The 71086-nt window shown below is 48.6% G+C and overlaps 1 protein-coding gene across 1 annotated transcript; it reads right to left on the reverse strand.

The window, feature by feature from the left end:
- Window positions 1–377: 377 nt before the first annotated feature.
- Window positions 378–29356, reverse strand: CBX7 (chromobox 7). Its single transcript, XM_036762131.1, has 6 exons — window positions 29044–29356; window positions 26503–26546; window positions 17327–17392; window positions 9811–9877; window positions 3689–4088; window positions 378–1807 (listed from the first exon to the last, which is right to left on the reverse strand). The coding sequence occupies exons 1-6, from the start codon at window positions 29110–29112 to the stop codon at window positions 1653–1655; spliced, it is 801 nt and encodes a 266-aa protein (XP_036618026.1). The 5' UTR covers window positions 29113–29356; the 3' UTR covers window positions 378–1652.
- Window positions 29357–71086: the final 41730 nt, after the last annotated feature.

The following is a 71086-nucleotide window of genomic DNA, read 5'->3' on the forward strand; positions in this document are numbered from 1 at the left end:
AGAAACTTGGGACTGTGGGTGCTCCCATCGACCTGGCTTTTCCTCCAGCCCCCTTCACCTGCCCCCAGTCCCCCTTCACCTTCCCCCCACCTTTGTGGTGACTCTTCCCTGCCCTCCCTGCCAACCCTCAGAAAGGAGGCAATGTTAGTGCCCACTTCCTTGTGCTCCCCAATGACTCTGACATGGAAAATTCGAAACAACTCGGAAGCAGGGCTTGAGGGCCCCCCCCAGAGGGACCCACTGAGGCCCCAGCAAGCCCTCGAGTCACAGAGGAGGAAACAAGGCCCCAAGAAAACTCCGTGTTGTGTCCAAGGCCACACAGGGAGCGAGCATCAGAAGGGAGGTCCTCTGACTCTGAGGCCAGACCCCCACGCAAAGTCCTGGCTCTGACACTTCTAGTACTTTATTTCCTTTTATTTCCTCTGTCCCCATCTGTGAAATGGGGAGAAATATAATATACTCCCTACCTACCATGAGGAAAAGTGCTTTGGAAACCTTCAGGTGCTTGAAGAATGATAGAGGCTGTGATGGTGAAGAATCAGGGTGTGTATGTGTGTGTGTGTGTGTGTGTCTGGGTGTCTATGTGTCTGTATGTGTGTGTGTGTCTGTGTTGTGTGTGTGTGTGTGTCTGGGTGTCTATGTGTCTGTATGTGTGTGTGTGTCTGTGTTGTGTGTGTGTGTCTGTGTTGTGTGTGTATGTGTGTCTATCTGGGTATGTCTGTGTGTGTCTGTGTTGGGAGGGGAGAGAATGTAACCACAAAAGGCAGGATGGCTGGAGATCTGGCCTTGGAGAAAGGAAGACATAGGTGCAGGTCCGGCCTTGGACACACGCTAGTGGGGCAGGACAGCCCACCAGTCAGCGCCTCTGGCGGCTTTCCAATACTACATGTTTCTCAGTTTCAGAGGAGGTGCCAATCGGATCCAGAGGAGGGAGTTTCCATACTAGGGGCTCCCCCCATGGATGTGGATCACAGAACTGGATGTTTTTACCCAAAAGCCCCTTCCTTACAACATAGACACTGTAAGAATCGCCACCTTCCAGAGTGGATGTAGATAAATGCCCCATTCACACTGAGCTGTGTGCACCTGGGCAGGGAAGGAGGAAGGTTTCTGTTTTGGGGGAGAGTCTCATCTGCGCTGATGAATGGGAAGCTCCCACTTCTTCCCCCCAGGCAGCTGATCCCCTTACTGCCCACCCCTGCACAGGCCCTAGAAATTGGTCCAAGGGCCTCTGGGATAAGCACGGATAAGCTGCAGTCAACTCTGGCCAACCCGTCAGTCCTGGAGCCCCAGGATGGGGAAGGCGCTTTGATATCACCTGGTCCTCTGCCTTCTCCCTCCTCCCTCCTCCTTGCCTGGGCCATTCAGCTCAGGCAAAGTCAACGCCAGTGACCATCTGAGATCACCCTGTTCCTCCCCACCCCCACCCCAGCAGACTTCTGTAAACGTCATCGTCCCAGGATTGAGTGGGAAGTGGAGGGCAGAGAGGGAGGGTGTCTCTGCTCAGCTCTCTCTTTTTCTCTCGGATTTTTTAGGAGTTTGTCTTTTAAAATAAAATAACTGCTTTGCCCTCCTCCCACACCTCTTCTGGCCCGAGCCCCGAGCCCCGAGCCCCCAGACAACCATTTAAAGAGGGGTCAGAGTGCAGAGGTTCAGAACTGCCCGCTCCGGTTCCGGAAGAAGCCTTCGGCGGCCTGTGCTTCCCTAAACGTGACGGTGATGGAGTTGGCTGTGATATCGGTCACCGTCACTTCGGAAGGGGGGTGCGTGGGGATCCAGGGAGGGCCCCCTGCAGTCAGGTCACCACCTACCACCGCCATGGAGGAGAGACAGAGACAGATGGGGGAGAGCTTCATTGGACGGATGGCATGGCAGGGAAGGGAAGGCGGCAGGTGTAGAGCCCCAGCACCCCCTCCTCGCCTTACAAACAAGGAAGCTGAGACCCATAGAGGCTAGGGAACTTGACCGAGGCCATAAAGCTTAGCAAGGAGCAGCAATCCGGGGTTCATGCCCCAAGACCCCAACTCAATTGTCAGATGCAGAGAGGTTTGGTTTGGCAGCTGGTCTGGGAGAAGGGTGGAGATGGCACCTCCCGCCTGCCTGGCTCAAGTGTCTGATGGACCATCCTGGAGGGTAAGATGCCCCGTGGGGGTATCCCATTTGCTTGTTGGGGCAACAGATGCAGCTTGGGGGTGAGGACTTATTTATGGAGCTATATTACAAACCATCCCCACATTGATCTGGGCGGGAGGGAGGGGGGGCGGGGGTTGATCCCATATTGATCCCACAAGGATGACAAGGGATGGAGAGCCTGAGGCTGGAGCTGGGGGGCAGCTGGAGCCAATCTGCTGGCTGTAAGACTGGGGGCAATTTCCTTCCACCCTCTGGGCCTCAGTTTCCTCCTCTGAAAAGGGAAGTATTAAACCCTGCTGCCCCAGAGCGTCTGGGGAAAGGGACAAAAGGACCAAACAGACATGGAAGGGTCAGCGACAATGATAGGACTAGAAATGATGGAGGCTGACCAGGACATCGATAGGGAGGGAGAGCTGACCTCAGGGCCAACCAAGAGGCAAGCCCACTGTCCTAGCTACACATCTGAAAAACTCTGAACCCTGATTGTTATTAATAACAATTTGGGGGACCTAGGATTTCATCAAGAACTTGGTGTGGAAATTCCCTTCACCAACACGGATCTGCACCTGCTCTCCCACCATAATTTTAGAGTGCTGCCTGGGATCACCGAGGAGTTGTGACTTGCCCAGGGTCACACAGTCAAAAAGGGTCAGAGGTGGGGCCTGAAGCCAGGTCTTCTGACTCTGAAGCTGGTTCTCTATCCACTGCCCCATGGGCCTCTTGCTGCTAATGACTCTAACGAACGGGGACATCAAGGGAAGTCAGTGTTGGAAGTGCCCTGAGAGGCCCTCTCGTCCAACCCATACCTGAACAAGATTCCTTCTAAAACGTAAGGGACAAGGAGCTATCTGGCCTCTGCTGGAAGACCTCCTGTGATGGAGAACTCACTACTTCCCAAGGTGGCCCTCTGTTCCACTTCTGGATATCTCTGATCAATAGAAAGCTTTTCCTCAAATATTCCCTCAGTCTGCCTCTTGGTGATGTTCTCCTGCGTCTACTAGGCTAAGCGCTCTTCCAAAGGACAGCCCTTGACATCCTCGGCCCCCAAGGCCTCTCTTCTGCAGGCTAGCCACCCCTTGCTCCTCCAACCTATCCATGAACGCATGGAGACTGGCTGCCCTCCTCTGGGCACTGCCCAGCCAAGGGTGGGCACTTCAAGGCCTGCGTGCTCCTCTGAGCCACAGATGGAGGACTAAGAGGAAGGCTGCTGTTTTCTCTGGTCTCTTTCCCATTAGACCCACTGTGCATGACTGGGCAGGGAGGTGCAGGGGGCAGAGACAGCTGGACCCAAGGCTGAATCCAGGCTCTGCCAGCCACTTTCTGTCTCTATGGTCCTCGCCTTCTCTCTGGGCCTGTTTCCTCACCTGTAAAATGAGGGAGTTGGGCTGGAGGACCCCTAATATCTCTTCTGGCTCTAGAGCAGTGAACAGAGCCCAGAAAAACCTGGGTTCAAATCGTAACTCAGACACTTGGTAGTCGCTATGTAACCTTAGGAAGGTCACTTCCCTGCCCTGGGCCTCAGTTTCCCCAGGGGGACTGCAGGGGCAGGGCTTACCCTCTTTGCCAGGGTGCTGCTCAGCAGGGGTGGTGGTGGCCGTGGCCTCATCCCAGTCACCGGTGTCCTGCGTGGCCTCTTGGGCAGCGGGCTGGTCCAGGAAGGCCTCTCTAAGCTGGCCACGGCCCTCCAGGCGGGGTGGGAACTTCTTTCGGGACAGCCGCAGGTACTTCTGGGACTTGTTCTGCTTCCTGAGCGGGAAGGGCAGGGTGGGTACGCCGCTGCTGCTGCTCCTCTCCTCCAGCTGTGCTGGGCCCGCCCTACCCACCCTGTTGGGGGCGCCGCTGCCGCCACCACCGCCGCCGGCCCCACTGCCGCCAAACTGGCGGGCCAGGGAGAAGCAGAGTTTCTCCTTCCCCTTCACCTGGTGGGCGCTGCGCAAATCCATGCTGTACAGCCTCTGCAGGTCAGGGGTGGGGGACCGGCATGGGGAGCAGGGGAGAAGAGGGAAGGGGGTCAAGGAGCTGGTAAGCACTGCCCCAATTGGGGGCGGCTGCTCTTCCTCCAAACTTTCTCCTGCCTCCTTACCTGGGCAAGCTTACAACCTAGGACCCCCTGACTCCCCGATGCTCCCTATGCTCCATGACTACCTTCCCCCTCCCCACCAGGCTGGCCTCTCATGCTGGGGTTCTACATCGCCCTAAAGCCCAGACTGACAGAGAGGGGGCAGAGTGGAAAGGGCATTTTATGCCCTTGCCAAGGGCAGGGACTACCTGGTTTTCTGTCCTTGTATTCTGGTGCCTGGCACACAGTAGGCATTTAATTAATGCATGGGTCAATTTGGAGTTGGAGGATTTGGGTTCAAATCTCAGCTCTGCCACTACCTGTGTGACTGGCCAAGTCCCTTCACTGTTCAGGGTCCTAATCTCCTCATTGGTGAGTGAGTATTCAGGAAAAGGAGCTGCAGGATTCCTTCCAGCTCCAAATTGAGGGTCCATGACCCGGGTCTGAATCCTGGCTCCGCCACTTCCCAAGTGTGTGACCTCAAGTCAGGGGCTTAATCTCTCTGGGCCTCTGTTTCCTCATCTATAAAATGGAGGGATTGTGGACGTTCTTCCCACTCCAGATCCTAAGACACTTCCCACCAGACTGTCAGTCTCATGCAGACGGAGCCTGGATCTTATCTAAATTTTCTGTATCCTACAACATCTGGAGAAAGCTTCTGCAAACACTAAATACGCAATTTTTGTCCGTCGAATGAACAAAGCCTTCCCAGCACCCAGCAACACTCAGCTTCTCATAGAAGACACTGAGACCAGAAGCCCCTAGAGGACAGGGACCATAAATGCCCATTCCTGTTTCCTCTCTCAGATAAGGCACAGTACTGGGCCCTACTGTGTGCTCCCCAAACTAGCTGGTATTCATTTATCTTGTATCTGCATCCATCTTGTCTCCCTTCCTTGAAGTCAGGAACTACTTCATGTCTTGGCTCTGTGTTCCGAGCACTTCACACAGAGCCTGGTACATGGGAGGGGTCTGTTTGTTTATGGGCAGCTTGACTGCAAAGAATTGGAATTCTGGGATCTCTCAGTGGTCACAGAGGTTCTAAGTGAAGCCTCCTAGGGAGGGAGAGATTCGTTAGCTGCAGCAAGGCTTCCTATCTCGCTTGTGCGGTGTGGTTACTGTTGGGAAGTCTTTCTGGTATTCGCCTGAAGCTGCTTCCTTTGACCACTCCCATCACATCCACCTGCTGGGCCCAGTTCTTTCCACAGGGGCCAAGCAGAAGAAGCCGAACCATAGACTTAGGAGCTTGACCTCACAGGCCTTCTTCCTTCTTTCCGTTGCTACCCCTCCTTCCTTTATCCTGCTTTCCTCACTCTCCCCTTTCTTCCTTCCTTCTTCTTTCCTCCATTCTTACTTTTCTCTTTTCCTTTTTTCCTTTCTCCTTCCTTTCCTCCCTCCTTCCCTTCCTCCTCCTTTCCTCTTTTCCTTCCTTCCTTCTTTCTTCCTCCCTCCTTCCATCTTTTCTCCCTCCCTCTCCTTTCTTCCTCTTTCTTTTCTCTCTCATTCTTTCTTTCTCTTTTCTCCCTCCCTCTTTTCCTTCCTTTTTTCCCTTCCTTTGTGCTTTGGATTATACCTAAAACTTGAAAATGTTTGTCCTGTGTTTTTTATTCTCTTTCTTGAACAACCTGAGTAATTTATACATGCTGCTTTTAGGTAGGATCATAGATTTGGAGGTGGAAAGGATCTCAGAGGTCATCAAGGCACCTCTCTCTTTCCATTTTACAGCTGAGGGAACTGAGTCTCAGAGAAGTAAAGTGATTTGCTGAAGGTCATGCAGGTGGTGAGGAGTAGAGCTTGGATTCGAACCCAGGTCCTTAGACTCTAAGTCTCTTCCCAGTATGCCATATTGCCACTCTATAAGAAACCCCTTCAGATACTTGGAGACAGTCATCATGGCCTCCCCCCCCCCCAAGGTCTTGTCTTCCTCAGCCTAAACTTCTCAAAGTTCTCTAACAAATAACTGGAAATGCATATGCCAAATGACTTGGAGAGACATCTCGGCCCCCATATGAGATTCCTTTGAAAAGACAACAAAACAAAAGACCAACTCTACGGTGAAAAATCATCTTGGTTTCCTGCTGCCTGACTTGGATTTTATACGAGTCAGATACTGGGGAATGCCTCAAGCATCGATGTTTTCAGGTTGAACTTTAAGTCAGGAGAGACCAGGATTCGAATCCCACACATGACAATTTCTAGCTGTATGACCCTGGGCAAGTCACTTAATCTTATTGAACCTCGGTTTCCTCAACTGTAAAATGCAGATAACCACACCTGGAAAGGACACTCTCTTCCCCTGAGTTGATACAGGGTTCCAATAAGTTCACATGCAATGTCCATATCGATTATTAACAGATTATTTTCACTTGCTATAGAACTGAGTTAGTCCTCTGCTAAAAATAAAATCTTCCATGGCTCCGTATTGCCTACAGGATAAAATTTAAGCTTCTAATTCTGGCATTCAAGGCTCTTTTGGGTCCTCCATCTCTAGCCTTATCTTCTTCTGATTCCTTCCCAGTGACATTTGGTGAGCCTGTGTGCTCATGCTCGTGCTTGCTCTCTCCCTCTCTCTCTCTCTCTCCCCCTCCTCTCTATTTCTCTCTCTCTTCCCCTCTCTTCTCTCTCCTCTCTCTCCCTCTTCTCCCCACCCTCCCCCTGCCCCCTTCTCTCTGTTTTTAGTTGTAAATAAAATGATTACATCATGAATGACTTGCTGTGACCATCCAAGACCTCCTGCTAAATCTCTCCCCAAGCCAGCTGCCCCCTGCCTTGATTTCCTCCTCGAACGGAGGTCCTGTCTGTCCCTTAGGGCTCAGCTCCTCCCCGAGGCCATCCCAACCATGCCTCATGACCATGCCCCATTTGGGAAGGGATCTCTCCTTCCTCAGAATCGCAGATCTAGGGCTTGACGGACCTTACAGGCCCGTCAGGGGTGGGGGGGGGAAGGGACTTGTCTAAGGTTCCCCCAGCAGCGAGCATCAGATGCAGGAGATGAGCCAGGTCTTCTGACTCCAAAGCCCGAGTTCTTTTCCCTATACCACAGTGCCTCCTACTAGACTTCAAGACAGGAGATCAGGGTTCAAATCCTACCTCTGTTATTTACTACCTACGTGACTTTGGGGCTGCTTGTGACCTCAGTTTCCCTCTCTGTAAAAATGGAGTGTTAGGTTAGATGGGCTCTAAGGGTCCTTCCACCTCTAAACTTGGCAGCCCTTCTCCTATGTATTTGTCCTGTTTGATTTTGTCACAGATGTAGCCCTCGTGTCTATGGCTTATCTGCTGTATTAGACTATAAGCTTCCTCAGGGAAGGGACTGGCCGTCAATCTCCCCAGGCACCAGCAGAGGGCCGAGCTCAAGGGAGCTCCAGGACCACAGATTTAGGGATCTTTTTGTCCAACCGCTCCTAATCAACAAGTCTTTCTTGAGGGCCTACTATGTGCCAGACACTCCCCAAATCCAACAGTCCCTGCCAGCAGGGACCTTTCACTCTAGTGCTAAGAGAAGAGAAAACCGAGGTACCTCTCTGGCCAACTGACCAACCAGCAGCTATGCGAGCGGGGGACAGTCAAACCAGGTTTGAAAACTTGAGCAGAAAAATGGAGATAATAACTTTGCACTCAGCAGGCTAGGCCAATCACAAAAAGGCTCTAGACAGGCCACGGGGATGCAGAGAAAGGGACCAGGCTGGAGAGTGGATGGAAGAGCAGGCCACAGAAGGATTGGGTGAAGGGTACTTTGGCTGGAGAAGGGAAGGTGCAGGGGGTACATGATTGCTGTCTTCAGGTAGCATGAGGGAGGGATTAGCCTCGTTCAGCTTGGCCCTAGAGGGCACAACCAGAACCCACCGGTGGAAGTCATGAGGAAGGAAATACTTCCTAACCAGAGTGTCCCAAAGTGGAATGGACCTCTGGAGGGGTGGTGTCTCCCTCACTGGAGATCTCCAAGCAGTGAGCTGGATAGCCGCTGGTCAGGAGCTGTCGAAGGGAATTCTGTTTGGGCAGGGCTTAGAACCGGCGCCTTCCAGCTGTGGGCCCCACGGCGATGGCTGGCCTTGGCCCATCAGAAGCCGAGGGGAGGTAGGGAGAAGGACTAGCAGGTGTGAGGGGAGGCCCAGGTGAGGGGATCTTTGCTGGATTTCCAAAGAAGCTGCTGTCCCTGTTCCCCTTCCTCCAGCCTCCTGTCTTTAGTCAGGGAGGTGAGAAGAGTGTCTGGTCTACAACACAAATGGAGATTCTGTGAATCTAAGATTCTCATGCCCCTTCACAGATTACAGAACCACAGATGGAGAGCTGGAAGGGACCTGGACATCTGGCAGACGAGGAGACTAAGGCTCAGTAAAGCACAGATTCAAACTCCAGGTCCTCTGGCCTAGCGCTCAAAGCACTGAACCACACTGCCTCTGAAGACCAACTCCACCAAGCTTCTAGAAGGCCCTACCATGCGCGCCTCAGGGCAAACAGAGACGGACAAAGGACGGGAGGGAAGACGTTTCTGTCTTCAAGGAGCTTCAAGGCAGGAAGGGGTGGGGCCAAGTCACACACATAAACACATAAACTCAAGGCCCAGAGCGTGAAGGATCTGAGTCTAAGGTTCTCCAACCTTCCCGTGATCCTGAACTGTAGAGTGTGGTCTCCTTGACCAGGAAATCTGGGGTCCTCGGCAATCACTCTGGCTAGACCAATAGCTCCCATTTCTAATCTGTCCTCTTCCTGACAAAGACCGCTGAGAACACCGAGGCTAGTGGGCGAGGCAGGATTTGAACCCGGGTCTCCCGGCCTCGTTCATTGCTTCATACTTGTCTCTTAGGTTGCCCAGAATGCCATGGACATAGAGCTGTAAGTGACCTTGGAGGTCCTCTGACCCCCTTCATTTTACAGACGAGGAAACTGAGTCCTAGAGAGAGGAGTAACCTGTCCACTCTATTTTTTTTGGAGGGGGAGGCGGGGCAGTTGGGGTCAGGTGACTTGCTGCTAGTAAGTATGTCAAGCATCTGGGATCAGATTTGAACTCAGGTCCTCCTGACTCCAGGGCCAGTGTTCTACTCACTGCGCCACCTAGCTGCCCCCGACCTGTCCACTCCTGAACTATGACACAACACCCCGTCAGAATTGGCTTTTTTCAAATATTGACCCATTCTTTGGCCACTAAATCTACATCCCTGAGTCCTGTTCTGTTAGAAAATAGGGCATCTTCTGCCAAATTAATCTCTACAAATGCCTGTTTCTCTGCTCGGAAACTCCCAATGTTTCCTGTTGCCAACAGGATAAGCCTGGAGCTCCTGACCCTGGCATTCGATGCCCATGCCAATCTTCATTCCCATCACGTCCCCTTCACTTCCTTCCTTCTATCCACTGATTGCATGCCATGTTTCCTCCCCACTGGGCCTCTGCTCATGCCTTCTCTCACATGTGAAATGACATCCCATATTCTCCTTGGTTGCTTTTTGGTGCTGCTGGTGGTGATAAGCACCTTACCCGGCTGGGGGAGACCTTTGGGGCTCCCCACCCCTCCCACAGTGACCTGGGCTAGTCTGCGGGGGGGACCACGGGGAGCCCCATCCATCCAACCAGTGCCCAAGGCCAGAGTCGGGGGAGAGAGGGCAGGGGCCCGAGGTTACCTGCAGCAGCAGCCGTTTGGCCTTCGGGCCTCTTTTCCTACACCCGGATGCTCGATCTTTCTCCTCCCTGGGGGGCATGAGGCGGATGGAGGGAGAAAAGGAAAAACCAGTGATGGATACAGCAAGGAGCACATTAGCGTGTCACCTGAGCCCTTGGGCTGACTCTTGGGGCAGAAGGAATGCTGACCCCAAAGGCTCATCCCATCCAATGGCCTGCATTTTACAGAAGGGGAAACTGAGGCGGGAGGGCAGTACCACGCCCAATAACTGATGGCAGAAGTGGGACTAAAACCCAGGTCCTCAGGCCCCAACCCAAGGACTTCCCTGTCTGGGGACATCTCACTGTCACAGGCACCCTCCTGGATGGGACCCAGCACCAGGGCTCCCTGGGCCACTGGGGATTAGGGAAAGCCCAATTAAATTCTTCTTTAAAAGCCCCAAGGGAAGGACTTAACTTGGTCCAGTTACACCATTCTAGGGTGGAGGGACATGCAGGGGATGGAACAAGGAATGGGTGGCTTTGGGAGGTGGTGAGCTTCCCATCACTGGAGGTCTCCAAACAAAAGCCTAGATGACCACTTTGGGAGCGTGTTGTTGGGGAGTGCTTGTTCATTCAACAGACGTTTAGTAAGCACCTACTATGCACCTGGTGCTGGGGCACAAAGGCAAACATCAGATCCTTTCTACCCTCGAGGAGCTTACGATCTATTGGGTTGGGCTAGGAAGACTCTGGAGCCCTTTCCACCACAGAGGCTCTGAGTATCTTGTGGTGAATCTATTATGTAAGTTTTCTTTTTCCCTCTTCTCTCTCTGCCCTCCTCTCTCCTCTTTTTCCCTCTCTCCTTCTCTTTTTCTCTCCCTTCTTCTTCCTCCTTTTCTCTTCCTTTTTCTTTTTCCTTCCCTCCTTTCTCTTTTCTCTCCTTCTCTTTTTCCTTCCCTCTTTTTTCCTTCCTACCTCTCTTTCTTTTCCCCTTCCTCCTTCTCTCTCCCTCTCCATCCCTCCTTCTCTTTTTCCCTCCCTCCTTCTTTCTTTCTCTCCTTCTCTCTCTCCCTCCCTTCCTTCTCTTTCTCCCTCCCTCCTTTTTCCTCTCTTCCTCCCCTTCCCTTTCTCTCTCTTCTTTCTCTTTCCCCCTTCTCTCTCTCCATCCCTCCTTCTCTCTTTTCCCTCCCTCCTTCCCTCTCTTTCTCTCCCTCTTTCCCTTTTTCCTTTTCTTTCCCTCTTTTTTTTCTCTCCCTCCCTCCTCTTTCATTCCCTCTCTCCCACCCCCTCTCCTTCCTTTTCTCTCTCTTCTTTCTCTTTCCCCCTTCTTCTCTTCTCTCCATCCCTCCTTCTGTTTTTCCCTCCCTCCTTCCTTCTCTTTCTCTCTTTTCTTCCTTCTCTTTCCCTCTCTCCTTCTCTTTTTCTCTCCCTCCCCTCTCTTTCCTTGCCTCTCTCTCCCTCCCCCTCTGCTTCCCTTTCTCTTCCTCCTCCCTCTCTCTCTCTCTCCCCCCCTGTGTCTCTCTCTCTCTGTGTCTCTCTCTCTCTGTCTCTCTCTGTCTCTCTCTGTCTCTCTCTCTCTCTCCCCCTCCCCTCCCTATCTCCCATTCTTTCTCTTCTGCCCTCCCCCAATTTATCAATTTTAAGAAACCTTGATTCTGCCTGAAGCCTCAGGAGGACACGCCCTGCCGCTGCCCTCGGAGAGCTTGTGATCATGAGCAGCCGGTGTAGCCAGAGTCTCCAGACTCGGCTAATGGAGAACAGACACAGCCCTCTCGCAGGCCAGGGACGAACAAGGAGCCGGCAGAGCCCCGGGGGCTGGGAAGGGGCGAGCCCACAACCTCACAACAGCCGCCTGGCAGCTGTTGGGGTAGACAGAATGAAACTTGGAGGGGCCGGGATGGGGGCATTGAAGGGGAGTGGAGGAAAGAGGCCCATCAGGGGGCTTGGAACACTCTGTCCTGCCGTCAGGCGCAGGCCGGCCCTACCAAGACCCCTGGGTTCTAGTGTGGGATCTGTGAGGACTGCCAAGGTGACCCTGAGAAAGTAAATCCACCTTCTGGGTCTAAAACAGTCAGTATGTACAAAGATGTCTTAGCTAGAAAACGCCTTTGAGCTGGCCTGTCAGTCTCCTAAGTACCTGTACAGGGTCCGGAGTCGGAGGGGACCGGATGACCCGAGGTCCCTTCCAGCTCCAGACACAGGATCCTTTCACCGGGAAGGTAGGGGACTATGGGTGCCAAATGTTGCGTACACCACCGGATGCCACCACTGTCTGTTGTTAAGGGTGAGACAGTTGTTGGGGGTCTGAGAAATGCTCTGAACAGAAGAAACTCCAAACTTTGGAGTCTGAGGACCTGGGTTCAAGTCTTGCCTCTGCTACACACCACTTGCAACACCTCGGGAAAGCCAGAGACTTTTGGGGCTTCAGTTTCCTTCTCTGTAAAATGGACTGGCCCAAATGTTCCCTAATGCTAGGATCTACTGCATCGGATCCTTAGTACAGCAGAATAAATCCCAGACTTGGAGTCAGAAGACTCAGGTTCAAATCCTGCCTCAGAGACTTACTAGCTGTGTGACCTTTGCCGAGTCATATGACCTCTCTAGGCATCAGGTTCCTCTAGACCAGGTGGCCTCTGGGGGCCTTCCACCTCCAGATCTATGCTCCATGGCCTTGGACACACCACTTAGCCATTCTGAACCTCAGTATCTCTCACCTATAAAGTGGGGACAAGAATCCCCGACCCTCCCAACCTCTCAGGAATCCGAAGACAGGAGCACACTCTGAAAAGTGCAAAGCACTCTGGGAGCGGCCCTGGGGCTGGGAGGGGAGCCCCAGGTCCATGGAGGGGGGTGAGGGCAGCCCAAGGTCAAGATCAAGGTCTCAATGATCCAGCTGGGCTGGGGCAGCCCTCATGAAGGGGGTGGCTCCAGGCCACAGAAGAAGGGATCTGAGCTGCTGTTTGTCAGCCTCCATCTGGGGCCCAGCTTGGAAAAAGCCCCCGACGCCAGGAGCTTGGGCCTCCAAAGGCTCAGCACATTCCCAGACAGACATGCCCCAGCTGCAAGCCTGCCCAACGTCTGCTCCCAGCTCAGCCCACCGGGCCGGAGAGTCTCCCAAGGGACCGCAGGGCACGGCTGCAGTGGTGGAAGCGGCTGAGGAGGTGGAGGCCGGGAGAGAGCAGCCTCCCCAGCAGCCGCCCTCAGCCCTGGCCCCTCTCTGCGGCCCCTTAGGTAAACAAGCCTTGTATGCCCCGAGCTGGGCTGCCCCACCCCCACCCCGTCAGCACCACGATGTCCCCTTCCCCGCACGAACTCCGTGTTCCAGCTGATGCAAGCAAGCTGTGCTGCCTTGTTCTCAGCCTGCCTTCTTGTGTGAGTGTGAGTGCAAAAGGGTGTGTCTGTGTACGTGTGAGTACACCATGGGAATGTCTTAGGTGTGAACGTGTGCACTGCGTGTGTAAGCATGAGTACGTCACGTGTGAATGAAAGCATCTGTGCATGTGTATTTGTGTATGTATTGTGTGTGCCAATGAAAGCATCTGTGTGAGTATGTGCATGTCAGTGTGAGTGTGTGAGTGTGTGGAAGGGTGTATGTGTTGTGAGTGTGAGTGCATATGTATGAGTGTGTATGTGTTTGAGTGCATTGTGTGTAAGGGTGTGCATATGAGTGTAAGAGTGTGTCTGAGTGTGTGTGTGGGTGACGATGTTTGAGTACGTGTATTATGTTGGTGTGTCAGTGTGTATTAGTGTGTGAATGTGTATTATGTGTGAGTATGAGGTATTGTGTGAGTCAATATTGTGTGTGTTGTATGTGATTGTGTATGTGAGTGCATATGAGTGTATATGTGTGTGTGTCCGTCCAAGTGTGAGTGCAAGAGTATGAATGTGTATACGTGTGTTGTGTGAGTGTATATTTTGTACATGAGTGTAAGAGTTATGTGTGTGTGAATGTGTGTGAGTGTGAGAGTGTGTGTATGTGTATCGCGGCTTGGAATCCAGGGCTGAGCCCAGATCTGTGTCCCCAGCACTGCCCCCACTCCCATCAGCCAGAAGCCCTCATTTCCTTTGAGGCTTAGCTCAGTGAAGGCCAGGCAGCAGCAGAAAGAATTCTGGGTTTGGCGTCAGAGGGCCTGGGTTCAAATCTCGACTCTTGAACTGTCTGGGCCAGTTTCCTCCTCTGTACAGGGAGGGGCCTCTTAGGGCCCTTCCAGATTCAGTCCTAGCCTCCTGCCTGTGTGGCCCTGGGTCTCAGTTTCCTCATCTGTAAAATCGCCTCTCAGGTCTCCCCCAGCTCTGATCCTTCGCTCCTATTGTAAAAAGGGACATCACGGCAAATCTATGAGTCAGGTTCAAAACCTGGGCCTGCCAGTTCCTCCCTGTGTGACTTCAGGCGAATCACTCGCGCCTTCAGGGAAGCCCGTTTCCTCCCCTATAAGATGAAGGAGTCGTTTGAGGGCCCTCTCAGACCTCTGATCCCAACATGCTGCTTCCTCCAGGGAGTCTTCCCTTCTTTGCAGGTTTCTCTTGGGCCTTGCTTTCCACCTGGGAAGAATATACTGCCTGATCACCTGGATGGGGGCCTCAGGAGAGCCTTCATCTAGGTTTTAAATGAGCCAAATCAAGGAGGTCTAAACTCAGACATAAAAAGAACATTTCCCCAAAAGGGGCAGCCCCCTCACCTCCAGGATGCCCTAGGTTTCTTTGTTCATGTTATTTTTAATGGGACATCGATAGCTTGGCAGAGAGGCTGGGGGTGGGGTGGAGGGGATCCAGAAACAGACTCTCTGCTGAAAACTGGCCCAACATGCTGTGTGCTTACAATGGCCAGGCTTGGCCCCAAAGAGCGAAAGAGAAAATGGCCTCCCTTCCCTTCTTTGCAGAGGTGGGGGTCTATGGATGCAGAACATGGCATACGCCACTCAAGCAATGCTTCAGCGAGTTTCCCTGAGCTATTTTCCCTTCCTCATTGTCTTTTGTATCCCCTGTCACTGGGGATGGTTTTCTATGGGAGAAGAATTGAGAAATAAAGGTGACATGAAACCAAAAGATACCAATTAAAATAATATAAAGTAATGTGAAAATGAGTTAGAAATGGAAATAAAAGACTCTGTTAAACTACAAGGCAATGGAACATCAGATTTGATTTATACCACATTTTCTGGACCATCTGCTGCAGATGAGGCCCCCTTGTGAACATCTGGGGACCGTCTGTCTGCCCTCCTGGCCTCTGAGTATGTGTGTGTGTGTGTGTGTGTGTGTGTGTGTGTGTGTGTGAGAACGTGTGTATGTGTGAATGAATGAATACATGTGTGTGTGTATGAGTGAATGAGTATATGTGTGTGTATGAGAACGTGTGTATGTATAAGTGAATGAGGGTATATATACGTGTATGTGAGCATGTGTAAGCGTATAAGTACGTCAGTATATGTGTGCACAAGTGCACACGCATATGTGTGTGTGTGTGTGTGTGTGTGTGTGTGTGTGTGTGTGGCCAGTCTCCATCCCGTTCCATCCTCCTTTCCTGGTCTCCGTACGGTGCCTATCCTAGCACGGTGCTGGGCAAATGTTTGTGAACGGAAGAGAATGATACTTTGTTCTCTTCAAGTGAAAGGCCAAGGTGAACATAGCTTAAAAAAAAAAAGGTCAATTGACAGGTTTGCCGGGAAGCCAAGGCACAGGGACAGGGGGTGTCTAGACCAAGGCAATCTAAGAGGTGGGAAAGTTCACCCTCAGTGGCATGACTGGAAGCTCCTGAGGGCAGACTGTCTCCTTGGGTCTCTGTAGCCCCAGGGACGGCAAAAGCTTCCCAATGCTTGTCCATAACCTTATTCAGGCTGGAGTCCTTCTACAAAGGGGGAGACGAGGGGGTACAAGCTTGGCCAAGGTCAGGGCCCTAACCAGGACTACAGATATAGACTCTTTCCCCTTTGCTCCTGTGTGTCCTGGCTACTTAGCCACAAGCAGGGTGAGGCCAAGGCCAAGGTCATAAAAGCGTCAGGGAAGCTGACTTCAGTAACATAGAACACCCTAATGTTCTGAGTTCCCCCATCAGAGATGGGCCACTGAGCCAGCTGGAGGGAATCCTCCCTTGCTGGAGGTCAGAGAGGGATTCCTACCCCTGAGATGGCCCCTGCCTACCTTGGCGTTATAGGCCTGGGACTTCAGCTCCCTGGGCTTCCTCAGTTTCCCCTTCTGGATGACAGAGTAGGACCAAGCCATAGGACTCTAGCTTTTGAACTGAGACCTTAGGGATGATCTATCTACCTCCCTCCTTTTGCAGAGAGGGAAACTGAGACCCAGAGAAGTCATGGGACTTGACCAGGTGGGAGTAAGAGAGTTTTCAGACTTGAACTGAGGTTCTATGACTCCAAATTCCACACAACAGCTTCTGCTCTGTGACTTCTCCCTGCTCGGACCTCAGCTCTAAGTCCTCTCCAGCTCTGACAACTTATACATCTGTGAGCTAGGAGGGACCTTAGAGGTCAAGTAGTCCAATCTCCCCATTTTACACACAAAAAGACCCAGGCCCAGGGAAGAAGCAGCCAGCCCAAGTCATGCATCCAGACTGAACTGGAGCCTGAGTTTCATTACTCTCAGACTGGTGCTTCTTGCCTTTAAAGATCACAATATTCTAGGAACTATTTACCACAACCATGACTTAAAAAAAAAAAACAACCAAAAACTTATTGTGTTTATATCACTTTCCTCTGCAGGAAAATTCAGGCACAGGGACCCTAGGGGTCTGGACCAATGCAGAATAATGGGTCAGGGATCTGGGAAACAGCACCCATAGGGATCATCTCTAGGTAGATGACTCTAAGCTGCTTGAGGGCAGGGATGTCCTCAGGTTCTGTCAGAACCTGAACTCGAGTCTCCTGACTCCCAAGCAAGTGCTCATTCCCCTACAGGGGGTTGGGAGTGGTAGTGGAATGATCTCTCACTGATATAAGAATATTCCTGCCTTAGTCTATACAGGTAAACTGAGGCAAATTTACAGGAAATAGGAAGGCAGAGTGCTCCCCAGGATAGGCACAAGTTGCTTGGGTCACTGGTTGGCCCTCAATCGGATACCCCTTGTTCTGCTGCTCATATTTTCATAGGCATGAGCTGTATGCCCAACAAGACTGAAGCACTCTCTTCTTTCCAAATCTGCTGAAATCATGACCTTTCTTTACAGTCCCACTTGGATGCCAACTCCTCCATGAAGCCTGCCTGGATTCCACCCTAACCCTCAGTTGTCCCTGACCTTTTCTGTCCCTCCGTTGCCCACGCCTGGGCCCATGTTGCATGGACTCCCCACAAAGGGCAGATCCCCTGCCATTTTTCACCTCAGTATCCCCAGGGCTTGGCACATAGTAGGTGCTTCATAAATGCTGGCAGAAATGATTCCTCTGTGGGCTTGATGAGAGCAGGAACCTTGCCTGGGGCCCCTCTGTACTCTCAGGCTGAGCATAAGGACAGAGGCTCAGGAAATGCTCGGGAACAGTGGCATGGGCCCCCTCCCCTACCAGCAGGGAAAACAAAGGGCCCACTTACTTCTCCTCATACGCCATGACAAGGCGGGGGTCCAGGATGTGCTCCTCTGGCTCCCACGTGCTGTACCTGGGGAAAGATATGAAAGGTGACCCTGGTCAGTGGCATCAAGAGGAGGCCACTCTGGGGAAGGGAACACCCTGGCCACGGTGGGCATGGCTCTGCTCTCCTGCCTTCCCTGCCCAGAGACACCTTCTTACCCCCCTGGGGCACCCCCTCCCTGCTCTTTCCTTCTCTCCTGCCTGAGCATGAGGTTTGACAATGGTTCATGCAGCAGCCTTCAAGGCTCCCTGGAAATCTGACTCCTCCGTGAAGCCTCCAGGCTGGGAGAGATCTCATAACACTCACAGCCCGCCTGTGCTACTTAGCATGGCCTATGTTTGTATCAAGATTGCTCATGGAGTGTGTCAAAGCCTTATGCTAGACTGGAAGGTTCCTGAGGGTTAATACTGGGTAGAGAATCCTGGGCAAGTCAGTTTGGTCCCTTTGGGTTTTAATGTCTTCACCCTTAAAAAAGAAGGGGTTAGTGTAAGTGATAATTAAGGTCCCTCCCAGCCCTTCCATCCCCTATTCTCAGGCCCCTCCCAGCCCTGCCATCCCCTGTTCTCAGGCCCCTCCCAGCCCTGCCATCCCCTGTTCTCAGGCCCCTCCCAGCCCTGCCATCCCCTGTTCTCAGGCCCCTCCCAGCCCTGCCATCCCCTGTTCTCAGGCCCCTCCCAGCCCTGCCATCCCCTGTTCTCAGGCCCCTCCTACCCCTGCCATCCCCTGTTCTCAGGCCCCTCCTACCCCTGCCATCCCCTGTTCTCAGGCCCCTCCCACCCCTGCCATCCCCTGTTCTCAGGCCCCTCCTACTTGGTCCCTCTCACACCTTTTCCACATTCTTTCCTGAATCACAGTTACAAGCCCACCCCCACCAGCAGGCTCCCTATCGGCCAAAAATAGCATTTCTCCCACTATTTCCTACCACAGGGAGCCTGGGGCCTCTCCCAGGTAAGTCATTCAACACCTGCTGGTTGAATGAACCTTCCTCTTGCATGAGGAAGTGGAGAAAGCTTTGGGTCTGGACTGGGAAGGACCCGGTTTGAAATGCAGTTGTGACAATTCCTAGCTTTGTGACTCGAGTTTCCTCTTCTGTAAGAGAGCTCATGATACATACACTCTGTGCCTCGGTGGGTGCTTTGTGACAGCCTATAACTTGCTGGACAGTGACAGCCCTGATCCTGAGGACAAATGAGGACCCCTTCTGGCCATCCCTGATCCAGGGATGGGCCTTGGGGCACAAGGAGACGCGGTCTTGGAGATGGACGATATGGGAATTGGTTTTGTTCGGCTGCACGTTTGTTTTCAGGAATTTTTGTAAAATTTCAAAAGTCAGAATTTTGATGTTAGTTTTGGGGGGGGTTGGTTTGTGTTTTTTAACCTTTAATCTTCTTTCTTATCTGGGCTGCCTCTCTAGGAGGGGCTGCGAAATGGAACTGATGAAAAACACGCAGTCAATAAGATTTTTTAAAGAGCTTTATAAACCTTCCTGAACTTTAGAAACACGAGCACCTGAGCACCTGTTCTTGTGGCTGTGATTCCAAGTCTGCAATGCACTCGACAAACGTTATCTGCAAGTCACTACAACCCTCAGAGGTAGGTACTCTAGGTATGTGCCCACTGTACAGATGCGCAAACTGAGGCTCAGAGAGTTAAGGTGATTTGTTCATGTTCCCACAGAAGGGAAGGGTCTGAGGCAGGATTTGAAGTCAGGTCGTCCTGGGTCCAGGTACATTATGCCCTGCCCCATACCACATTGCTCCTCAGAATCAAGCCAGGACAGAGGTAAAAAGGACCCCAGAGGCCATCTAGCCCAATTCTCTCAGTTCATAGATATGGAGATGCATGCCTAGGGAGGGAGGTGACTTCCTCAGCCTCTTTCCTCTTTTGTACAAGGCAATCTTAAAACATATTGGGGGCTGGGAAGATGCTATCTGGGAGAAGATGGGGGGGGGGGACACCTAGGATCCTGATCTGGACTGGCTTCCTGCAGAATGTCGGGCCAGGAAAGGCCTCAAAACAGGGGATGTCAGAGCGGGAAGGGAGCTTAGAATAGGGAGTGTCAGGATTGGGAGGAAGCTTTAGAACAGGACATGTCAGAGCTGGGAGGGGCCTTAGAACAGGGAATGTCAGAGCTGAGAGGGAGCTTAGAACAGGACATGTCAGAGCTGGGAGGGGCCTTAGAACAGGGAATGTCAGAGCTGAGAGGGAGCTTAGAACAGGGGATGTCAGAGCTGGGAGGGGCCTTAGAATAGGAGATGTCAAAGCTGGGGAGGGGGCGAAGTCCTCAGGGATTATCTAGTCATCCAGCCCTTTTGCAGAGGAGGAACATAGGCCCAGAGGGCCCATGAGTTGCCCAAAGGTTAACTCCGGCAGAAAATATTAACTTTTTCCAAGTTCTGCAGAGGAGGGGACGGGCTGAAACAAGCAGGATGAGTCAGCTGTGGAGGCCTGGATTCTCTCACCTCCCCCCCAGCCTTTCATCCATGCCCTTGGCCTCCCCCCCCCCGGGGGGGGTCTTTTCTTTGGTGGGGGTGAGGATCAAACGGGATCATATTTGTAAAGCACTTAGCACGGTGCCAGGCACATCCTATGTGCTTCATAACTTTGTGCTCCCTTTGGGGGATGTGGGGAATGGGCCAGGAAGGGGAGGAATTGGTGAGACTGGCCAGCAACTCAGCAAAACATTGACTGAGCTCTCTATGAGGAGGTGGTGGTGGTGGTGGGGCTGGTTATCCAGTGACTTGCAGGAGGGGGATGGGGAGGCCACTGGGAGTAGAGAAAAGACCACTGAGCACCCGACTGCAAGTGTGGACTCTGCCAGGGACTTCCTGGGTGACTGTGGGTGAGTTACTTTTTCTCCCTGGGCCTCAGTTCCTCCAGCTATAAAATAAGGAAGCTGGACGAGATAATCTCTAAGGCCTCTCAGCTTAGACATACCCTGTTCTAAGGCCCCCCCCCCCAACTTTAATATCTCATGTTCCAAAGCCTCTCCCAGGTCTGACATCCCATGTTCCAAAACTTCTCCCAGGTCTTCCATCCCATGTCCTAAAGCTTCTCCCAGGTCTGACATTCCATGTTCCAAAGCTTCTCCCAGGTCTGACATCCCAAGTCCAAAAGCTTCTCCCAGGTCTGACATCCCATGTCCAAAAGCTTCTCCCAGATCTGATATCCCATGTTCCAAAGCTTCTCCCAGGTCTTCCATCCCATATTCTAATGGCTCTCCCAGATCTGACATTACATGTTCCAAAGCTTCTCCCAGATCTGACATCCCCTGTTCCAAAGCTTCTCCCAGGTCTGACATCCCAAGTCCAAAAGCTTCTCCCAGATCTGATATCCCCTGTTCCAAAGCTTCTCCCAGGTCTTTCATCCCATATTCTAATGGCTCTCCCAGATCTGACATTACATGTTCCAAAGCTTCTCCCAGATCTGACATCCCCTGTTCCAAAGCTTCTCACAGGTCTGACATCCCATATCCAAAAGCTTCTCCCAGATCTGACATCCCATGTTCCAAAGCTTCTCCCAGATCTGATATCCCATGTTCCAAAGCTTCTCCCAGGTCTTCCATCCCATATTCTAATGGCTCTCCCAGATCTGACATCCCATGTTCCAAAGCTTCTTCCAGATCTGATATCCCATGTTCCAAAGCTTCTCCCAGGTCTGACATCTCATGTCCTAAAGCTTCTCCCAGATCTGACATCCCATGTTCCAAAGCCTCTCCTACCTGTGACATCCTATATTCTAATGGCTCTCCCAGATCTGATATCCCATGTTCTAATGGCTCTGCAGGTCAGAACCCCTCTGGAGCATGGTGGGCAGGGGGCAGCCTCCTGAACACAGACAAAGCATGAAATCCTATGGGGCATCACCTGGCGGTTTGACAGATCTGAGTAGGGAGATGGGACGGGGTGGGGGGAGGCTGCATCAGGCTCTGTGATGGAGGGCGTGGGAGAAGCTGAGCAGCCGGAAAACAGCAGGCCATGTGACCTGGGCTCCCTCCGGGCTCCTCCTTCTCCCCCTCCCCACCTCTGGAAGGAACTTGTAAACAAGCATGCTAGGGAGCTGACTCAGAGCCTAGCCTGGCACTCATGCCAGCTAACAGGAGGGGGGAGGAGGGCACACTCAGTGCAGCCTCAGCCCCTCCCCCATGGGGGGGGCGCTTGATGGGGACAGGACAGAGGCGCTGTCAGCACTCTTGGAGCGGGGGTGGGGTGGGGTGGGGGCATTGAGACCCATCCCTTTATGCTGCCGAGGGTGAAAGGGCAGAGACATTCACTAACTGATCTGGTCAGACCCGGGATAGCGGAGCCAGACTTCTGGCTAGCTTTCTACTGCGCCCACGTCCCCTTACAACGAGCTCAGCTCAGCAGGATGGGAGAGAGCCCTGCAGCCTACCCTTTGGAAGGGCCACCTCTGACCCTCCCTTACTATGTCATCCCCAGGGAAGCTCCTTTCCCCAATCTGGGCCTCAGTTTCCTCATCTGCAAAGTTAGTGGCTTAGCCTAGATACCTTCTAAGGTCTCTTCCAGCTCTAGACCCAACATCCTGCCATGAAGTCCAAACTTCTTATCCTGGCATTCAAGGCCCTGCACAAAATGACTCCCCCCCCCCCCACCCCGCCCCAGCTTTCTAGCTTCCCTTCACATGCTCCGGAGGGACCTTGGAGGTCATCTAGTCCAGCTTGTACCTCAAAGAAATGCCTGCTCTGCCTTCACTGATAAGTGGTCATCTAGCCGTTACTTGAAGATGGTCAGTAGCAGGGGGCCTTATGAGGTGCCCTATCCCACTTTGGGACAGTTCTCATTGTTGGAAACCTGGCTGGGAAATGGAGAACAGATTCAGGCCCATTATAATGAACCTAAATCTGCTTCCTGCAGCTTCCTCCCAGGGGTCCTAGATCTGCCCTGAGGGATCAAATGAGGCTCTCTCCTGAATGACTGTTCGTCAGTACTGGAAGATGGAGATCATGCCCCTCCCCATCCCCGGCCCTCCAAGTACCCCCTTCTTCAGGTGAAGAGTTTCGAGGACCTTCACCATCCTGGCAGAGGGTTAATTAATCCATGTTTCCATGTTTGTGCTCTGTCCCTCAACTCTTGCCTTCACTTTCCCACCTCAGGGACTTTGTCACTGAGGTGCCCTACACCTGGAGTGCCTTCTTATTTTTTTTAGCTATTTAATTAATTTATTGGTTAACTGATTATATCATTGACACTGGAGTGCCTTCTGTACCTTGTGGCCTGATCCTCCACTTGTTAAAATCATTCAAGGACAAGCCCAAGTGCTGCTTCTTCCATATTCAGAGGGATTGTGGGAGCCTAGATTTAGAGCTAGAAAGACCTCAGAGGCCACTGAATTCCAAGGAGACTGAGGAGGGGGGGAATTGACATCACACAGGTAGCAAGTCACAAGCCCAGCTCCGAGCCCAGGTCTACTAACTCTAAATGAAGGGTGCTTTCCACTGAGGGTCAGGACCTGCAGCCCAGGAGATCCTGCCTTCCTGCTCTCTGGCTGCTGGAAAAGTGCTGGGCATATACACAGACAGCTGGCCAGGGCTCGCTCAGGACAGGCTCCTGGGGCAGCCACATCTCAACGAGGAGAGGGGAATGCCCTCCAGCCTGGAATGTGGGATGGGGGCTCGCCCACCCTGGGGCCCCTCCAGAACCTCCACCCTTGATGCTGTCACCTCTCGAGAGAGTCCTTGTCCCCTTCTGGTCCTGAGGGCCAGGAAAGGTCCCCCCAATTCAGAATCACCAATCCAGGACAGGCACCTGTGGCTGCTGCCCTGCTGGACAGTTCTCTTCCAGGATTTCCAGGAAAAAGGACAGAGTTCGTCTAATGGCAGCTAGGGGCGCCACGATGCACAGAGTGCTCAGCCTGGCGTCTGGAAGTCCTAACTTCAACTTCTGCCTCAGACATGTACTAGCTGTGTGATCCTGGGCACTGAACTGCTTTCTGCCTCAGTTTCCTTAATTGTAAAATGGGAATCATAACCGCATCTACCTCCTGGGGTTGTCGTGAGGATCAATGAAAGAATATTTGTAAAGCGCTTAGCAAAGTACCTGGCACACAGTAAAGCCTTAGAAGTGCCTGTCCCCTTCCCTTTTCTCCTCGGAAATCTTTATCATGGATCCTGTTCATTTCCATCAGCAAAGGTATCAAACTTGCCTCTACCAAAACTCCCCAGCTGTGTCATTGGATGTCATTAGAAAATGTTTAACAAAATGGATAAAAATATAACAAAGCATAGGTAATGTTAGTTTGTGGTTTTCTAAGTGTATGTGCAGCTGGTTTTATTTGAGTTTGATACCACTCAGTACTTGTTAGTGCCCCCGGACCTAAGCACACAGTAAGTGCTTAATAAATGCTTAATCTCTCCTTCCCTGCTTCAGCAACACAATTTTCCTTACTGTAGGGGCTCCAGCTGTCTGGGAGCCAAGAAAAGACAAGATAAGACAAGCCTAGCAAAGATGGGCTTTGATAGAAAGCAATCCAATCCAACATACATTTATTAAGCACTTACTATGTTCTAGGTTGCTGGGGATACAGAAGCAATGGAAAAATAGTCCCCCCTTTCAGGGAGTTTACATTCTACTGGAGCTGATGGACTGGAAAGAAACACTGGACTCAGAGTCAAAAGACCTGAGTTTGAATCCCCATGCTGCTGCTCACTATCCGCATGAGCTTGGACAAGCAGCTTCTACCTCTCGGCCTCAGTCTCCTTCTCTGTAAGATGGGACAGGCTGTATTAGACTATCTCTAAGGTCCCTTCCAGCCCTACAGTGCATGCCCCTTTGGAAAGGTGATGGGATGTTAGATGGGGCCCCCAGATTGGGTTTTCCCGGCTTCTCTCACAAGGGAAGATTCATGAAAGTGGGGGGAGGGGTGGAGAGAAGGGGGGTCCTACCTGGAAATGACTGGCACAAACACAAAAATAAAACTTTTCAAAAAATCCCATGAGGTCAGGTGGGCTCCCTGAGGGCAGAGTCTGGCTTTTGTAACTCCAGTACTTGACAGAGACTGTTGTTTAGCGGTGTCCAACTCTTTGGAACCCCATTTCGGGCTTTCTTGGCAGAGATACTGGAATGGTTTGCCATTTCTTTCTCATCTTACAGATGAGGAAACTGAAGCAGACAAGGTAAAGTGACTTGCCCAGGGTCACCCAACTAGTAAGTGTCTGAGGCCACATTTGAATTCAGGAAGATGAGTCTTCCTGACTTCAGGTCTGGTGCTCTATTCCCCTACAGCACCACCTAGCTGCAAGCCTGGCACATAGTAGGTGATTAATAAATGCCTGCCTGGGTGTCCTCCTCTGGGCCCTCCTGGAAGCCCAGGCCACCCAGTCCCTGCCCTGGGCAAGGCGGGGCAGGTCCAAGGGAAGTTTCTGCTCTCTCTCCAAAGGAACTGTTTGGAATAACTGTTTCCTGTGTGCCAGCTCCTCCTCCAAGCTTTCTGGTCCCCGAGTCCTGTAGCCTGGGCAGCCCAGACCTCAAAGAGGACCAGGGCAAGCAAATGGAGAGGGGGTAGGGGAGAGAGGGAGGCACTGGGGGGAGGAGAGAAACCCATTTTCCTCACCCCGCCTCTAGCTGCTTGCTACCACTCCTTTCCCCTGGAAACTACTTTGTATAAACTTTGTGTTTACTTAGCTGTGGCCACACTGGAACTCTGGCCCTTCCCCAAGGAAGCGTTTATACCATGAAGTCATTTATCTTCGTAGGGATTAGACAGCTCCGGGCAGGAACAGGGAAACCCCCTGTCTTACACTGACTGTGAAGGATGTGTGACCTTGGACAAATCATTTTACTTGCCCAGTCTCATTTTCTTCCTCTGTAAAATGAGAGGCTTGGGCCGGATGCCTGAGTGTAGGGGCTGGACACGTAATCATGTGGCATAGGGAACTAACCCCCGGAAGCAGAACCTCCCTCTACCAATGCAGGCTGGTGCCTTCCTCTCAACTTACAGTCCTGGTGAATTGCCTGGGGGCGGCGAAAAGTTCAGTGACTTCTCCAGGGTCACACAGCCAGGATGGGTCACATGCGGAATTTGAACCCAGATCTTCCTGACCTATGCTAGCTCTCCAGAGCATGGTATACACTTAATAAACATTTACTAAATGAGATGCTGGGATGGGTTGAGTGGGAAGGGCTTGCCATCTCCTGGTTACAAGAATAGAAGGACTTTGCAGAGGTGGGGGTCGGGGGGCATATCCTGTCAGCTCCAGATAGTGTGTTGGATAGTTTTTGCAGAATTACCTTTTTTCCTTTCTCTTCTTATTTTTTACACAGGATTTGGCTCTTTATAGGGGAAAGTGGGAAATGGAAGAGAATTAACATTTATTAAGCAACTACTCTGTTCTAGGCACTTTACAAATAAGATCTTGCCCCAGGAGGGAGGTCCTACCATTATCCCCGTTTTATGGCTGAGGAAACTGAGGCAAACAGTGACTTTCCCAGGGACATGCAGCTACTAAGTGTCTGAGGCTGAATTTGAACATGGGTTTCCCAACTATCCACTGAACCACCTAGTTCTTTGGGGCAGGGATGTGGTGGGAAATAAAAAGGATGCACGAACTAAAGAAATCAATTTTAAAAACCCTTTAAAATTGCCTGTCAAAATCCTCTTTCTTCAAGAATGTTGTTGTCGGGAAGACCTGAGTTCAAATCCTGCTTTGGACGATTCCTAGCTGTAACCCTAGGCAGGCTGCCTAACTTCTGTTTTCCTCAATTTTCTTCCTCTGTAAGATGGGGGTGATGCCTCCCAGGGCTGTTGAAAGGATCAAATGAGCTAATATTTGTAAACCACTTTGTAAATTGTAAAGCGCTACGGGAGTGTTATTCCTGTTGTGAAGGGCCCAACCCCTCCAGGAAGCATTCTGGGATCTCTACTTGGATCCTGCTCATATCTGTGTGCCAGCCGGACTAGACCGGCAGCTCTCCGAGGGCAGGCCTACGTCTTCTTCCTCTTTGTACCCGTAGGGCTTTGCAGTGAGCCGGGTGATGCATATATAAGAGGCAGGGAGGGGAAGGGAAGAAGTGGGGGGTGGAGGGGAGTCCTTGGCGGCCAGGGCTCAGTCTGGGGCGGGGCTGGTATTGTTACTTCGACAGACAGACGGATGGACAGACAAACACACAAACAAGTCTTACTTTGGGGGCCATCCTTTCCACTTGACCAAGTATTCCACTTTACCCTGGGAAAAGAGAGAGAGAGAGAGAGAGAGAGACAGGAGCGGGGGGCAGAGAGAACACACGGTGAGCCCTAAATCGGAGCCACTCGTCCTTGGCCAAATGGGTCCAATGGGTGGGGCTGAGAGAGGGCTGGACCCAGGCTCCCGGATCAACAGTGCCCAGAGGGTCAGCACACCATCACTGGACCAGCCTGTAGAGGGCAGGGAGCTCCTCCAGCTCTGGCCTGAGCAGCCCAAGGACTCCCACACCCGCCCCCAGTGTTGCCCTGGGCCACCCTAAGCTTCCCCAGGCCAGGAAAGAGCCTTGGGATGAAAGTATCCATTCTCCAGCTCCTCCAAAACTATTTGTAAAAACTTTCATTTTTTTGAAGTTCTAACAGAAGACAACTCCTTCTTGGGCGATGTCCCCTCCCCTGATCCCATTAGCACCAAACTCGGCTCTTGGGGAAGTGATGGGTGGAGAAGCTGGGGGCTAGAACTTTAGGGGGCCCCACCTGTGGTCTGGGTCTCAATCCCCCATTCCTGTACAAGAGGCAGTGATGGAAAGAGCCGGGGCTTGGCCCCTGAAGGGCTCCATTCAGTAGCTGAGTCTAGGAATCACTTAACTCCTGGGGACGCCTCAGTTTTCTCATCTCTAAAATGTGACTATAGTCACGCTTGTAGATGGCCATGAGTTCTCTGTAAGGGAAGTGGTCTATTCACTGGAGCTGCAAGGGACCATCTAGTCCAATTCTCTCATTTCACAGATGGGGAAACTGAGGTCAAGTCCGAGCTCTCGGGCTAGGAGTAACCTCGGACGCCATTTAATCCAACCCCCTTCATTTCTACAGATGAGGAAACTGAGTCCCAAAGAGATTAAGTGATTTGCCCAAGGTCACCTAGGAAATAAATCGCTGAGCCAGGATTTGAACCCAGATCCAAATCTAGTTACTACACGGTGTGTGTATACATTAACAAAGATTTATGTTAATACATACAGAAAAGGAGTGACTGTAGCTTATAGTGGTGAGCCAGCCTCTGAGTCACAAGACCTGGCTTCCAGTTCCACCTTTATAGATTTCATGACCTTGGCAAGTCACTCGAAGCTCCAAGAGTCACCAGGTAACTTTGTAAGACTAAGTTACTGAGGAGTGGCCCGTGGCTCCTGTGAAGGGAACTGCTAGGCTGGGAGTTCCCCATGAAATTAAAGTCATAGAGCCCGAAAAGAGAGGTGTCCACGGCCACCTGGAGAGTTCCTGGCTCCAAGGGGGTGGAGAGGTAACAGAAATTCCAGTGGTCTCCTTAACAGCTAAATTACGATGATCCGCCTTCTTTAAGGTGGAGCTAGGGGACCTAGATGGAGTTCGACCGTTGGCTTGGTTTAACCTCTCGGGGCTCCTCCGCCAGACGGGGCTCTGTTAGCTCAGAATCTGATACGGACTCAATGAAGAGCCGAAGGTTTGCTGGCCTCTGTCTTCGTCCCCCTCGAATAATGAATGCTTGATGGCTAACTGCCTTGCTGTCTACTCTGGAGAACTGGGCACGGCTATCCCTCTCCCTAAAGCTCAGGAGGCAGGACCAGAGGGATGCTCTCAGCTTTGAGATCAGAATCGGCCCATTTCCCTGCCGGACCCCGGGAAGGAGAGGACAGAATGGCCAGGGTGGGGTGGGATGGGATGGAATGGCAGCTTGGAGACTTCTACACCGGCTCTGAAGGCTTAGCTCGGTCCAGGGCCCTGGGGCAGTCAAAGGGCAGGATACCAGAGCCCAGTTCCACCCCATCCCCAACCCCACCCCCCAGCCTGGGTCACAGCTCTGAATGGACCTGAAAGGCCCAACCCTCTTCACCCGGGGGCCGGGTCTCTCCGAGAGGGCGGAGTTTGGGGGCCGTCCCAGGACCTAGAAGAGCTCCAAAGTGTTGGCCCTGATGAGCTGAGATCCTCCAGGGAAGTCTGAACACGCGGTCTTGGGACATGCGGTCTTGGGACACGAGGGGGGTGGGGAAAGATGGGGAAGGGAGCAATGGGGGAGAGGAGGAAGTGGTGTCCCAGGAATCATGGCCAAGTTCACCTGCCGCAGACTCGGGGGGAAGGAGGCACGCAAGACTAGCGACTTTAATTTCCTCCCGCAAAGTTCCACCCCTCAACTTGAGTACTTGGGGCTTGCTCCGGGGCTGAGATTCTCAAAGCGCTCTATTGGCCACTCGGGATAACCGCTTTATCATCCTAGTTCTTCAAGGTGGGAAACTGAGGCGAGTGTCCAGCCGAGATCGCCGAGCCAGCCTTTGGGAAGCTCTCAAGATCACCGGCCAAAGGGAGTCCAGCCTCCCTCACCTGACTCCCAGTGCCCAGCTCCGCAAGAGACGTGAAGGCGCAGAAAGGAGACCCCAAACCCGCGGGGGAGAGAGTGCCTCCGCCCCCTGCCCGCCGCCCACTCTCCGCGCCTCGCCACTGGCGGCGGGCCCCGAGTAGCCATGCACAGAGGTGGGACGCGGAGGCCGCCGCCCCCTGGCCAGGCTCACCTTGCGCACGCGCTTCTTCCGGATACTCTCCACGGCGAACACCTGCTCCCCAATTGCAGACAGCTCCATGCGGGAGGGTGGCGGGGGCGGTCGGGCAGAGAACCCTGGGGTTCGAGAGGAGGCGGCCGCCGCCGCCGCTGCTGCTGCTGGCGCTGCTGCCACTCGAGGGTGCGCGGGGTCCCGGGCGGGTGCGCACACACGCACACAGACACGCACCCACACCACGCAGAGCCACAGCCACGGCCACGGTCACGGCCACACACCCCCTCGCGCTCACTCACGCCGCCGCCGCCGACGTTCCATTTTAGAACCTGCGCAACATTTTCCCCGGGACGCACGCGCGTCCGCGAGCCGCCCCGCCCCGCCCCCTTGCCCCAGGCCCCGCCCCCCGCGCCCAGTGACATCGGTTACCCCTTATCGGAACTGCCCTAGGCCAGGGCGGGGCGAGGAGGGGCGGGGCCTCGAGTCCTGCGGCCACTGGGGGCCCGAGATCTGGGAGCCCGCCCCAAGCCCCACAGACCTCCCTGCGGTGGCGGGGGTGGGGGGCGGGGAGGGAGAGGGGCTGCCCCCCTCCCCGCGTCTCCCCTAGACCGCCAGCTCCCGCCGGGAGCGGAGGCTGGAAGATGCGTCAAAGGCATCTCGGGGCCGGGCGCTACCGCGGGTCCTAGGCCAGGGCACCTGCCCTGCGAGGGTCCGGAGGCGGCTAGAACATAGAGTGTCCAACCTGGCTTGTCAACCCCAGCGCTAGCGGGCCTCCTGCCTGGAAGGGGGTCCAGCACTTTCTTCCTTCTGTGGTCTTCTGGGGTATATGGGCTTTATTATCATCTTACTCCCAGATTCTGTTTCCTCCCTCCCTCTCTCTCTCTCTCTCCCCCCCCCCCTCTCTACCCCCTCCCCCCTCTCTCTCTCCTCTCTCCTGTCTCCCCTCTCCCCTCTCCTGTCCTCTGTGTGTCTCTCTCTCTGTGTCTCCTCTCTCTGTCTCTCTTCTCTCTCTGTTTCTCTGTCTCCTTCTCTCTCTTTCTGTCTCTCCTCTCTCTCTGTCTCTCCTCTCTGTCTCTCTCCGCCTCTCTCCCTCTCCCTATGGGACGTCCATTTTGAAGTGTCCCAGGGACACCTCAAACTCAACACGTTTAAACCCGAGCTCATCAGCCTTGCTTCTCACTGTCACTCAGCTCCCCACCCCCACCCTCTTCCAGTCTCTTAGCTTTATCCTCACTCAGACCGCCTCACCATCCCGCCCGTTGCCGCATTTTCTTGCTCGGACCTCCACCCCATCCCTCCACGCAGTTCCTCCTCTCCTCTCACTCAGCTACTCGTCACCTCTCACCTTTCTTTATTATTATTGAAATACTCTTCCTCTTTAATCACTCCCCATTTCAATCTATTTCCTACACAGCTGCCAAAGGCATTTTACTTAACTGAAGAGGTATCATATCTATCCCCTTCTCAATGAACTCCTCTGGCTCCCTATTGCCTCAAGGACAAATGAGAGATTTCTTCTTTTTGGCCCTTCGCCCCCTGGTCCCGCGCTGCCTTTCCAGTTCCATTACACCCTTCCTGCGTTCTATGGTCCTTCCAAATTGTCCTCTCCGTTCTTCACATACCAACTGCCGTCTCCCTCCTCTGTGTCCCCCTGCACGCCTGGAATGCCTTCCCTCTATTCTGCCTCATAGAATCCAAGACATTCAGCTCAAGCATCAATTTCTACACGGAGCCTTCCCCCATCTCAGCAACTGCTAGTGACCTCCCTCCATGACTACCTGCACTCGCTCTATACGAACTTATACACGTGCGTGCCATGTCCTCTGGTAGAATGAGGGACCCCTTCATTTTGGGCTGGATCCCCCGCTGTCCCCGCGCTTGGCGCATAACAGGGAAACGCTTACTGATAGATTGGGTATTTTCTTTGAGAGCTTGCCTCCCTGTTCCCCAGACGAATTTTATTTTGTCTGATTCTAGAAAGTAGCCCCTTGGTAATTTGCTTGGGATGCCACGAAACTTGTAAATTAATTTAAGTAGAGTTGCCGTGTTTATTATCTCTCCAACTATTTCTCTTTCTTTATATCTGCAAAGGGGTATTTTTGTAGTTATATTGCTCAGCTTATCGTGGTAGATTGACTCTCAGATAGTTGATATGTTTTGTAGTTATTTTGAATATAATTCTTGCTGAGTTTTGCCCGATTCTGGACTCACATAGGTCAAGTCTGATCCTGGAAGCGAATTCTTCCGGGCCAGCTAGATTCCATGGTGTTGCTGCCTAGCAACAGGATCCCCTCCCTCTCTATTTTGGAGGCTGGGGTTAAAAACAGTGTTACAACTCCTCTCATCCTATACAACACCGTGTACTTCTGCTCTAGATCGGTATACTGCTCTGGGTTAGGAAGGAAACTAGGTGGTGCAGTGGTTGGAGCATTGATGACCTTCGTTCAAATCTGGCCTCAGACTCTTAACTAGCTATTTGACCCTAGGCACATTACTGCCTCAATTTCCTTAACTGTAAAGTGGAGATAATAGCACAGCAAAAAACAAAAACAAAAACAAACAAAAAAAAAAACCAAACCTGAAAACTAGAGAGCTGAATATCTACAAAAATATTCCAATATTCCAGGACAGAATATTAAAATATTGGCTGCTAAAGCTGGGAAGGAGAGACCTTTTTTATATTTTTGTAGATTTCCAGCTATTCAGTTTTTGGTTTTGTTGGCATGTGCTTAAGTATAGTAGCTTTAATAATTTCAGTTGTTTCCTCATCATCTGTAGTAAATTCCCCCTTTCCATTTTTTATTTTTGGTAATTTGGCTTCTTTCTCTGTTACCCCCCCCCATCTCTGTCCCTGTCTATCTGTGTGTTTGTTTCTCTTTTCCTCTCCTCCCTCCTCCTTCTTTCTCTCTCCCTCCTCTCAAGTTAGCTAACAGTTGGAATATTCTACTGATCTTTAAAAGTTCTCCCATTTCCCCCTTTTTCTCTTTGGCAGGGGTTGAGTCCGTAGGTGCGAATCATTACATATAATGTCAGATTTTTTTCAAACTTCATTGATTTTAATAACTTTTTTCTCTTCCTTTTAATCTTTGTTATAAGGAATGATGACCTGGGAGATAGAAGCATGAAATTTATCAATAGATTTATCAATAAAATGGTTTTTAAAATAGCTTTTACTTTTTTTTAACTCAATAGATTTTTAAAATTTTGTTCCTTTTTGATTTTGAAAATTTCTATTTTTCTGTTTATTTGCAAGTTTTAAATGTGTTGACTTTTAAAGGGTTTGTTACTTATATGTTCCATTCATTCACATCTTCTATCTCTCTTTTCTAATAAAAATGTCTAGAGAGAACATTTTCCAATGATGCCTCTGTCCATATCCCCAAGGTTTCAGTACATTGTCTCATTTTTTTTTGTTTTTTTTTTTTTGTCTCTTTGATTTCCTTTCTGACCTACTTATTCTTCAGTTCTTTCTTACTTATCTCTAGGTCAAAACTCTTTCTTCAAATTCCCCTTTTTGCTTATAATTTTTGTTGTGTTGTATTCTAAAAAGCATATTTTTAACATGTCTACTTTTCTGCATTTGATCATGAAGTACTTGTGCTGTAACACATTTTAAAGGTTCCATGAAAAGAAAAGTATATATATACACATATATATGTATATACTCTTTACAATATACATTCAGGCATTGCCAGAGAGCTACAATATCTGAATTTTCTAAAATTCTATTTGGGGCCCTTAACTTCCTTCTTGTTTATATTTCTGTTAGATTTACCTAGGTCTAAAAGGACACATTTTGTGTCCCCAATAATGATTGTCTTACTATGTATTTCTCCTTGTAGTTTGATTAACTTTTCCTTTAAGCACTTTAATGCTTTGCCAATAATTGAGTATAATTTAGTATTGATATCATTTCTTTAGTATCTATAATGCCTTTAACCATAACAATATTTTTTGTTTGTTTCTCTGCTATGCTTTTTCTGAGATAACTGATACCCTTGTTTCTTTTTGCCTTCAGCTGAGGCATCATAGATTCAATTCCAACCCCTCATTTTAACTCTTGGAAATCTTTTTAAAAGTATGTTATTTGTAAGCAACATATTGAGCTTTGCTTTCTGATCCAGTCTGCTACCCTTCTCCATTTTGTGGGTGAGTTCCTCCTACTCATATTAACAATTATGATGGCTGTGTTTGTCAATACTCCCTACCCCCATCACATCCTATTATAGTTTTTCCTCTCTTTGTACCCCCCTCCCCACTCTTTCTTTCTAAGGAAAAATGGTAGAAAAAGAAAAGAAAGGGAATGAAATAAATACTAGTAGTCCATACTTGGAAAAGTCTATTCCCATTCTTCTTTCCTTCCCCTCTTCACCCTGCACAGCCCCAGATCACCCCACACAGCCCTTAGTCCTATCTTTTCTTTATCTCTTTTTAATCCTCCTACATAATCAGTTCTTTATAGCTAAAGGCTGTTTTGCTTGTGACTATTTTGGTCACAGTGATCCTCCCCTCTGGGAAGCTTTCCTGGAGCCTGCCAGAAGAGTCTGGAGCCATATGTGTTGTCCCTGGAGCTGGGTCCCTTCTAGTGACACATTTGCCTTACCTCTTTCCAGTTGCATCCCTCAATACACACAATCAGAGGCTTCTCTTTGGTCCCCATGTGCCACCTCCCCCATCCCCCCATGACAAGGGACTGTGTCAAAAAAGGACAGGACACAGCAGGAAGAACTGCCCACTCAGTAGACTTCAGAGGGAGTGACAACTGTTCTTACTCTCTTCTTCCTTTCATCTGAATATATAGCTCAGGACTCAGATAATTCTCTCTTGGACTTCCCGTGGTGGGGGAGAGGGTCCTCCTCCCCCCTTCCCCAACAGCTGTGGCAGCTGCTTGTCCATGGCAGGGAGAGCATGTGCTCTCTGAGTGACTGACCTGAGTTTCTTTCCTCAATCCTGAAATGAACACTTAAAGCCTTGGCAGCTACTCCATGGACTCATGAGAGCTAGAGTCATTGGAAGGTCTAGGACCTAGATTCTAGGTGACTGAGAGCAGGAAGTACTTCCTCCTGCTACCATAATATATCCCTTAAGAAAAGATGGCCCCAGATAGATGAATGAGCCCAAGCCATGCCCTGGATGGCCAGAAGACAGAGACCTTGAGAAAGGTGCTCAGAGAAAGCAGAGTCAAGGAGGAGGATAAATGGTGCTTCAATAGTCCCACAAATAGTTTGTGTTTTTATATACCATCCTCTTGGGAGAGGATGCCAGGAGTCATTGGTTACAGTTCAATGTTTTAGGTCCAAGTCAGGCATTCTTTTCAGTTTTAGCATTCTTTTTGTGATGGAAGAAATAAATAGCTGTCCTATACCTGATCTCCTTCATACATTGAGTATCTTTCTAGAAGAGACCCTAGATGTAAACTATGCCTAAGCTTTAAATGGTATTCCCTGGGATTGCAGGGTGAGGACATAAAGGGCAGGAGATTAAAAAAAAATCTAATCCCTCTGTATACATGTCAAGTTCCTTCAGGACTGAACTTAGTCACTGTGAGCCCTGAGATGGGGTCTGTCTCCTAGTGGGAGAGAATGCTCCTGACCTCTTTACATGCCCCCAATATTTTAGTCTCATGATCTACTCAGTTCCTTCTTTACTTTATTGTGTTTCTCTACTTTCCCCCCATACTTTCCTTGCCAAGTTCAGGTAAATACGAGACCCCTGCTCCCCTCTTCCAAACACACACCTGCATAATCTTCTGTCATGTTCCAATTACAAAATTAGGTCTGTTCTTCCCTCCTTCACCCTAATTCCTTCCTTTCTCTCCTAAGAACAAAATGAAACAAAAACCCACACCAAGCCCTGAGTTTCTCCCTCTTTGCTTCTTCTCTGACCCTTGAAGGTGGTGGGATTTTGAAGGGACAATAGTCTTATCTCCTTCTATTAGGATGTAAGCACTTGATCGCCATTTAGCCTTTTCAGACTTGTATACTTTGCTGGGATCCTACCCGGCATCGGTATTTTCAACAGGAATGATTGGAAGTCAAAAAATTCATTTTTTTCCCCACGTAGGGTTATGTCCAACCTTGAGGGCTGTTAATTTCACCGTCTTATGATGATGCTGATAATGGGGGAGATAAATTTAAGGACGGTCAATAGATATAAACATTTCAATATAAAAAGAAAGGCAAAAATGAAGATGGTGTTATAGAGCTGTGAATTTGTGTGTGTGTGTGTGTGTATGTCTATATAGATAGTGGGGAAGGGACTAGCCAATGTAAGCCTAGTCTTTATGAGCATGCTCAATGTGCTCAGCTTGGTGCACCTCCCCTCCCCCAGGTGGATTTCAGAGAATGCACAAATATTCTGTGACCGTTTTTTATCTACTTAATTTTGAGGGGAGGAAAAGCTTCGAGAATGGCTTCTGAGCTGGACCCGAACACATAGAAACAACTCTAGTAACTCGACCTGGTTCTTTTTCCAACCCGGCTGGGTGAGTGAGGAGGCAACAGGTGCTATAAGCCTCAGGGTGATTGAAGGGTCTTCGGTGAAGGTGCATCAGAGATGGAAGGAGCTAGACCTTGGCTTCCTGTGCTCTGAAAGGATGGGAAAGTGCCACCAAGTCCATGCTAGAGTTTATAAGTGGCCGATTCCAGTGAGGAAAAAAAAGGGGGGAGGGAAGGGAACAAGGATTTATTAAGCACCTACTATGTGCCAGGCAGTGTGCTAAGTACTTTACCGTTATTATTTCCATTTTACAGATGAGGAAACTGAGGCACAGAGCTATTCAGTGACTTGTCCAGGATCACAAAATGTTTCAATAAAATTAAGATAATAAAAACAGTAGCAAAAACATCCTGTTTGCTTCCCTGTCCCTTTCTGAATTTGTTAAATTTTTGTTTTGTTAAATTCTGTTGCTACTTCTGTGTCAAAGCTGTTATTAATTTGCATGGTTGTATTACATAGTATATCGATGGCGACATCCTCCAGATGATCCTGTTTGCTAATGGCATTCTGCACATTCCAAAAAAACCTGGGAACTCGGCAGAGCCTCCTCATAAGTGAGATCTGTGATTCCCTCAAAGGCTTTGAGAGGCAATGCGGCCTATCGAATCAAGAGCTGGCCTTGGAGTCGGGTAGACTTGGATTCAAATCCTGCCCTGGACGTATGCTGGCTCTGAAATTTTGGGTTCTCGGTTCCCTCAGAGCTCTGCCATTCTCTGTCCTAAGGTCCCTCCCAGCACTGCCATTCTTTGTTCTAAGGCCCAGTCATCCTGATCTATATCTGGCCACTGGCCAGTGAGGAGAAAGTGAGGCTGGTGACTTTGCACAGCCCTCCCTCACTCAATTACAATTCATTTGAAAGTCACGTCATCATCTTCCTGATGTCATGGCTCTCTTTCACTCCCAATACTGACATTTCCCTCTATTTTTTTGAGGCAATCAGAGTTAAGTGACTTGCCTAAGGTCACCTAGCTAGTAAGTGTCTGAGGCAGGCTTTGAAATCAGGTCCTCCTGACTCCAGGCCCAATGCTCTATCGCTACCCAGTACACTTCATCACCTCGCTTCCCCCTGACATTCCCTCTTCTAAGGTTCCTCCCAGCCCTAGCTTCTATATTGTAGATACTCAGCTTGTTCAATGAACGAATAAATACTGTAGAACTCAACCTTCTTTGCCTCTGGGTCCAAGAGGTCCTAACCTCTTCAAGGGAAGGTTCATTAATTCATTGTTTGCCCTTTGTTCTCAGAGTGGACCCCTGATGTCAGGAAGGTGATGTCATGATTTGCAAGTGAATTGGATTAAGTGAGAGAGGGTTGTACCAAGTCACCAGTCTCACTTTCTCTTCTGGAGCTATCTAGGTCCAGTGGTCACTGGATCCGGATGACTAGAGATGACCCAGCAGCAGGGAAGGTAGGGAAAGGAACAAATAAGAAGGGGCTGGAAGCTAATTGTCAACATAAGACTTTCTAGCATCCAATAAGTGAAGGCAGTTTCTATTTTGCATAGGACTGACACACAGTAGGCACATAATAAATGTTTGTTGATGAATTGGGGTGTTGGTAGTGATCTGATAGTTCTAAACCGGAGCCAAAGAGCAAGGTTGTATGAAGAGACAGGTAGAGAAACTATAGACAAATACAGAAGAAACTATAGCAAAGAAGGTATGAGAATGACCACAAAAGCTGCCTAGGTGTGGAGGCCTAAGGGCTTTTTGTTGCAGCTCTCAGACAGTGTGTTATGTTTGTGTTCATGCTAGAGTCAAGTAACAGCTCCCATGTAACAGCTAGGTATGTGTGCACAAAGTAGGAGATGATCTCTAGCCTAGAGAAGAAAGGGGAAAGCATGAAGAATTGTCCTCGGTTCACTACGTTATCAAGAAAGAAGAATTTCTTGGAATGAACAAGAGAAGAACCAAGAGAAAAAAGAGAATCCAGAGACACAAAGAAGACTCCTAAACCATACCAGGAGATTGGGGGTGGGAGGTTGGGGTAGAATACTGTGATGCAAAAGGACCTTTGGTACTACATAAGAAGTAACAAGCTCTTTCTATACATGCACAGCTAGACCTCCCCCACCCCCACCCCAGGAGCAAACAATTTTCTAAGCTCCAAGGAATGATGATGGTCCTTGTTATATGAAGATTAGATGAATGGTGGTTGGCAGTTCCCTGCTGAGGCTTGCCAAGGAGATCATACATTCATGCCTGGCACAAACAGTTGAGAAGAATGCTATTTCTTCAGTGCAGGTAGCCAAGCCAGAAAGAACTGTCTGAAATTTATCAAGTCTGATAAGCCCTACCCACTACTATAAATTCATGTTGGGGCAAATGCTGCCATCTAAAGGAATCTAGAAAATTTTGGTTGGAATTTTGCAGTCTTGGGCAAGAAAATGAAGACTTTGGGACCACAGGTGGTGTCTGTATCTTAGTTGCCAACTGAAATTAGAGTATACAAAACAGAAAAGTGAATTGAGGAAGTGAACAACTGATTAAGAAGATAGGGAAATTTGAAAATTTGCATTTCTGGTGCACAGTTAAAGATACAGGAATGACAAGGTCTTGACCAGGGATGGAGTATATCTAATAAGGGCAGATTAAAATATATTTGCCTGGAGATTTGAGAATCTGGTCAGCAAAGTTTTCAGCTGAAAATAGAAAGTCTGGGAGAAAATTGTCCACGTTTTCTGCCAAGCCAGATACCACAGAAAATAGCAGGTGTCATATAGCAGGAAGACTATCAATGGAAAGGACCAGGCATTCTCAGGAGACCATATCCAAGAGAAGAGGAATACCTGCATACCTGCATCTCCACAAGGTATTTGATGAAGTCTTTCAGACTATCCAGAAAGATATGGGAAGGTGATAGTGAAATTAGGTAGATTTGGACCTGGCTGAATGACAGGACCCTGGCCATAGTGATGAATGGATTGATATAAACCTGGAGGGATGGTTGGAGGTCTACACTGGAGTGCCCCTGGTACCTGCTCCTGGTCCTTCACTGTTCACCCTTCTCATCAGTGACTTGGATGAAGGTATAGATGACATGCTTCCCCATTTACAGATGGTTAAGAGCTTGGAGGGATGGCAGAACCAGGATCAATAGATGTCCTGACTGGATAGAAATTATAATTCCATCTAGTAAGAGTAAATGTAAGGGAGGCAAATGGAAAGTTCTGCATGTGGGTTCAAGAAATCAACTGCACATGTGAGAGGCATGGCTAGAGAACAGTTCATGGGGGAAAATTCCATTGCAATCAACAAATCATTTTTAAGCCTCTTCTATGTGCCAGGCACAGGGGATACAAATGCAATGAACGAACCAATATTGATTCAATATGAATCCAGAGTGAATTAGTTTTGGGGGACCAACCCAAAAAGGCGATCATTGGCTATGCTAACCAAAAGGAAGAGCCCAGAGCGAGAGTCCTTCTGTGCCCCATCCTGGTCAGACCAGATTCAGAGTTTTGTGTGTAGCTCTGGGAGTACCACATTTTAGAAAGGATGTCAAAAAGCTGGAGAAAAGAGCAGCCATGAAACAGCAGCCATTTGGACTCCAAACCCATCCAAAGGAAGACTGGTTGCAGGGTCAAGGACAAAGAAGAGAAAAGCAGAATTAGGAGGGATGCCACCTGTGTTTTCAAATATATGAAAGACAGTCAATAAACATTTTTTAAGCACCTGCTGTGTGCTGGATGCTCTCAGTTTTCTGGTCCCAGATGAGAATATGATTGTCCATTATTAGGCGCAATGAATGGAAGCTTCTAAGAGGAAGATTTCAGGTCAAAACAAGGAAAAGTGTCCCCACTATCAGAGCTATTAAAAAATGGAATAGGCTACCTTGGCAGATATCGAGTTCTCCATCACTAGAGGACTCCAAAAGGAAGCTCACTGGGTATGTTGTAGGGAATGTCTACTTCAAGTCTGGGTGGCCCAGAGGTTCCTTTCAGCTCTGACATTCTGGGATCCAATAGGGTGGTAATGGGGAATTAAATGACCAGTTAAAAAAAAGAAAAAGATGGGGCAGGGAAGTTGATACAAAAAGTAGGCCCTTCTCCCTGCTAGTGACTCTCCAGTTGGGCTGAAGGCAGAGCCGCTGCTGGCCCGGCTTCAGTAGCCACCCTGGCCCAGATGTTACCCTTGGCCAGCCCAGAGGAAGTGACTGTAGACCGCAGCCTTGGTCTTGGGTCTCCGACATAGTCCATGCTTGCTTCATTCTGACCACAAGATGGCGCTCAAAGCCCACTTGGGCTGGCACGTCCGGGACCAGGTCCTTGAAGTTTGTTGGGGAGTCTTCGTGGGTCAGGACTCACCCAACCTCATGAAGGTGCTGAGGGATGGCCAAAGGAGTTGTCCATGCAGAAGGGCTTCCTGAGCAGGGTTGCCCTTTTCCCTGGGGGTGTGTGTAATATATAAGTGTTTGAGAAGGCATATTATAGAAATATAAGGACTCCCCATCAACCCTTGCCTCTACCCCAATAACATCTTTGACTGACATTCCACCATTATAAATTCATTCCTTTGGCTTGAGACTTCTCAGGGAGGGCACTGTTTCTGGGGGTGCAGAGGTAGCTTCTAGCCCTCGTTCTGATCCTGTTCTCCTTTTGTCCACTGTCTTCTACTAATCCTGCCCACTGGAGACCATCCTCTGGGTCTTGGACACCGTGAATGCCAGAGCAGTACTTGGGGTGTCAGCTTTCACTCCGCTCTCTCAGTAAGTGGCTAGTCTTTCTCATCCTGTCATTCATCTCTTGGGCGATTTTTTTTTACCCTCTTTCTCAAGTTCAAGATCCTGTTGGCTACATATGTTATAACCTATTTGTATCATCTTTGAATCTCTTCCTTGCCGCTTGAGTCACGGGCAACCTTCCCTGTTCCTGGATCATGGTGTTCCATGATTTCTAGGTTCAGGGCTCAAGGGCGTCCCTATTAGCGCTAGGAGAATATACAAATTCTTGTGCGGGACATTCACACCCCTTCACACTCTGCCATTGGAGGGGAAGGATGCATCCCCAGGTTGCAGCTCTCCAGGCTCAGTGCGGAAGATGGTTATACACATCCTCTTGTCCAGCACAGAACGTCCTTCTCTTGCCTCCTCCCCCCTCTTCCCGCTGGGCAAGAAATAACTAGTCCCTTGGCTGAGCCAAATCCTCCCCTGGGGTGGAAGGAGGATGAAGTATCTGAGCTGCCAGATTCTTTTCTGGGATCCCTTTCCCTTCCCCCACCAGAGAAACATCCTGACCTCTCTGTAGGGGGGAGACCGACTCGGCTCAGTTGAAGGACATCAACATTCACTGCTCACCTACTGGGTTCAAAGCCCATGCTCAGGGATGGGGCCGATAAAACATTGGCCCTGCCCTCAAAGAGCTGATAGTTAAATGAAGAGGACAAGAAGTACAGGATCATAGCTGGAAGGGCCCTTAGGGATCATCCAGTCTAACCCTTTCATTTTACAGAGGAAGAAAATACAGAACAGAGAAGGGGAAAGGACTTACCCAAAGTCACACAGAAATCAAACCAGGATTTGAACCCAAAGTCAGATGGTGGTCTATTCTAGGGGGTCTTAGTGAAACAAAATGTAGTCAGGTGGTCCTCTGACCCCTTCCCAGAATGCTCTACTCTGTTTTTGAATTACAGAGCTCCTACTCAGGGCTTCCTGAGTGCAAAACCAACCTCAGACATTAATTGTGTGACCCTGAGCAAGTCACTTAACATCAGTTCGTCTCAGTTTCCTCATTAGTAAAATGGGATAGTAATAGCAATAATAATAATTATTAATAACAATAGCACCTACCTCCCAGGGCTGTTGTGAGAAAGTAGTTAATATAATGCCTGGAACATAGTAGGCACTATATAAATGTTCACTCTTATTATTACTTTGGAAGAGACTTCAGAGTTCATCAAGTCCAATTTGATATACCTATGTGGGAGTCCCCCTACTACATCACTGGCAAGTGGCCATCTAGCCTCTGCTTGAAAACGTCTAAAAATGGGGAACTCACTACCTCTCAAGGCAGCCATTCCACCCTACTCCATCAAATCCAGTTATGCTACCTTTTAAAAAAAATAGCATAAAGGCACCACATAGCTTGTTTTGCTTAAAACAATCTGGTCTGGGTCACTGCCCATACTCACAGACCGCCCTTCCCCTTTCCCAGTCCAGATCTAGATACCTAGATTTTACTTTTACTGACTTACTTTTACATACAGTTTCCTTGCCAAGCCCAGAGAAGAGTATGTTTCAAGTGCCCGTCTTCCTCCATCTCCTCACTTATTTGCTCTAATGACCTTCACCTGAGGTTCCCCATTTCAAGAAATGATGATGTATTTCTTGCCCTGTCTTTTCCCTTTTTCCCTCCAAATGACGTATTTCTATCTGATTTCTGTCTGCGGGCTAGCCCCTCAAATTCCTAGTCTCACAAGTCAGTACAAAACAATACAATAAACATTCATCAAATTCCTCCTTTGTGCAAGGTGCTGACCTATGTACAAGAGATAAAAAGACAAAACCCCCAAACACAATTGTACCTGCTCTCAAGGGACGCCTTCCTTTGTTCCCTTAATGACTCTTTGCTAAGCAGGAACTTTTAACAGACTGTAGGCTTCTCTTCCTGCAGTATGTAAACAGAGTCAGCCACTTCTTGTTACAGGATTATTTTTTTTTTTTTGCCTCCTTGAGTTTCTGACCTTTGATGATTTTGCAGGTCAAAGGTCCTGCTCAGTTCAATTTTGTTTTCCATAAGATCGAATGAAAGCACTCCTCTGATGGATCTGGCTTTTCACCTGAAGGAGGATACTCGGCTTCCTCAAATGAGCTATTTTGAGATGCTGATTTCCTCAGATTCCAGCTTTTCTTTCATTTCTTATTGCTATTGACTATTACACCTTGGTTCAAACGGTCAGTTTTTCTTCCCAGCTGCTAGCAAGATTCCCTCTTTGCTGTTGAAGTTCTGGTGGTCCTGCTCCTTGTGAGTGAGAGGCAATGGTTTTAGTAAGGTAAAGAATGAAGGAGGTGACTATAGGACTCTTTCAATTGTCTGAGGCTAGATATACAAATGGCTGGATTATCCAGACCTCAGATTCTCTGTCTTTTCACAGACTCTTAGAGGTGGAAGTAGGAATGTGCTCAATTTTCAGTGTGAGCTTTTACACTTCAGAAATGGAAATGACTACAAATCAGAGTTTGATTTAGTTTTAGTGATTGTCCAGACTTTTAGAAGAGACAGAGAAAAATTTAATAATGCAGAATAAATTTAAAGATGTGTTATAGGCTCATTTTGGGAAGCAGGTTGTTAAACATTTACCAGCAGTCCCTGGGTTGGAAAGGACCTCATAGGCACCAAGGGCAACTTTACCTAACCCCCAGTCCCCTCTATATTATCCCCAAGAAGAGGTCGTTCAGCCTCTTTTTGAATTCCTCCAGAGATGGGTGAATTCACTGCCCTTCTCTAAAACAACCAAATCTACTTTCAAGCACCTCTAATGAAGCAGTTTTTCCTTACATAGAACCTAAACTTGTCTCCCTGCAGCTTCTACCCATTGGCCATAGGATTATAGAGCTGAAAGGGATCTCAGATATTATAAAATCAAGCTCTTTTTTATATATATGAGGAAACTGAGGCTCAGGGATTTGTACAGAGTCACACAGCTAGCAATTCTCTGACCAAGAATTTGAACCCAGGTCTTCCCCACTCTGGGGCAGCTAGGCAGTGAAGTAGATAGCGCACTGGACTGGGGATTAAGAAAATTCATTTTCCTGAGTTCAAAGCCAGCTTCAGACACTTACTAGCTGTATGACCCTGGGCAAGTCACTTTACCCTGTTTGCCTCCATTTCCTAATCTGTATAAATGAGCTGGAAAAGGAAACAGCAAACCACTCCAGGATCTTTGCCAAGAAAACCCCAAATGGGACCATGGAGAGTCAGACACAACTGAACGATAACAATTTCCCAAGTCCAGGACTCAATTCACTGTTGTGTGATGCCTTGGGGACATACAGAGCAAGTCAAATCCCTTTTCCACCTAAAATCTGTTTAAATCTTTGAAGATAGTTATCATGCCCTCCTAAGTCTTCCCTTTTGCAGACTAAACAATCCTGGATCCTCTTACTGGCCTGGTCTTGAGGGTTCTCATTATTCTGATCACCCTGATCTGAACATTCTCCAGTTTGCCACTCTCATTTCTAAAATATAATACCTAGATGTGATGCGTAATAATCATATTCCAGATGTAGTCTCATCACGGAAGAGCCATCATTAGATAAACAGCCCCCTTTTTCTGGATACTGTGCCTCGATTAATGTAGTCTAAGATAACATTGGCTTTCTTGGCTGCACTGTCACACAGTTGATTTGGGGTCTGCTAAGACATCAAGATCTTTTTCACAAGAACAATTCTCTAACAAAACATTCTTCATTTACCTTCTCATCTTTGCTTCACTCATTAGGGCCCCTCCTGTTCAGAGCCCTGAGCATGATTTTTGGCACCAGTTTAATAGCCAAGAATGATAGGTACTTTTAGGGCTTGAAAAAGCTTCTACCATTATTTCTTAAGTTTACTTCCCTTCATCTGGTAGCACTAATCTAGTGGTGAGGACCCTTCATTGTCAGGACTTGAGGAGAATTGGGACTTAGTCCCAGCTGATCTGAGGGAAGGGGCATCAGCTTCTCCTTAGAATCATTCCCAGAGACTTTTGCCCTTGGCCCCAGGACATTCCACTCCTCCCTAAGTTTGTACTGATCCCTAAAGGACTACTCAAGGCCTTGCTTGAATCTGCTTGGCTTCCCTGGGTTCAAAAACTTGCCAGCCCCCTTCCAGCTCTGACTTTGGAGTCAGAGGATGTACATTCATTCGAACCTTTGATGCCAGCAAGTCACTTACATCACTAGGCTCATCCAGCCATGGTTCACTGCCCTGGTGATTTGGCAAGTTCTTTAGAATTAGTCACCTGGCCCCATTGGGTGGGGGGAAGGGAGGGGGGAAGCATACCATTCAGCAGTTCCAAACTCCCTTATATGGATTGTTTTCCCTCATTAAAATGTATCTTCCTTGGGGGCAGGAAGGCTTCTTTGCCTAGTGTCTGGCTCATAGGACACGCTTAATAAATGCATGTGCTCTCTATCTACCTACCTGTCTATATGTCTGTCTGTCCATCTATCTGTCTGGCTAGCTATCTAGCCGTCTACCTACCTACATTTCTATGTACTTATCTACCTACCTACTCTGTCTGTCTGTCCATGTATCTGCCTACCTGTCTATCCATTTGTCTATCTATCTATCTATCTGTCTGTCTGTCTCTCTCTATCTACCTGTCTGCCTATCTATCTATCTATCTATCTATCTACCTATTTATCTATCTATCTATCTATCTATCTATCTATCTATCTATCTGTCTGTCTTCCTGTCTATCTTCCTATCTTTCTGTTTATGTACCTGTCTACTTATCTATGTATTTATCTATCTACTTACCTACCCACCTACCTGTCTATCTATCTCTCTGCCTCTTTGTCTGTCTGTCTGTCTATATTGATAATGTCTGAACTCTAGCCCTAGATCCATGGTCCTTTTTTTCCTTCTCGCTGCTGTCTCCACAGCCTTCCTCCAGACCTTGAGAGTGGGATTTCTGGGGCTAATTTACAAGAGAAAAGAGTATTTACAGATTCAGCTGTTCTCTGGCCCCAGCAACCTTAGGACTGATCAACAGGGAGGGAAATGAGTGTCTTCCTATCAAAGGAATGAAGAAATAACAAAAATTTTTTCTGAAGCTCTGACTAAACCAAGACATCGAAGACAAAAGGAATCAGTCCCAAAGGCCATGAGACTGTCTTTCCCCACTCGGGAAAAGGTTTTACTTTGTTGTCTTTCTTATCTCGTAAAAAAAATGATGAGACACTCTCAAAATTATGAGAAAATTCCCAGTAGATATTAGTGAGGAAGTGTGGTATAGTTGAAAGAACATTGACAAAGGAGTCAGATTTGGACCCTATCTCTGCCACTTACTAGCTGTTATATCCTTGGGTAAGTAATATGACTTCTCTGAGTCCCAGATTCCCCACCAGTACAATGTCAGTAATACCTGCACTGCCTACCTCACAAAGCTCATGGGGGGAAAGTGGTTTCACTTATTGTCATTTCACTATTTAAAGAATCTGTGACTGAAATGGGGAATTACTGACATGGAAATTTCCTCCGCCAACTCAGATTGCTGCCCGCTTATGCCTTAAGAGATAAATTCTGAGGTTGGATTGGGGGATCAGAGAGATGGAGCTGATAGGCAGTTTAGACATAAGCCAGTTCAACCCCCTTCATTTTACAAATGAGGAAACTGAGGCCCAAAGAGGTTAAGGGATTTGCCCAAGGTCATACAGCTAGTCAGTGAGTAACCCGGTAGATAGTAAAGCCTGGACCCAAAGAGAAGGCTAACACAATGGACCACATCTAATAAGAAGCAATTCAACGGAAATAGATGTCAAGCCCCATTGTGGAGTTCTTAAAAAGCAGGTTCAGTTTGTGTCAAAACGATACTGAGATTTTAGTTTACTAAAGTCAATCTGCCACCAAGTATTTATTAAGTACCTACTGTGTGCCAACCTACAGAGAATGAAATGATCCCTACTCTCAAAGAACTTACGTATTCATGGGGGAGAAAACAAGGGCACATTTAAGGATATGCAGCATTAATATAAAGTGAATAATATGTGTCTATATGTATGTGTGTGTGTATATATTTAAATGAACAAGGCACAGGGTAAAAGGTCAGTATGTCAGCAATATAGCATGATAGTCAAAAAGTCTAACATGAGTTCCTGTTACATTGAGATGAAGGCTTAGTGTGGAGGAGGTGAGAGAGTCAGACACATGACAGGAAGAAGGAGGTGGTAAAAAGAGGGAGGTGACAGGAAGAAGGAGGTGATAAAAAGAGGGAGGTACATTTTTGTTCTTTTAATTTTCTTTTTCATTACAAATTTAACAATCTATCAGCAAATACTGACATTTCAGTATTCAAATAAGGCCCCCAAAAGAGGATTGGGTATGAACTCCTGAACTTTATGATATTAGTTAGTATTTATATAGCACCTTAAGGTTTGCAAAGCACTTTAAACATATTGTCACATTTTATGCTTACAACAACCCTAGGAGGTAGACACCAGTATTATCCCCATTTTACAGGTAAGGGAACTGAGGCAGACAGAGATTAAGTGACTTACCCAGGGTCACACAGCTATTACATATCTGGGGCTGGATTTGAACTCAGTTCTCTATCCCCTGCACCACCTCACTGCCTAGTTTCTAAAGTGAATATTAAATTTAGCAAAGCAGTAACAAGATTGTCCTGTTTGGGTATCCTTCTGAATGCCTTTTATTTCTTTCTCCTTATTTTTAAAGGCTTAGTTGATGCTCTTTTGTTTGTTTCTTTTCCCATTTCCATCACTAACCTATGCCCCCAAGAGAAACCCCCTTCCACTTTTTAAGTGGTGCCAAGGGTAAGCTATATGTGCTTGGTAGCTGTCCAATACAGTCTCAGGCTGGCCCACTCGTGGCATAGTGCGACGGAAGACCTGAGATTTGGCCAATCCATCTCCAAAGGTAATTGTAGTCGGTAACATTTTGGAAAGTAGGGGGAAGGCTGTGCCGTCCCTGCCATTAGCCTCCTGGGGCACAGGCAGCCAGGATCCAGGCCAGACATGACTGGTGTCCTTTCTCCAACAGGAGTGCTGGGCCAGAATGACACCTATCTACCACACATCAGATACTTGTAGATGGAGCTTCAGAATAAAACCTGTTTTCCTTGGTTGCTCTTGAGGGGAAGGAAATGCTCAGCTTCCTCTTGCCCATTGGCTTCCTCTTACTAAACACTGAAGAATTCCTTCCATACAGGCAAGTGTCAGTGAGCACTGGTACACTTTTTGGGAGGATGTGTGTATGTATGTGTGTGTGTGTGTGTGTGCAAACATATAAACATATGTACGTGTGTGTATTTTTAGCTAGTACACATCTTTATCAAAGTAAACAGAAATCAGAGAAGTTACACAAATTGGGATGGACAATGGGACACAACAGAATAAAAGACTCTTTGATTTGGGAGTGAGATAAAACTTCTTTTCAACCAAGGAGAAAGTACTCTTGTAGGGAGAGTCCATTTTTAGCAGCCTCTTGGGTTTCAGGCACCAGGAATCAGGGAACTTGTGGAAGCCAGCTTCCCAACATGTCTATAGCTCCCATCCACCATTCAAAAATCTTCCCTTGCTTCTCACAGCTTGTGTCTCTGAAGTTCCTTCTCTGTAATGTCTGCTCCACACCCAGATAGGCTGCACTGTCAACTCGGAGGTCTCTCAGCCAATCAGGAGTCATATCTCTTTACAGATACACATGTCACAGGATGACACGTCCTTCAGGAAAACTGCTGCATGCTTGGGTATAAGAGGGATCAAACAAGCAAAACAAATCATAACATTGGTACCATGTCATTTTCCCAAAGAATATTTCCAAAAAATAGACAGCCTGAGCTGGAAAAGACCTTAGAGATAGTCAGTTGAAACCATTCATTTTAAAGGGGCCACTGATGCCAAGAGAAGGGAAAAATGGTTTGCCCAAAGTCATTCAGAGAGTTGGTGCTTTTGTCAGTCAGTCAATACTTAATAAAGCACCTACTGTGTGCCAATAGAATCTAATGTCTCCTGATTCCAGATGCTGTGATTTTCCCATCAATCCTCTCTTCCAAGATTTCTTTTTTTCTCCTTTTTTAAAAAATAACTTTTACTGATACCTCGTTTCTCAAATAAATTTTTATTGATTTTTTCTTTATATCACCTGCATCTCTTAATATATTCCTCTTTACTCCACATACCAAATAATAAAAAAGAGCAAAAAAAAACCCCAATCCAATAAAAGTAACCAAAATATTGAAAAACTCTGATGTTATGGTCAGTCATCTACCTCTCTGCAAAGAAACGGGGGAAGTATTCAGAGGTTTGCTGGAACAGCTTCAACCAGCTTGGGAGAGCTGATTGTTGAATTTTCAAAGTGAGCATCTATACCTCAGAAATCAGCAAACTCCAAAGCAGGGCTTTATTTATTAGTTTTGTTGATTTCCAGAGTTGAGAAAGTGCTGGGGAAAATGTTAATGACATAGATTAAACGTATAAGTGTGTCATATGTACACTCCCCCCCCAAAAGCTGGTTGTTAAACATTTACCAACATACCACTGTATAAAGTGCCTTCTCATACATCTTCCTTGGGACCAAGCTTGCTCATTACTATTTCACAGCACTCAGTTACAATTATTTTGTGGTTGAACCCCACCCCCAATTGCTGACTTCACTTGATATCAGTTCAATAAGTCTTCTCTTACTTTTCTATATTCCCCATCTCCATGGGTTCTTGCAGTTTAATCACTTTCTATTATATTAATATACCACAGATTGTATAGCTATTCTCCAAATCAGTGGGTATGTACCATGTCTCCAGTGCTTTGCTCCTACAAAAAGTGGTACTATAACTGTGTTGGTGTATATGGTGTATACTCCCTGGAGTATATGCCTACTCTCTGAGTCAAAAGGTATGGACATTTTAGCTACTTTCTTTTAACTATTCCAAGGACTGGCCCAATTTACAGTTCCACCAACAATGTTTTAGTGTGCCCATCATTCCACAGGCCCTCTAACATTGACTATTCCCATCTTTTATCATATTTGCCAGTTAACTGTGTATGAAGTGAAACATTATGGTAGTTTTGATTTATATTTGTCTTATTGGTAGTGATGGAGTAATGTTTCGTATAGTTTTTCCTAACATTTCAATTAACCACAGTAAGGATAATAAAGAGTTCCAGTGGGGCTACATCACAGAGAAAGGGGTAGAGAAGGTGGGGGCAGAATGTAGGAGAAGGCAAGGGGAGGGAGGGGAGAATAGGGACAGTATGGGAGCCATGGGCAGGAATGAGCCATCTCTGAGGCCCCTTGGGTTGAGGGAAGGCCTTCTGTCTGGACATAGGATATGGCCCAAGTGGCCAGGGTGGGGCACAGCTGAGGAGCCATTTGCTTTCCTGCCTCAGAGCCCAGGCCTACCAAACAAACATCTCCTCAGTCTTGGCTCTCATTCATTAAAGCTTTTGTTTCCTACTTCCTCTCCTACCAACTCTCTTTTCTTCTTCCAATACCCTGAAACTACCTCAGCTCCCTATAGGTCTCACTGGGGTCCATCGGTCAATCAGCCAATAAGCCAGTCATCAAGCATATATTAAGTGCCTACTGTGTGCCAGGCACTGTGCTAGGTGCTGGGGGCACAAAGAAAAGCAAAAACAGTTCCTACCTTTATGAAGCTCATAGTCTAATGGGAGAGACAACATCTAAACATGCCTTCTTCACTTTGTGGAAACAGTCAGGGCCCCTTTGTGTCTTTGAAAGACTAACTCCAATACACCCATTCTGGAAAAGTGCTTTCAAATGCTGCCCCCAAAGTCTCTGGATCAGGCATCTTTTTTGGCCCAGCAATGTCACTACTGGCCTATACTCCAAAGAGATCAAAGAAAGAAGAAAAGGCCCCATATGTACCAAAATATTAGCAGCTCTTTTTGTGGTGGCAAAGAATTTGAAACTGAGAGGGATGTCCTTTAATCGGGGAATGACTGAACAAATTATAATATATGAATTGACGGAATACTAGGGTGCTGTAAGAAGTGATGGAGGGGATGGTCTTAGAAAAACATGGGAAGATTTATATGAACCGATACAGAGGGAAGTAAGCAGAACAATGTATCCAACAGTAACAACAACATTGAAAGTAACAGCTGTGAAAGACTTAAGAACTCTGATCAATGCAATGACCAGTCATGACTTCAGAGAACCAAGGATGAAACATGCTAGTCACCTCCTGATAGAGAGATGATGGACTCAGGACACGGATTCACACACACACACACACATACACACACACACACACAGAGTTTATATTTTGGTTTTATTCATTTTTGATATATGAATTTTTGTTTGTTTCTTGTTTATTTTTACACATATTCTTTACTCTTGCCATATCAATATCCATGCCATCGTCTCTTTCCTTCATACAATTCTTTAGTGAATTTGTTTAGCTGGGGATTTGGACAAAATATGGGAAGTAATTTTGCTTGACTATGAATATTTGTGATAAAGGTTTTGTTTTTGCTTTTCTTTTTTCCCTTCAATGTGTGTATGTGTGTGTGTGGGGGGGGGGCTGAGGAGGTAGGAGACAGAGGAAATATATTTTTAACTGAAAAAATTAAAATTAACTTTAAAAAGAAAAATTTCTCTCAAATACCATCTAGTCTAACCCTGTAATTTTATAGAGGAGGAAATGGAATCCCAGGGAGAAAAAGGGATTTGACCAGGGTCACACAGTAGTGAGTAACAATCAACAAGGATTTATTAAGCACTTACCATGTGCCAGGCCCTGGGCTAAGCACTGGACTCATAATAAAATCCTCCAGGGGTTCTATTATCTCATCACTTTCCTCCAGAGATGCAGATAGCAATCTGTCCCTGCCTGTCCATTCTGTGAGACTCTCCTCTTTGTCTTCTCACAAGTTCACCTTGGGGGGTCCACCCAAGATGCTGGAGGCCTTCCTCAAATTATCCTAATATCATTCTTATGTCTGTCTGCATAGCTCACTTTCACTATGGGTACATCCCATTCTCTCTTTCCATTATATATATAAATGTTAGCTGTGTGACCCTGGGCAAGTCATTTAACCTCTGTTTGCCTCAGTTTCCTCATCTGTAAAATCAGGATAATAATAGTACTTATCTCCCAGGGTTGTTGTGATCAAATGAGGGTCAAAATAATTGTAAAGTACTTAGCACAGTGCCTGACACATAGTAAGAGCCTAAGAAATGATGATGATGGTGATGATGGTGATGGTGATGGTGATGATGGTGATGGTGATAATGATGATGATGGTGATGATGGTGATGATGATGATGATGATGGTGATGATGATGGTGATGATGGTGATGGTGATGATGGTGATGGTGATGGTGATAATGATGATGATGGTGATGGTGATGATGGTGATGATGATTATGATGATGGTGATGGTGATGGTGATGATGATGATGGTGATGGTGATGATGGTGATGATGATGGTGATGATGGTGATGGTGATGATGATGATGATGGTGATGATGGTGATGGTGATGGTGATGATGGTGATAGTGATGATGGTGATAGTGATGGATGGTGATGGTGATGGTGATGAGGATGGTGGTGATGATGGTGATGATGGTGATGGTGGTGATGGTGATGGTGATGGTGATGGTGATGAACTAGTGTGTCCTTTCTGGTCCTCTTAGTTTAAAATAAAAAGTTCAAAGCAAATGATATTGACCCAAATAGTTTAAATGACAAGACAAAATTGCCTTAGACCCTTAAGGCACATATGCATGCGTGCCCAGGGAACATAGAGAGAGATCGCTTGGCCTAGGCACACACAGAGAACATGGGCAGCCTCGGTACATGCATGGAGCAGAGCAGTATGGAGATGACGAGTTCACAGTCCAAAGGGGAGCAATGGCCCATGTCCTCTGGGCATATCTGGTCTCTGCTGCTCTCTGCTGCCCTCTGCTGGGATAAGCATGAGTAGCAGCCAGTGCATCTCTCCTTTAGCAGACACCCTTTGGTTGTTGTTATGGTTGTTCAGTTGTGTCCTACTCTTTGTGATACCATGTGGGGTTTTCTTGGCAAAAATACTGGTTTGCTATTTCCTTCTCTAACTCATTTTACAGGTGAGGAAACTGAGGCAAACAGGGTTAAGTGACTTGCCCAGGGTCACACAGGTAGTAAGTGTCTAAGGCCTAATTTGAACTCAGGTCTTCCTGACTCCAGACCACCGCATCACCTGGCTGACCCTAGGCATGAGTAACGGCCAGTAAGTCTCTCTGTTACCAGATATCCTCCGCCCCCAAAGGCTCTGGGCCTGGTTTTCATGTGAATAAGGGCGAGGAATGGGAGGAGTAAGAACAGAAGGGCCAATAAAGCCTGTGAGGCTCAGACAGCCTTTGTTTTAAATTCCTGCCTCGATTATACATACTGAGCCAGGTGGAGAAGAGGAAGGAAACAAGCATTTATTAAGTCCTTAGCACGCGCAAAACACTGGGAATACACTTTGGGCCAGGTAGTCCAGGGATACTAGAGCTGGAAGGGACTGAGAAATTTTAGATCTTCATTTTACACACGAGGAAAGTGAAGTCCAGAGAGAGACCTGTATACCCAACATCATACAGGTAATAAATGTCAGAACCGGCATTTGAAACCAAGCTTTGGGGCTCCGGGGCCAACAACACTCTCTCCCCTGGACCAGAGGCTCTTAATGTGAAGTCTGGGGACAGATTTTGGGTGTGGGGGGGAGGGGTCTGTGAACTTAGATGGGAAAAAGTGGCATCTTTATATTCAGTAGCATTTAACTGAAATTTTAGCATTTCCCTTAGTTTTGAATATAGGCAATAATCCATCACCCCAAGAAGGGTGCATAGGCTTCATCAGGCTGTCCAAGGGGCCCATGATGCAAAAGAGTTCAAGAACCCCAGCATTCTACCAGCCTGCACCCTTGAACCAAAGATCCTCTTGATAATAACTTATATTTATTAAGTGTCTGGTCCATAGTAAGAACTTAACAAATAAGTTTTCATTCATTCACTAATTCACTCACTCATTCATTGATTCATGCATTGCCACAGTGCTTTAAAGATATCCTTACTTCAATCTGATATTATTTTACAGAGAAGGAAACTGAAGCCTAGAGAGGCATGGCTTGGTTGGTAAAGGAGTTTTGATTCCAACACAAATCTGCTGACTTCAGATGCAAAGGTTCTCACCTAATGGCATCTCTTTTTATGCATGTCCTATAGACATTTTCAACTCACTATGTCCCTCTGCAGCATCTCTTGTCCATTTCACCTCTGCAGCATCTCTAAAATCCACTCCTTTCTTTCCTCTGACACTGCCAACCCTCTAGTGTAGGCCCTTATCATCTCATACCTGGACTGTTGCAGTGGCTGCTGGTACGTCTACCTGCCTCAATTCTCTCCCTGCTCCAGTCCATCCTCCATTCAGCCACCAAGATGATTTTCTTAAAGTGCAGGTCTGATTATGTCATCCCCTCTATAAGCTCCAGTAACTCCCTATTGCCTCCAGTAGCAAATACAAAATGCTCTGTTTCACATTCAAAGCCCTTCATCACCAGGAACCCTCTTACCTTTCCAGACTCTTTATATCTTACTGCGCAACATGTACTCTTTGATTCAGAGCCACTGGGAATGTCAGGGCTGAGAGGGACCTTTTACAGTCGAGGAAGGTAAAGCTTTGCCCCTGGTGGCAGAGCTAGTAAGGACCAGAGCTGGCCCCTGAGCTCAGGCTCCTGACTCCAAAGCCCACCTGGCCAGTCCACGAACAAGACAGTCTAGGCATTTTCTCTGGATGTCTCAGTTCCTGGAATGTCCTTCTCCTTGTCTCCAACTACTGACCTCTCTGGTTTCCTTTAAGTCCCAACTAAAATCTCCTCTCCTACAGAAAGCCTTCCCCAACCCCTCCTAATTTCAGTGCCTTTCTTCTGTTAATTATCTCTCATTTATCCTGTATACATCTCATCTGTATGTATTTGCATGCTGTCTCTTCCATTAGAATGTAAGTTCTTTGAGGGCAGGGACTATCTTTTGCCTCTCTTTGTATTGTCAGCACTTAGCATGATACCTGGCACATAGTAGGCATTTAATAAATGTTTATTGAATGAGTGAATGAATAGGGAACAGGAATGAATGAAGGCTCAAGATGTGGGTCAAGGTCAAGTTGTGGGAGAGGTCTTGAATGTTGGCTGGGATGTTGGACTTGACCCCACTGGCAAGGAGAGCTATTGAAGGTATTTGAGCAGAGGAGTACCTCATATGGGAAAGAAGACTCTGGGGGCTGTCTTCAACCAGCTGAAGTTCATTAGGTTAGGTGAGATCTTTCTGGGGGCTATAGCACACCTGGAGATCTCTCTGGGGAAGTCTGGCTGTGGGGCTGAGGGGAGGAGGGGGAAGGGAACCAGAGTGTCTAATAAGGAATTGGCACCAAGGAAATCTACATACAAAAGGAGCAGTTGCTACTGGGACCAGAGGCCAGATGGGGAAAGGTATCAAGTTAAGGGTTTTTGGAGGGTAGGAAAGAGGAATCTGGAGCTAAGAGATCAGGACATAGGGGAACCACTCACAGGGGATTCAGATTTGGGGTTTAAGTAATGGAGGAACTAAACGAGAGGCCCTGTAGTGCAGGGGAAAGAGGGTGGGCTTTGGAGTCAGGAGCCTGAGCTCAGATCCTTACTAGCTCTGCCACCAGGGGCAAAGCTTTACTTTCCTCATCTGTAAAAGGTCCTTCCCAGCCCTGACATTCCCTGTCCTAAGGCCCCTTCTCACTCTGACATTCCCTATTCTAAGGTCCCTCCCAGCTCTGACATTCCACGTTCTACTGATTCCTCCATCTCCAGCTCTGACCCAACCTATGTCACAATGGAGAAAGCACACCAAAAGAAAATCCAAAAGCATAGAATGAGTGAGTTACAGAGAATAGACTTCTGATCTTCTGGGGGCTGAAGTTATCATAGTTGGCCTTGGTGGGCACTGCTGACCAGGGTCCCTGCCCCATCTCTTGACCCAGTCAGATGCTGGACAGAGTCTTGGAACTGATTCTGTCCAACCTGGCCCTTCTACAGCATGGCTGACAAATGGTTTTTTCAGCTCACGCTCAGATCCCCTGGGTGACAGAGGGCTCCCTCACTACATCCAGGACAGGCTCCTCCATTTGGGGGCTGATGTGACTGTTAAGGATTTCTCACCTGGTACCCAGCCTAAATCTGCCTGTCTACAATTTTCTTACTGCCACTTTCTCGGCTACTGCCCCTAGTTTGGCCCTTTGAGGCTTAGCTGAATAAATCTACTCCCTCCCCCCCACCGCCGCCCCCTGCAAAGATGATGAGAAAGATCTTGTGACGTTCTAATGATCTCCCTCCTCCCTCCCCACCCCAGCTCAATGTTGTCCAGTATTGAGGATGGGAAGGAGACTTCTCTAAAATTGATTATGGAGAGGACCCAGCTGATACTGATTAAAATGGACAAAGCGAAGATGACAGATGTGGCTTGTGTGCTGGGTTGATGGAGGTCCGGGGAACTAGCTCTCTTCACCCCATTCCCAGGTGCTCTCCGATGATTCATCCTTTTGTGGCCCTCCCTAGGGAATATCCCTTTCCAGAATCTACAATCACCCCAGGCTAACAATAGAAAAATGTTTGACACATACAGTCATGAAAACAGACAGCCCTGGGGGCACAGAAATACACAATGGTAATGATTTCCTAGCGGGAGAGTGAACAATGATCTACTGTACTCACTCAGCACCAGGACCAACACAGAGGTGGGCGGGGTCCTACCCTTTTTCCTCTGTCTGTCCCAGACAGACAGCTGGATGGGTAGACAGTCTGAGGGACAGATGGAAAACACCCAGGAAGAGGGGTGGGGCAGAGGTGACAATGGTTTGGGGGGGGGTCAAACCATGTGGGATGTCTCTGAAGTGACCCAGAGAGAATCCATTAGGGTGGGGATGGGAAGTAATTTGGACAAAGGAGAGACAGGAGGGGAGCTAACAGGGTGTGAGGGCTATGGGAGGATGGGGACTGGGTGGATGAAGCCAGAGAACAGGGTGGGGAGGGGGACCTCCCTGGATGGGGTGGCACAGAGTCAGAGCCAGTTCTAGAGTAAGGAACTCTGAGGTCGGGAGCTTGAACTTAATCTTGAACTCTATGCGTATGTACATATATTATTAATGTTGTTGTTGTCCGGTCATTTCAGTCTGTTGACTCTTTGTGATCCCATTTGGGATTTTCTTGGCAAAGAAATTAGAGTAGTTTGCCATTTCCTTCTCCAGCTCATTTTACAGGTGAGGAAACTGAGGCAAAGGAAAGTGACTTCCCCAGGGTCACACAGTTGGTAAGTGTCTGAGGCTAGATTTGAACTCAGGTCTTCCTGACTCTAGGCTTGGTGCTCCATCCCCAGTGCCACTACCTGTCCACATATTATATACGTATCATATAGTAGCATAGAGACTTCAGGCTTGCCTAACACTTTACATCCATTATTTCATTTTATCCTCACGACAATCCCATGAAGGAGATACTGTTATTATAGTAGGTGACTCACCCAGGGTCACGCAGCTAGTAAGTGTTTGGGGTAGGACTTGAACTTGGATCTCCCTGACTCCCGGTTCTGCTTGTTATTTCACACCTCACTGCCCCAATGTATACAAGAGTCTTTTGAGAGCTGAAGAGCCGAATCAAGTATTCAACAAACCTTTATTAAGCACCTACTACGTGCCAGACACTGTGCTAAATGATGGATTAGTGGGAAGGGACTGGAATGAGATCAATCCAGGATTAACAACAATACCTGACATCCATGTAAATGCTTGGAAAGTGATTTTACTGAATCCTCCCAACAATCCTGTGGTGTAATTATCACACCCATTTTACAGACGAGGACACTGGCGAAGAGCTGGCTACTCTCTGGATGCCTTCACACCCTCCAGGCTTGCCAGCTCCCACCCTAGGACCCTGGCCTGATTGTCACGAGTTCCCCATTACTAGTCAGACTCAGACTTACCAAGCCCCTGTACGTTGGGCCATCTTGGGGTCTGCCGATGGCCACCTGGAATTCCTCCTCCCCCACCCCCTTCTGGGGTACAGCAGTCACATCAACACTCCCATTTCTTCCTAGGACATGGCAGTCAATTGTCCTTTGACCACAATCACCATTCCCTCGGCATCTCAGTCCAAAATTCCTTGATGGGGCCACCTTCCTGTCTCTCCTCCTTCTGGCTTCGTCACCTCCCCAACATTGGCTACCCCACCCTGGAGAATCCTCAATTTCTTCCCCACCTCACCAGCAGTCCTGCCCCTGCTGGGGGACCCTTCCTTCCCCTCCCTTTCCAGATCCCCCAATGGGCTGTCTAGGACAGGAATTGTCGGGTTTCCTTATGTTTGTACTTAGCACAGTGTCAGGAACACAATAAGTGACTAATAAATGTTCTATCTATCTATCTATCCATCCATCCATCCATCCATTTTTCTATCTATCCATCTGTCTACCTGTCTGTCTGCTTGTCTGTCCATCTATTCATCCATTTCTCTCTCCCCTTCCTATCTATCTATCTATCTATCCATCTATCCATCCATCCATCCCTCTATCCATCTATCCATCTATCTATCTATCTATCTATCTATCTATCTATCTATCTATCTATCTATGTTATCTCTGTAAGAATAGAGACGGTTTCTTGGGGAGAAACATTGTTTTGACTTTTTTTCTATTTGTACCCACAGGGCTTAGCACAGAGACTGGCACATGTTGTTCAGTTGTTTCAGTTGTGTCTAACTCTTCGTGACCCCGTGTGGAGTTTTCTTGGCATAGATACTGGAGTGGTTTGCCATTTCCTTTGGTTCATTTTACAGACAAGGAAACTGAGGCAAACAGGGTGAAGTGATCTGTCCAGGGTCTCATAGACAGTACAGAACAGACCTGGGGTTTGAAGGGACTGGAGCTGTCTGGTACCCTGTTGCCATTCCTGTAAGTGAACAGATGAAACTCCCTCCCTTCCACCAATGCAGGCCTGGACGGTCCCTACCCTGCCCAGCACAAATGCCAGGGATTCTCCTGGGGCTTTTCCTCTGAGGATCTCAAAGCACTTAGCAGGAAGTAGTAGGGGGGTCCTCAGTTCCCTGAGTCGTCCCACAGGGCAAGTGTGAGAACAATGAGTGGAAGGAGCAGAGAGACAGATTTCCAGGAAGGCAGGAGACAGCGTCCGAGATCCATAAGACGGCTTCCTTCATCAAGGTGGAGGTTGCGCTGCGACTTTGTCCTTTACCATCTGTGTTATGACAAATGTGGATTTGTACAGATTGTACTAATTTTATTTGTATCATTTCTCAAAATTATTCTCAAATTTAAAAAAAAAAACCATTAGTCAGCTTCCCATTCCTATCAAATGAGCACTTCTCGGGTGTGATGCAGAGGGCTGGACCAAATAGGGCATTTTCACAGGTTTCCCCCCAACCCTCCTCACCGCCCCCCCCGCACCTCCCCCCCCCCCCCCCCCCCCGTACCTGGGATGTTCTCCTTCCTCATCTCAGCCTCCTGGCTTCCTTGGCTTCCTTCCAGTTACAGCAAAAATCCCTCTTTCTTTTTTTTTTTCCTGAGGTAATTGAGATTAAGAGACTTGCCCAGGGTCGCACAGCTAGTAAGTGTCTGAGGCCAGATTTGAACTCAGAAACTCCTGATTCCGGAGTGCTCTATCCAGTACATCCCCTAGCCACTCCCCAAATCCCCCCTTCTCCAGGAAACCTTTCTCAATCCTTCTTAACTCTGGTGTCTTCCCCCACCGATTCTTTCCAATTCATCCTGTCTAGAGCTTGTTTGTACATAGTTGTTTGCATTTGAATGTAAGCCCCCCCCCCGAGGGCAAGGAGTTTTTTGTCTTTCTTGGTATCCTCAGAGTTTAGCACAGGACCTGGCACGCAGTAGGCACTTAATAAATGCTAGTTGGCTGGCTAACCATTAAAGTATCTGCTAAGATTACTGCATATTCTAGTTTTTGGAGTTTGTGTCTTATCTTCTTTTAACTAGGAAGCTCCCAGAGGGCAGTGACCCTATGGAGCCCTAGTCCACAGACACTGCCCCTCTCCATGGATCATGGTGACTTCTCAATCAATCTATTCCCCTGGAGTCATGGAAAAATCCTCCATTTGAGTCTTACCTTCAACATTTACTAATTCTGATCTGGGATAGATTGCTTCCTTCCTTTAGTCCTCAGTCTCCTAAGCTGTAAAATGGAGCTGATTGGCTTCCTACCACGGGTCCCTGCTGCAGGACTATCCTGAGGAAAACACTTTGTAGACCTTCAAGGGCTGAAGACATGGGAGAGATCTTGGCATCTCAATGCAGAGACAGATCGTTTGGCCAAGGTTGCCAGGGAGACCTCCTTGAGGTCTACCGTGTAGGAGATAACCCCCCAGCACTTCCAACTAAACTAGGCCGGGCCTTACAGAGCCTCTGTTTAAGGTTTGGGATGGGGGAGCCCTGAATCAGCCTGGGACCAGAGGCGGGGAACATTAGCACCCCTAAACCAAGGAGAAAAGGAGTCTTCCTTCATGGGGAGTGGGGGAGGGCGCCAGGCCAGGTGCCCCAGGCAGCGCCAAGGCAGCTGGATGGGCATGCTGCCAAGAATCCCAGGAATGTGTCTCTGCCGTGTCCTCCCCTTCACTCTTCCTCCCTCTAGCGCCCCCCTCCCTTTCCCCTCTATGCTCCTCCCAGCCCAAGAGAGGACAGGATATTCCCAATACAAAAAATGACCCAAGTCCATCCTAGTTATGGGAAAACTTAATAGTGGTGGAGGGTGATGGGCCCAGCCATGGACCCTTCTAAAGTGTCAGGGAGAGTCTCTCTGTATGGGGGGTGGGGAGAGGATGCTGGTGACTTCTCCCCTACCCCCATCCAGGGTACTTCTATGATACTGACCCAGTGTGAGCAGAAAGGACCACAGAGCAGGGTCTGGCTGGCATCCGGGTGAGAAGCAAACCCTTCACAGAATGTTGGAGTCCTTCAATATTAGCATCATGCTTTCCTAGAATTTCAGAATCATAAAATCTTAGATTCATGAGAGCTCAATATCGCAGAGTCACAGAATTTAAAAATCTCAAAGTTAGGCCATTATTAGAGCTGGAAGAAACCTTATGGGAAGATTGTCCTCCCACCTGGGGTCAGAATCATCTCCACATCATCCCTGACACTTGGTCAGCCAGGTCCTGCTTAAATACTTCCACTGGTGGGAAGCTCTCCTCCTTACAAGACAACCTAGGGGAAAAGCTCTATTTTCTTCCTCCAACTTCTTGAGTTGAGGTCCTCCAACATAGAACTTGTGATTAGCCACATGTTGCAGCAACATCCTCCCTTCTTTCCTAGCCTCAGATTCCCTCACTTAAGAACTGCTCATCGGGGTCAGGCAGCCAAAGTAAGGACATTGTCTCCAGAAGGCCCCAGTGAAAGTGAATGGCTTTCCCAGGAGGGGTGTGAACCCAGGCAATGAGGAGTCTCCTCTAACCCTCTTCCAGGAACATAGGTGAGTTATTAGGTGAGCTCATTACTGCCTGGGAGACTAGAAGAGTCTAGTTCAGGGTGAGGGTGGCAGTGAGGTCATTGGGGTTTGGGAGGAGGGGGGATGGTGCTGATTTGGGTCAGGAAGAAGGCCAGAGTCTGATTAGTACTGCTCTGATGGGAGCCAAGTGTGGGGTGAAGTGTTTCCCCCAACCTTTCTCCACCCCTGTCTTAAATCTTAAATGGAGGGAAGGGGCTGAGGGCATTTCTGCTCTCTGTGTGGTCAGTAATGAAGACCCTTCATCCTGGAGTGGGAGGGCATCAGTGGGAAGGTGCCATCCCAACCCTCAGGGTTTGGTCACCTGTGGACTTCAGACTCTGGGTCTGGGGGGGACTTAGGGGGACAGAACCAAAGATTTTCCAACTTGCCCCTTGGCTTGTGGCCCTGATGAGGCAGAGAGGGGAGGACCCCCCCAGGGTGAAGAGCCCCAGATGGTAGCCTTAGCACAAACTCAGCCCATTTGGGTGGGTTTAGGTCTGATCTTCACCTCCCTCCTGAGCCAGGGAGATCTCCCTGGCCAGAGAATCCTGCCTTTAGCATTTATGGAACTGAACTGATTGTAGAGATGTGGTCCTGCCTTCAAGATGGTCCCAGAGTCAGGGGCACATTAGGAATTTCTGTACCTGGAGCACAGACAGGAAGGGCATCCACATTGAGACACCCCCAACATTGCCGTGAGGTGGCTACCGGGGAGAGAGGGAACTTGGGAGAACCTATTAACTCCAGAGCACCACCTGGTAGCTTCCTGTTTTAATTATCCTTCCTAAGTTGGAAGTTCTGTTGTTTTAGCTTCTGAAAGGACTTTGAATGATGTCAGCACCCTCTGAATTTCAGTGCCCTGAGGATGAGTCTGAGTCACCCTGTCCTTGTTACAGTTCTGCTCAGAAAGAAGCCACACCTGGCCTTAAGAAGTCTCTGGTTTGAGGAGGGAGACACAGTCCCTGTCCTTGAGGAGTTCTTGGTCTGAGGGGAGAAGACTCTCAGGCAAATATTTGTAGTGTGTTGGTTCTGGGGGCAGGGGGGTGGGTAGGGGAGCCATCCATCATGCCCAAGGTCTCCGGGCAGTGACAAAAGGTCACCACTGCCCGCTCCCAGACTCCAGGCCTCTCAGAGTCTGGCTCCAGTGGGTCCTTGTTCCCCGAAGTATGCGTCCCCAGCAGCTCAGTCTCCCGGGGTCCCAGGGGTCCAAGGGTCAGGTAAACAGGATCTTGGGATCGTTCAGTGACCTTGTTTACCTCCCCGAAAGAATGTGATTGGAATTTTTTTTTCCCTCTCAACAGGCTGGTGAGTCACCTCTCAGATATGCAGGAGCGTTTCCACTCTGGGTCTGGCCCCTCAGTCTGCCCCCTGGTCCCCCCTTCCCCTTACGCCATCTTCTGGGCCTGTGCTCTTCAGGTCTCCGGCCTTTTTTTTTCCCAGTGCCCGGTCAAGGCCATCGCAGAGCTGGGGGCCCCCCTTCCTGGTGATGTAAGCCCCTCCTCCCCCAGCTCAGCCTCAGTCGGACCCGGGGCTGTGTTGTTACCAAGGCAATTGTCTCCACACAGGAAGCGAGGCCTAGTGACCAGGCCTTCTCGGCTTCGGGTCCAAACACAGGAAGCGGCCCGAAGTGGCCACCAGGCGGGCAGCATTGTCAGCCAAGGAAACAAAACAGAACAAAAAGACTTAATGAGAACAATTAGCCCAAAGAGGGAGGAAAAAAACGCCAAAATACCAAACAAAGGCAGAGAGTTCCAAGCCAGCCCGGCCTGGCCCAAGGCCAGGGAGCTGTGTTTTTGCCTCCTAACACAATACGCATTCAATCGCATTTCCTCCGAACCCGGAGGCTCCAGGAGCTGTGGGACTTTTGTGAGTCTTGCCCCGCTTCGGTTCCTCCCAGCAGCTGGGAGCCCCCCCAAACCTGGGCAGGCCATAAGCTATCCCCCAAGCTTTTCTCTGCTTTCTCTCCCTCCCAGTGTGGCCTGCCGGGACTCTTCCTCAGCCTTAGTCTCCCTCTGATCCAAAGCCCCTTGCCCAGAGAGCCTAGGCTGCTGGTTCTGGTAAGGAAGGGGGGTGCCCAGCCATGCCCTTTGGGGGTGACCTGCCGATGGTTCTGGATATGGTATCTTCTCTGCTAGACAGTAAACTGCCTGAGGCAGGCCCTGTTCCATTATTCCATTTTTTTTTAACTTTTTAAAAAAATTATTCATTTTGAACTTAAAGACAAAAAAGAACATTTCCACGTACACAGCACAACATAAAAAGATGATTCATGAATTTCCATTTCACACTGTTCCATTATTCCATTTTAACCCCAGAATTTCATTCTTTTTCAGACTAAACCTGGGACTTTGGCTTAGGGAACTCCCAGTGAGGAAGCTCCTTTTACTGATACAGATCAGCACCTGCCTGTTGAGTTTGGGCCTTAAACTGCTGCCTGGATCTTCTTGACCTTGAGGCCAGCTCTGCCACACTTTAGACTTTTAATAAGTGCTTGTTGATGGATGACTTGGTGTTTTTGAGGTGATGAGAAGGCACCTGTACCCATTATGGTCCAGGATTTAGAACACTGGTTTGGAATTAGATGGCCGGAGTTCAAGTCTTGACTCTGAGACGCTTACTGTGTGGCCTTTGAAAATCACTTCCCCTCCCTGGGCTTGGGTTTCCTGCTCCGTAAAAGGAGGGGGCTGGACCACAAGGACTCTGAGGCTCCTTCCGGCTCTGGAGCTATGATCCATTTCCCTGTTTTCCTTTGGTGGGGGCAGGGAAGGGGGAGGGGGCTCTGTTCTCAGTCTAATGGGAAAAAAATGAGATTTACAATGCAAATTCTAATCCTAGCTCTGGGGCTTCTGCATTATGGGATCCTGTGTAGCTTATGGGTTCTTTCTGGTAAAATGAGGCAACTTGATGGTCCCTTCCAACTGGAGATCTATGATCCTGTAATCCTAATCCCACCCTTAGACACTTAGTAGCCTGGCAAGTCACTTAAGCACTACTTGCCTCAGTTTCCCTATCTGTAAAATGGGATAATGATAGCACCTACCTCCCATAGTTGTTCTGAGGATTAAATGAGATGATCTGCTTCTGAAGCCTTAAAACACTATAGAAATGCTGGTTTTTGTTATTTCCGTTCCAAGGCCCATGGAAAACATGAGGCTGCCAGTCTTGGGAAGAGGCCCACGGACCAAGCTGGGCCTAGGGACTGAGCTATATAACATGGGCGGGGTAACTAGGGCTTTCCCCCAGGGTGCCGTCACTCATAGTTTAGTACTGAAACAAATGAGCCGTTTAGCAAGGATGAGTTAAAACAGGGAGCTGCCAGCCTCCCCACCCCTTGTTTGTGCCCATCTTTCCTCAGCCGCCATGTTGGCTTCTGAGTCTCTTTTCCCAACTAAATTTGTCTTTAGAAGTTGATTTAGGGGACTTGGGGGGGGGCAGGAAGAGAGTTTTCTGCCTCTAGGGGCAAAATAGGCTGGTTCCATCTCATCTCTTCCTGGGGAAGTTTGTGCCAGGATCCAGGTGGAATGTGGCCTTACTGCCTAGTCTGGGCTTCAGAGGCTTCTTTTACCTGTACTTCTAACTGCCATTTTCCCACTGCCACCTGCCCCATGTGTTATTTCTGAATCTATACCTTTTCTTTTCCCTTGTAAATAAACCTAGATCTAGAACATACTTTCACGGGCTAGAACATGGGGAGACAGGGGACAGAAGAGAAAGTGAGAAATGGATGCCAGGATTAGGCACCAAGGTACAGTGGGAGGAGGGGGCGAGGCAGGTAAACAGGGATTGGCTGGGCTATTTTATCCCCAGCTCAAGGAATTATATAGATTTAGAATAAGAAGAGCCAGGTCAGGGATGAGAGGTGGGGCTAGCGGGGCTGAAGATTCAGTGATGAAAGAAAGAAAGAAAGAAAGAAAGAAAGAGGGAGGGAGGGAGGGAGGGAAAGAAAGAAAAAGAAAGAAAGAAAGAAAGAAAGAAAGAAAGAAAGAAAGGAAGGAAGGAAGGAAGGAAGGAAGGAAGGAAGGAAGGAAGGAAGGAAAAAAAAGAAAGAAAGGAAAGAAAGAAAGAATCCAGGGCCAGTTCCAAGTGGCAGTTGGGGTCACTCAGCTACCACTGCTTGACAGAAATTTGGGACAAAGCTCAAATCCTGTGGATCCTTCACAGGGTCAAAATGAGCCCTAAATACCTGCCCATGGAATGTTAAAGGTGAAAGGGAACATGGAGACATCCTAGTCCAACCCCATCATTTTCTAGATAGGGAGACTCCTACCCAGAGGAAAAATGACTTACCCAAGGTCACAGATCTCGTCGGTGCCAGAACCTTCTGCACTTTGGGTGTCTGGGGCAAGTACCCCAATGCACCTGATGGTGGTGATCATTCCTTTGGCCTTGGGACCCAAGGCTCCACGGGCAGCAATAGCACCTGCCCCACCCCTCCAAAGCTGATGTTTGTTGACTCGCTGGTTGTGTAGCTGTGAGCAAAGGTGCTGGAGAAGAAAGGAAGAAACTGGTCATCTTGTATTTGAACCCTTCTTGCTAGCTGAAGGCTAATGGATGTCACACTCCTTCCTCCCAGCCTGTTCCCAGAATTCCTAGCTTCCTTCAATGGTCAGCTCCAATGTCACTTCCAACATGAGACCTTTCGGGTCTCCCTCCCGTCAGCCCCTAGGGCCTCCCCTAAGACATTGTTTTTGATTTATTTTTAATTTGCTTACATATGTCTAAGTTACTTCTACTACTGACTTAGAGAGTAAGAGCCTTGAGGCCAACGAGTGTTTCATTTTGTCTGTATCCCCAGAACCAAGCAGTCCTTGGCACACAGTAGGTGCTTAATAAATAAATTCCTGATGATGTGAATTGAATTGAGTCAGGATCTGAACCCAGGTTCATCTGCTTTCCTTGGGCAAACCCCTTCCTCTTCTGGGCCTCTGTTTCCTCCTCTGTCAGATGAGGGGATTGGCCTCCGTGATCACTAGCAATCCTACCAGCTTGGGCATTCAGGACCATGTGGGCCATTTGTCAAACTGAGTCGATGATTTATCTTCCAGCTCTGAGTCCAAAGCTCTCTTTACTCACGTCCCAGCCTCTCTGCCTGTCCCTTATGTAGGCAAAGAGTCCTTTGTCTATAGCCAGAGTCTGGACCCTGGACCCTCCTGCTCCCTGGACCTGCTGGTTTGGGGATGAGCCAGGGTCACTGAAGGGACACATGAGATAAAGCAGGATCCAGAGAGAAAGAAAGAAAGAGGGGGGCCTAGTGTGAGAATCTGCCATCTCCCTTAGCAACTGGGGGATTCCCCATCCTCCCCCCACCAACCTTGACCCCTCTCCCTGGACACCAGCTGGTCCCATGCCCCAGACAGTCCTTCCAGCTGAGGAATCTAGTCACAGCTGGGACAGACAATGACCCACTGTCTGCCGGGCCAGGCCTCCCAATCCCCCCAGAGCCTGGAGAGCAGCCTGGGCTACCTACCAGGGATGGAAAGTCCTGATCCCGGAATCCGCTTGTGTGTCCCTGGGGGGGGATGTTGGAAACAGATATTTCACTGTCTGCGGCTGCGGCTGCTTCTGCTGCCCAACTGGCATGGTCTTGGATTACAAGCTGAGCAGGATGGAGGGAGGACATTCTGGGCCCCTGATTCCATTTCAGAAAGTCTTCCTAGCCCAGTCCCTGGTCCCTGCTCAATGTCGTTCTCCTCACATGAGAACCAGCCTTTGCATAAGCCGGACTGCATGCCTGGAATGCCCTCTCTCCTCACCTCTGCCTCTTAGAATCAACCCCCAGTTGGTTTAAAGTCCCACTTTCTACATGAAGGTGGCCCTTCCCCGACCCTCCTCCCTGACCCCTTTGTTAAGGACCTCTCTCTTTCCTGAATAGTCATTTATATGTAGTTTCTATTAACTTTTCTATGTGTATATATATATATATAGAACATATATGTATATATGTTCTCCCAAATGGAATGTAAGAGCCCTGAGGTCAGGGACCGTTGAGAGGCAACAGAGAGCCAGACTCAAAGCCACAAAGTCCTGGGTGCAAGCCTAGTCTCAGACACATCCTGGCTGTGTGACTCTGGGCAAGTTACTTAACTTTTCAGTGATCCAAACAACCCTCTAAGACCAAAAGGTGCCCCTGAGAAGGTGCTGACCTGAAGAGTTTGCTTGCTCAGGAGTGCCCTAGGTCAGTGAAATCGTGTTTCTGGTCATTACCTTAAACCTTTGTTTCTCCAGTATGTAGAACAGGGACTGGTGTATTGTGGGTGTTTAATGAACACTCACAGAATAAATGAATGAAGAATGAATGATGAAATGTTATGAATAAATAAATAATGAATTAAAAAAGAAAAGGAAAAAGTGATGAAGTGTTAAAAAATAAAAAACAAATAAAAATCAAAATGAATGATGAATGAATGATGAAATGTTAGAAATAATGAATTAAAAAAGAAAAAGGAAAAACGCATAATGAATGAGGAACGAATGATGAAGAATGGTGAATGAATGAACACCAAAATAAAGTGTTTCCCAAAGACAAGGGTGGTGCCCTCCATCCCCTTCCCTGTTCTCCCCCCTCCCCATTACACCAGTCTCACCTGTCTGTGAGAGTTGATCCCTATCCTCTGCTCAGTCAAACGCATAGGGCGATACATAGGCCTGGATGTTTGTCTGCTTTCCAACAATCACAGTATACTTCAGGTATCATGGGTTTTCAGCCAATGGATGGAAAGCAGAACTTATCTTCAGGCAGTTTCTGCCTTTGAATGATTGATTGATTCAGATGTCTAGATCTTACTTATACCTGGACCACTCCTTTGATTGATTCAGTAACTTAATTAAAGAAACTTCATCTTCCCTGATAAAGGGGCTGAGGGGCAGATCACCTTGTTGGTTACATCAATTGGGGTCAATGGCATGGAAGAACCTCAGCCACAAAGGAATGGAGGCCCAGAGAGGGGAAATAGGAACCATGGTAAGTAAGCGCATGAGATACAAACCAAGTGGCACCTGAAGTCCACCATCCCCTGAGATGGCTTCATGGGCAAGATGGCTTTTGAGCTGTAACTCTAAGCATGCTTAAGATGACAGCCGGAGAAGATGGCGGAGGGTTCTGGGGGTGGGGAAGAGAAAAGAGCATGCTCAGTGTGGAAAACAGCATGATTAAAGGCCTGGCTGATATAAGTAGGACTTTCAAAGGATTCGGGGATGGAAGGGACCTTAAAGACCATCTCACCCAATTTCATTTTATGGATGACAAGCTGAGGCTCAGAGACATTAAGCAACTGGCCCAAGATCACTCAGCTAGCTAAAGGCAGAAGCCCTGTCTCTTGCCTCCTGGCAAAGCTGGGGCTCTTTCCATGACACCACCTTGTGTGGTGGCTCCTTCTCAGCCCTGCCCTACCCCACACTCCACATATTCTCCTGCTGCTGTCTGAGCCCTGAAGCCTTTGGCCCTTTGGAAGAATGTAGCTTCCGGGGGGAGCCCTTAAACCCTTCTCGACATCAGGAGTAAGTGCCTGGCTGGCAAAAATCCAGAAAAGGTGAGTACCTATTGATTCAAGTGATTCACTCATTTAACAGGTGCTTAATATGCAGCCTAGGACTGAACGTTAGGGAGGAAGAGATGAGAGAAGCAGGAGTTACCCTCAAAGTGCTTACAGTCTACTAGGGAAAACTACATACACGGGCAAATAAATTCAAACTGTATACAAAGTAATTTCCTGGGAAGAGAGATCGGCACCTAGGGCAATCAGGGGAGGCCTCTCTGCCACGACGACAGAGTCTGGAGGGAAATGCATGATTCTAAAAGGAGGAGGGGAGGCCTGAGCACATTCCCAGCCTGAAGATGGCCTGTGTGAGGGCTGGGATGGGGAGATGACACAGCATGTACAGAAAACAGCAAATATGGGTGGTGTCTTAGGTAGAGTGCTGGACTAGGAGTCAGGAAGGCTAGAGTTCTGATTCTGAGGCAGATGATGGTGAATCTAAAGCTCAGAGGGGTTCGAGTCACACAGGGGGCCAGGTGGTATTAGGACCCAGGCTTCCTCACTTTGTCTCCCCTACAGTAATGGGGCATGTGTGTGTGTGTGTGTGTGTGTGTGTGTGTGTGTGTACCTCCTCATTTCTCAAGGACAGGAGCCCAATATTGTCTTGTTCTGCTCCCTGAGGCCATGGTGCCACCACCCAAGTGACTGCTCAGCCGGTGCCCAGTTGTGATTTGGGGAATCAAATACTTCCAGGGTGGGGGTGGGGGTGTTGCCTGGAGCTGGGGCTGCATGTGGGAGAATGCTTTGGTGTTGACTTTCTCTGGTAACTTGACCTTTCTCCTCCCTCTGGAGACAAAACCAAGAGGAGAGGGTCATGGGAACTGGCTGGCTTGGCTGGCTAGGAAGGGAGAGGCTGCCACCTGGTTAGGGAGGGAGGTGGGGCGGATTTCCCCAAGTTCAAGTTTACTTTGACTGATTCCCTCTCTCTCCTTTGGCCTGAGATGTGGGTTTGTCTCCAGCCAAAGTCAACCCTTCCCATTTTTCGACATTAAGAGGCATAAGTAGATAGAGGACTGGACTCAGAATCAGGAAGACCTAGGCTCAAATTCCGTCTTGGACATTTACTAGCTGTGAGACCCTGGTCGAGTCACTTTACTTTTCCCAGCCTCAGTTTCCCTCATGTGTATAACCATGTGATTATTGGTATGGTCAATTATACTGACAGTTTTTGTAGCACTGAGGCAACCTGGCATTCTTGGTATAAATCCCACCTGGTCATAGGGAATTATCTTCCCTCATACATAAAATAGGGGTTGGATCCTGTGGACCCTTCTAAATACAAGATTCTGATTGTAAGGGGCATAGCAGATAGAGAAGTGGATTCAAAGCCAGGAAGCTCCAGGTTCAAATCTCACCTCTGATGCTAGCTGTGTGAACTTGACTTTCCCATCTGTAAAATGGACCTGGTAGGGTCTACAATACCTAGCTCAAAGGGTTGAAATGAGGCTCCGATGGGCTAAGGCCCATGAGGGCTTGGTATAATTTGAGTGTGGCTACTATTATCACAGAGTCTGCTTCTGGAAGGAGCCTCAGATGGCAAGAAATCCAACCCCTTCCTTTTATAGAGGAGAAAAGTGAAGGCCAGAGGAAGGAGGTCCCATAGTTAAAAGGGAGAAGGACCAGAATTTGAACCCAAGCTGATCGCTACCAGAGCTAGTGCCTTTCCCCCTAGGTGAAGCTCTCTGATGGTCAAGAATGAGAGGCGGCCTTATAGATTGGCTAGAGAGCTGCCCGGGGAGTAGGGAAGAGCTAGGTTCAAATCCTGCCTCTGCTCCACACTGGCTGCATGACCTTGGGTAAATCTCTTAACCTCTCAGTGTCCCCAGAAATCCTCTAAGAATGGGCAGTGGGCATTCTCTAAGTCAATGAAATCATTTGCATTTTGGTGGGAGCCCTCTGGGGACATAACACCTTAACCCAAAAGGATGCCTGCCATGGTGGGAGTTTGGGAGATCATGACAGACTGCAGAGAGACATATCTGGAGCAGTCTGTATCCCTCTGATCATGGGTGGTTCAAAGAATCACTGTACAGCTGAGCTGGACAGGTTGTCGGAGGCCCATTACTGAACAAGAATGTTCCCTCAACATTACCTGGGGTCATCCAGCCTCTGCCTGAAACCCTTCCCACCCCCAGACAGCAGGAGAAGGTATTGGGTCCCGGTCCCCAAGAAGCTTGCATTGGAGCTGGGGAGCCAAGATGTGAACCTGTGAAAGAGGCAGCCTTGATATTTGTTGTTTTCAGGCATTCTCTTGTGTCTGACTCTTTGTGATTCTGTGGCCCATACTGTCCATGCGGTTTTCTTGGCAAAGATACTGGAGTGGTTTGCCATTTCCTTCTAAGGCAAACAGAGGTTAAGTAACTTGCTTAGGGTCACACAACTATTGAGCATCTGAGGCCTTCCTGCCTCCAAGCCCAGCCCTCCATCCACTGGGCCACCTCACTGCCTCCAATCTTGATCTTAGGAAGTTATAATAACCAGAGCTGTGGAGGACCAGAGGATGGACACATAATGGGGGGATCAGGGAAGGCTTCCTGGAGGTGTGCAGGCTGGAGAGTGGGCCTTGAAGGAATGGCAGAAGTCCTGTGGTTTGTTGTAGAAGGAATTTGGCTAGCCTCTGAGATCCCTTGGGTTGGAAAGCAAACAGCTGGAGGGGTGGGAGTGGGTGGGGGGAGGAGGACAGCTACAGCTGCCGGCAGCTGTCAGTTATGTCTACTGTTTAGACAGCAAGGGATAAACGTCAGAAAGGATTTACCAAACACTTAATCTGTGCTAAGGGCTGAAGCTCCAAAGAGACCAAAGACTCTCTGCTTTCAAGGGGCTTCCAGTCTAAGGGAGGGGCCGCCAAGCAGCTG

Source organism: Trichosurus vulpecula, chromosome 5 (genome assembly GCF_011100635.1).
Source record: "Trichosurus vulpecula isolate mTriVul1 chromosome 5, mTriVul1.pri, whole genome shotgun sequence".
Lineage (NCBI taxonomy): Eukaryota > Metazoa > Chordata > Mammalia > Diprotodontia > Phalangeridae > Trichosurus > Trichosurus vulpecula.

Bases quoted from the DNA above. Each gene is read 5' to 3' on its own strand.
- CBX7 (XM_036762131.1), bottom strand. From the start codon at position 29,112: ATGGAGCTGTCTGCAATTGGGGAGCAGGTGTTCGCCGTGGAGAGTATC. The intron at 26,547-29,043 runs GTGAGCCTGGCC...CTCTTTTCCCAG, and splicing joins GGAAGAAGCGCGTGCGCAAG to GGTAAAGTGGAATACTTGGT. The intron at 4,089-9,810 runs GTAACCTCGGGC...CCTGACCTGCAG, and splicing joins CCAAACGGCTGCTGCTGCAG to AGGCTGTACAGCATGGATTT.